Source organism: Mauremys reevesii, linkage group 1 (genome assembly GCF_016161935.1).
Source record: "Mauremys reevesii isolate NIE-2019 linkage group 1, ASM1616193v1, whole genome shotgun sequence".
In the NCBI taxonomy this organism is placed as follows: Eukaryota; Metazoa; Chordata; order Testudines; family Geoemydidae; genus Mauremys; species Mauremys reevesii.
Window position 1 is genome coordinate 212,261,437 of NC_052623.1, and position 72,089 is coordinate 212,333,525.

Below are 72,089 nucleotides of genomic sequence, written 5' to 3' on the forward strand. Positions count from 1 at the left end.
CCTGGGCCCTTTCCCTTGCATCTCCCCCATTCCCTGGGTCTCCTCTTGTATTCTCCATCCTGTATCTCTGCCCCTGTCATCTCCCTGGCTTTTCTTCCATCCTTTTCTTTCGCCTTCAGCCCTGAGATGGAGTGGCTACTCTCACTGTCCCCACAATGACTGTAAGGTGGAGGTGTGGTGCGTGGAAGGGCAGCTGATCTCCCTCTCTCTGCTGCTCTCCACTCTCATCTCATAGGCTCCATGTGAAAGCAGAGTAGCTGAGGCAGGGGAAGGAGAAGCACAGCCAGGCACATCTGCTCCTATCTGTGCTTCCTAGTGAAGGATTGAGCCAACTATTTTTCAGCTCAGCCATTCATAGATTCATAGATTTTTAAGGCCAAACGGGATCTTTATGATCATCTAGTCTGACTTCCTGTATAACATCTACCCAGGATTTTGGCTGGGTCCATGAGAACTTAGGAGCAGGGTCCAAAGCATGGGATAGTTCCAGACAAAATAAATCAGCAGCAAGTATGGCATTTCCAAAACCACAGGCCTCTATTACTCCTGTTAGCTGTCACTACTAGTAGTGCTTTGATACTCAGTCAGGTGCAGCTAATTACTGGAGGGTCACACATTCACATACAAGGTTATATTATACCTATCTTGTCTCCCATGTAAGCAAACTGCAAACATCCCAGGGAGCAGGAGGAAGCTGACAGTTGCCTGAGATATGCTGAGGATCCCAAGCAGGAGCAAGCCAGCTCCCTCCTTATGTCCACGGAGAGAGAGGCAGAAGCCCTGGCGGCTAGTGTGTCTGAGGTAGTCTGGGGCTTGTTGTCCACATGTGAGGAGTAGCTGGAGTAAAGGTGGTTCTTGAGGCTATATATGGAGGCTTAAGTTTTTGACCCATGCTGGGAAATGAACAGGGCATTGGGGTGACAGACATGGTAAAATGGGGTCTCTATCCTATTGTGGGATGCTGTTGTATCTGGACTATACATGGAGACTAGTGCTATTCCTCTCATAAAGGGCATGTGAAATGAAAAACCCTAACAACATAGTCACTAACCTACAGGCATCAGTCTTGTGCTTAAGGTATGAAGGAGACAAGTGACTTCAGTCTTCAGGAGCAAACCTGTGACACTGGGTGCTTCAGGGCATGAATTCATACATATGAAGACCAGAAAGGGACCATTATGCTCAGCTAGTCTGCGCTGCATTTGTTTTCTTCAAGGTCAGTTATAAAAATATTGAATGGCACTGGGCCATGAACAGACCCTCGTGGGACCTGGCTAGAAAAACACCCATTTAATGATGATTACCCATTATAGGTTGAGATGTCTGAGGTCCCTTCCAACCCTGAGATTCTATGATTCTATGATTCTATGTCAGTTAGCCAGGTTTTAATCCATTTAATATGTACTATGTTGATTTTGTATAGTGCTATTTTTAAAATCAGAATGCTGTGTGCTACTAAGACAAACATCTAAGAAGTCCAAGTGTATTACATCAACATAGTTACCTTTACTTGTAATCTCATTACCAAAATGGTAATCTCACAACAATGATTTGACAAGAGCTGTTTTCTGTAAAACCATGCTTACTGGGTATTACTTATGATACCATCCTTTAATTCTCTACTGATTGAATCCCATATCAACCATTTGATGACTGTGCCTGGGATCAGTGTTAATCTACAGCCTATAGTTATTGGGCTCATCCGATTTACCCTTTAGAAATATTGGTAGAACAGTCACTTTTTTTCCAGTGCTCTTGAACATCCCCGATATTCCAAGAATGATTAAAGATCCACATCAGTGGGTCAGAGAGCAACTTGGTCAGTTCTTTAAAAGCACTAGGGTGCACTAATTACATTAATCATGGTGTGGCTATGCCAGGGGTTCTCAAACAGGGAGTCAGAACCCCTCCAGGGGTCGTGAGCAGGGCCGGCTCCAGACCCCAGCGCGCCAAGCGCGCGCTTGGGGCGGCATTTTGCCAGCAGGGTGGCAGGCGGGTCCAGCGGACCTTCCGCAGTCATGCCTGCGGGAGGTGCACCGGAGCCGCGGGACCAGCAGACCTCCCGCAGGCATGACTGCGGAGGGTCCGCTGGTCTCGCGGCTCCAGTCGACCTCCCGCAGGCATGACTGCGGACAGTTTCTGGTCCCGCGGCTTGGCTGGACATCCTGCAGGCATGCCTGCGGATGCTCCACCGGAGCCGTGGGACCAGCGAACCCTCCGCAGCTGCGGGAGGTCCACTGGAGCCGCGGGACCAGCAGACCCTCCGCAGTCATGTCTGTGGGAGGTCCGCTGGTCCCGTGGCTCCGGTGCACCTCCCGCAGGCATGACTGCTTGGGGCAGCCAAATTCCTAGAACCGCCCCTGGTCGTGAGGTTATTACATGGAGGGGTTGTGAGCTGTCAGCCTCCACCCCAAACCCCACTTTGCCTCCAACATTTATAATAGTGTTAAATATATAAAAAAGTGTTTTTAATTTATATGGGGGGGGGTCACACTCAGAGTCTTGCTGTGTGAAAGGGGTCAGCAGTACAAAAGTTTGAGAACCACTTGGCTATATGCCACTGCTCCCACTGGGAGATGACAAGTAGCTGCACAACAGCAGTTTTTCCCAGAGGGATTGTGCCTGAGGCAGGTCAATGTCTCCAGTGATGCTGGGGGAGTGCACATAGGAATTGCATCTGCTAAACCCCGATAAAAGGGTTTAGGGCACTTTCCCCTCAGCTCACCCTTGTGCTATCTCACACCCTAGCATCACAGTCACCATTAGATCCCTCAGTCCTTGCAGATTGTGTGTGGAAGGTCTGAGACTGTGCCTGCTTCCTGCACACGGTTACAATGGAGACAGCGGGTGAACTGCTTGTGTTCTGTTGTCTCTGGCTCTCTATATATCTGTGCGGGAATGATCTAGCCCTCATTGTTGTTATTCTAACCCTTCATTCATCCCTGTGGGCAGAGCATTCCCTAAAGACAACTGATAAGATGCAAGCAGGCAGGTCCTTGGTCCAAGCTGCTTTGCTCCCTGAAACTACCTTAGCTTAGTTATAAAGCCAACAGAGTGGCTTTATACAGTATGTATAGTGTACTGGGAATCTTTGACATGAAAGATACTATGTAAAAAATAAGATTGACCAGAAGGAAGATGATCTCAACCTAGGGCCTTGTGGGTGACAAGGGGTCTATGATGCTTTAAGAGCTGGGGCCTAGATTCATAAAAGTACTTAGGCACCTAAGTCTGGGTTTAGGTGCCTAAATCCCAGTTATAGGTTCCACTGTGATTCACAAAACTCCCGCTGAATCTTTTAGGCTCCTACACCCACTCAGGGCCTACGTTTTTGCAGTAAAAGTTTCCTAGGTGCTTATGTTTCTTCCTCTGAGCATGTGCACTGCTGCCTCCCTGTAGGCATCTGGGTGTCAATCTGCTGCCTCTGAGTCACAAACCATGGGAAGATAGGTATTTAACTGCCTAAGTCATGTGTGGGGCCTGATCCAATAGGCATTCTCAGAGGGCACTCTGGATAAAAAATTAAAGAGCCATTGGAGCAGGAATCCTGGATTGGTTACATCCTCAGTGAGTTCATTAACCACCAGTCTATAGAATCATTCTTGTGTGCACATGCTCTCTCTGTCTCCCCATATGACTCTTTAATTACTTATTCACAGTGGAACAGCTTCAACAGGAGAGATTGAGGGAGCCCCACATGTGACTATCCCATAGCCACTTGGTTAGCACACACATCTGAGAGGTAGGAGATCCCTCTTCAAATCCTCTCTTCTTCCTGGGAGGGGAAGACTTGAACTGGTGGTCTCACACATCTGAGGTGAGTAGCTAACCACAGGGCTCAGGCTGAGAGGGAAGGTAGGCCTCTTTCATTTCTTGCAGGACTGACATAGAAGTCTAACTCCAAAGATGGTTCCTGTTCATGATTTGCTAGCACAGATAGGTGCTAGCTCTGTGAAAGGGATGGATTAGCACACCCACCTCCTATCAGCATCTCCCACTGGCAAGGGTAGGTGGCTTCCCGCCTGGTATGTTGACTTTTGTGAGTAGGAGTCTCAGGCACCTATCTCTCCCTATTCATTATCTAGGGTGCATAATCACATAACCCGGGCTTTGTGAACCACAGTGATTTTGTAGGCGCTTAAAAGTTAAGTGCTGTGATACTCACTGTCCCAACACCTAACTCCTTTTGTGCATCCAGGCCAGGGTCATAAAACCTGGGAATACCAATCTTTAATCGAAATCCAGCTGCCCTTGTCTGCCTGAAAGCAACTAAGAGAAGTCTCTGTGGTGACAGCTATATCTCTATCTGCTTTCTGAAGAGCTTTAAGAAGGGTGTGTGTTTTTGGTGTAAGCTGAACATTATTGCACTCATAGCATGCACTCATGTAAATCACTACATCAGCCACATATTGTGCCTGGGATATTTATTCCATTTTACCCACGAAAGGACCCAATCAAAAATTAGACTGGAACATACATATTAAAAAAGGGAGGGAGAGAGAGCTTTATGGGCTGTGATGAGATGACCTCATTCAATGTTTGTTTGTTTTAGAAGATATCAAACTCCTTCTAATTATTTGGGATTTGCTTTGTTTAGTTTTTTGATTGAGGATCCAACCTGGAAACAGAAAGGAAAGGGAGGGGAGTGGTTGTGCAGAAGCCACTGGTAACAGACAGCAGATTTTTCCAGAATTATCACCACATTGTAACTTGATGTAGGTTTAATCTAAAAACTCCAGCCTCCCTCCCTGCCATCCACATGTTGAATCAATTGAAAAGCAACCAACAGGTAAATATCTTTGGCACGGCACTACTAATAATGTAGCAGACCTTTAGCAGAAGAGGAAGCCCTTTTGACCCCCTTGTGAAAGCTTTTCTGTGGCCTCAGGTTTTTTTTTTCTTCTTTTTTTACTGTTGCTGCAAATGCAAGAAGCAGACACCTGTGAGAAGCTGATAACTTTACATATGTTAACAAGAGGAAAAAGCAGATGTAAATAGATTTTATTTGGCTTTAAGAAAACACTGGGGAGAAATACAGGAGAGGAATTGACTGACAGGGTCTTCAATAGAAACCCGTCAATTTGTAACGTGAGAAAGTGCTTGTAAATGCACAAAAAGCCTTTGGCCCTTTCCAAAACTGGGATGCCTTGCCTGAAATATTCAACTTTTCTCCATTGTTTCCGATCCTCCTGTGTTGAGGTCTAACCACAGAACAAGGCATCACTGACCCACACTGCTGCTCTGCATATCCATCTGGAATATGTCAAAAGTTGGCAGCCTGCCCCTACACAAAATGCTAGAAGAGGAAGGAGGTAACTAGTACAAATCTTAATACAAATAAATACCATTGTGAGCTGTGATCCCATAAGATCTTACATGCTCTGAAGTGTTGCATTGGGTCACTGTATAAACAGGAGCCCTCCGAGAATCATCGAGATGCTGAAAGAAGAATTTTGGCAAATCAGCAGTGACTCAGTCAACCAGCACAATGCTAGGAGGTTGTTGGAAAGAACACCTCTCGAATTAGACGTAAAGCCAGTGTCCTGACTGCATCTGATCAACTAGTTTTGGACCGCGTAGTCAATTATTTTGTTCACGTCAATTAGTGAAAAAATGTTTGTGTGAATAATTGCTGTTACTATTTGAACAGCTCTAGCCCTGACAATTTAGGGCCATTAAAGATTTCACAACGCTGCTTGAAAAAATAGGAATGTTATCCCGGTGCCCTGCTCAAATACCATCTCTGGTAATTCCATTCTGTCTCCCTAGTTTCCCTCTACAGTTTCAACGGGATCAGGGAATCTTCACTTCCTGTCCTAAACTGTGGTGCAGAGCTATTATGCTCTGTAAAACAGCTGCTACGGCTTTACACTTTAGAGGTGGATGAACTTTGCAGGTGTGTGTTGTAATCACTGTGTCTAATGTATTTTAACAGTCTGGGTGCCTGTAGAGTGAAAGGCAATAGGGAATTTAAAATTATTATTTACAAGGAACTTGTTTGCTGCTGTTACTGACTGTGTATTACTGAGTGTTCTCCTCTTCCCTATCATTTTTTTTTTTTTGGTACAGGTTCCATTTTACCCTCAAGTCTTTTTTTCCTCTTTACATTTTATTGCATGTACTATTGGTTTATAGGAAATTAAAGGAAAATGCTGTTACATTATAAGGTGCTGCGTATACATGGAATGTCTTGATTTTATTTTTACAATTTAACACAGCAATTAAGATTTTAAAATAATGAACTTTTCTTTACATTGATATTATTGTAATTAGAGGTGTAAATACCAATTGCTAATAATATTTTGTGCAAAAAAAATTGACTGACTTGAATATAACTTGTATCTAAAGAGGGTAGTTGATTGATTTATTTTCTAGTTAGCCCCCAGGATAGTTATAAATGTGCTCCATAGTTTATAAATGTTTTATACTATATTTTTGAAGTAGTGGATTATTTTTAATAGGTTAAAGTAAGTTTATGCTTTATGTTGTCACAACCAAAAGAAAAATATTTGAGATTTCAAAACATTATTCTGAACTGGGATAAAAAGTTGAAATCTCATTTTTTTTAATAGAGAACTAACTGAAAAAAAATTGGTTTGGGTCAATCAAAATATTAAGTTTCAGTCACTTCAAAAAGTTTTGTTTGAATTTTGCCCATTTTTAATTTCTTTTTTTACTAGAACTAGCTCACATTTCAAATTTTGAAACTGGAATTTTTCCTTTTGAAAATGTCAAATATCAACAATTTTTAAACTATTTAAAAAAATTTCAAGTTGAGAAATTTGTCAGAACTGATGCTTTCCCACAAACAGTTTTAATTTCAATGAACTGACATTTTTCAACCGGAAAACAATTCACCGAAAAATTCCTCACCGACTGTAATCATGAGCCAGATTCTCAGCTGGTGCAAATTGGTGTAGCACCACTGAGGTCAATGGAACTATGGCAATTTACATCAGCCAAGGATCTCTTACCACGTCTGTATACTTCAGTCAGTTTCAGGGAGTTGTCCCCAGGGTTGATTTTCAGAAAGTAAAATAAAGGATTGAACACTGAGGATCTGGCCCCGAGTCAATTACTAACTTGAAATATATGAAATGATGGATCAAAGCCCCAAACTGGTATATGAAATTACAGCTTCATTGTACGAGTGAAGATGCACACGTGTTTGAGACGGTCTCTCTTGGTGATGAATTAGTTTCCACTTGTTCCTTGCATTCTCCTTTGCAACTGTAGTCTACTATATTTTGATAATGGAAAGAGTGAGTTTTGTCAGTTATGTGTTACATAACCAAAAAGCAAAATGTAGATATTTGACTGTCTAATATTTCACCTGCAACTCACTTTCCCACCCAGGCATCACTATCAGGTGTGAAGGCAGCAACATCAACAAATGCAAAGACCTTCCCAAGTTGCAGTACATATCCAGAGAATTAACACATAAACTGGGAGCTGGAATCTTCTTGTGACTCAGAGGCTTCTTGATGCCAGCAGAGGGCACAAGGGTTACAGGAATTAATCCTCTGGGTCTTGTATTTGCATTCTAGTTCAAAGAGTGTCACGTGAGGTCTCTGTTGAAAGCCTGTGTCACACTGGTCATCAATATTGTTGCAAAATGCATGTACAGATGTTGTGTAAGGAGTTATGTATTTACACTGAAAATTATTTTCTTAAGGTCTGTGCCTAGGGACTGGTCACCAGCAAAGATGAAAAGCAGATTTTCTTTCAGACAAGAAATGTTTATTTATCTCTGTTTACATGCAAATTCAGTATTGTATGGTTCACAATGTGTCTCCACTCACAAATCTGAGCCGAATGCTAATGAAGAATTGTGGAATATTTGAAGGACGGAGATTAACAGGAAGAGGTAAACAGCAGGAGTTATCCTATTTAGGATATCCTATTTAGTATTATTCATAATACAATGAAATATTTGAGGTACAGATGAACGCTTATATATTCCATCAGTCTGTGAGGACAAGCTGTCAGAGGGCTTGATCTTATGATATGGGGTCTGTGATGGGGTGTTCACCCCACACTTGCCCTCAAGGGGTTAATGTCGGTTAAGAAGGGAGCCAATTAACCATACAGGCCACAGCTGAGGAGAATCAGGTGGTTTAAGTAATCCTCTGACTGAATAACCTGGAGCCCAGCTGAGGGGGAACAAGCTGGGCTGGGTTTATAAAGACAGGAAGATGGAACAGAGAGGTGGTGGCAAGGAAGTAGTCTGAAGCCCTTTCCTGGGAGAAGGGGGCGGGGCTATAGAGCCAAAGTAGCCCACTGTTACTCGCTGGGAGGAGATAGTTTTGGGACTGGCAAACTCAGAGAAGTGGGGGAGCCAGAAGGTTAGGAAAGCCCAGGAAAAAGGCAGTAAGGCCGAGAATGGAACAGACCTTGGCTGCTGACTCAAGGGTCCCTGAGCTTTAACCTGGAGTAAAGAGAGGGCCTTGGTTCCCTTACCTGCCACTGGGGAAATGGCACTGGCAGGGAAGTGAATGGAAAGACTGCCTGAACCCATTCAGAAGAAGGGACTTTGATACCTGGAAAGGGAGGACATGTGACTTGGCCAAAGGGCTGAGCCATGAACACAGAGCATCTTGCCTTGCTGAGAGCCAGGAAGAGGAGGCTGGGTATGTGCCGAGAGGCCGAAAGGAGGCATTGGACTGGAATCAGCTACTCCCCAGAGTGACCAGGAGGAGGCGCACTAGAGATGAGCAGACCCCATGGCAGGGTCTCAACCAAACTGTTTGAAAAGCTGAGGAAGGAACCTGGGGGAGGCTTTCTTGTAAGACATGAGGGAATGCCTCAAGTTTAGTCTCTAGAAAGTGTGTTATGGTTTTGTTTCTGTCAGGGGCTATAGTCGCTGCTGGTGGAGCCTCCTCCTGCTCGCTCTGGGGATTAGCTCTGGCCAGGCATTGCACCCTCCTCTTGTGAGGTGTCTCCCATCGTCCTTTTATTTCTAATATTCTTACTCTCATCACTCGAATCGCTGGTCTTTAATAATAATCTTACTTTAATTTTCACTATAAATATATCTAAGTGCTTTGTGTTCAGCATCACTGTCTTCTAAGGTGTAACTGGAAAACTGCAATGTACTGTTCCTTTGGGAATAACAGACCGGGTAATTTGGTGAGTGTTCAGTGGATAAGGGGCTGGACACTGTAGGGAATGCTCAGAGGATTTGAGAGTTGGTGTGTGCCTATCACTAACCTGTACAGATAGAGCGAGGCCTGGAAGGCAGTACTTGTGTTTCCAAAAAGTGGTGGTTTCAAGGATCTGATCCACAGGAGGAAGAGCCTAAACTGCTTCATACTAAGGGCAGGTGGTGATGATGGGCTTCACAATCGTGGGTGCCCCCAGGAAGTGACACAACTGTTATGCTAAATTACTAGACCAGTGCAAAAATATTCACTTAGAAACACTTTCAGTTATGTATCAGAGGGGTAGCCGTGTTAGTCTGGATCTGTAAAAGCAGCAAAGAATCCTGTGGCACCTTATAGACTAACAGACGTTTTGCAGCATGAGCTTTCGTGGGTGAATACCCACTTCTTCGGATGCAAGACACGAAAGCTCATGCTGCAAAACGTCTGTTAGTCTATAAGGTGCCACAGGATTCTTTGCTACTTTCAGTTATGTTTGCAATGTCCTTAATCGCACAGGTGCCAACTTTTCAAACTGCCGGGGGAGTGCTTGACTCCTGACTCTGCCCCAGGCCCTGCCCCCACTCCACCTCTTCCCAAAGGCCCCACCCCCACCCTGCCTCTTCCCGGCCCCGCCTCTTCTCTGCCTCTTCCTGCTCCTGCCCCACCTCTTCCTGCCCAGTTCCACCCCCTCCCCTGAGCGCACCACGTCCCTGCTCCTCCCCACTCCCTCCCAGCCTCCCTGAATGCTACGAAATAGCTGTTTGCGGCGGGTGGGAGGTGCGGGGAGGGAGATGGAGGCGCTGTTCAGGGGGGCTGCCGAGCACCCACCATTTTTTCCCTGTGGGTGCTCCAGCCCCAGGGCACCCGTGGAATTGTTGCCTATGCTTAATTATGAAATTCTGTCATTTCACCCAAAACCTTTGCACTGGTTTCACTGTAGAGAGAAACTAGGGATGCATTTGGTGTGATTCTGTTACATAAGATGGAGGGGAGGAGCAGAAAGATACAAGAAGGTTTGGGTCATTACAAAACCTAAATCTAATTTCCCCAATACTAATTTCTCCTTACTGTTACTCACACCTTCTTGTCAACTGTCTGAAATGGGCCACTCTCATTACCACTTCAAAATATATTTTTCCTCCCTTGGTATCCTGCTGTCAATTGAATTGTCTCGTTAGACTAACCTCATGCTTAGTTAGGCAATTCACATCTTTTCATATATTTATGCCTGCTCCTGTGTTTTCCACTCCGTGCATCTGATGAAGTGGGTTCTAGCCCACGAAAACTTGTGCCCAAATAAATGTGTTAGTCTCTAAGGTGCCACAAGGACTCCTCATTGTTGTTTTTTAAGGGAGGAGTGGAGGTCAGACACTCCAGTAAGGAAGCAGCCCATGGAAGGTTTGTTACTGCTGCTGAGGGACAACTGTTACTTGCGAGGCCCTCTGAGACTTTCCACTGCCCTGTCATAGCTCTGGAGTTTGCATGTGCAGCCATGTAAGTGTGAGTAAGACGATTCTGTTTTCTGCATATTGCACCTTTGAATGTGAGGGGTCTCCCTACCTTTCTGCTGATGGGTCCAGGCTGTGAGGCAGGTCCGAGAAGGAGGATCTTAAAGAGTGAGACACATACTATGCTGTGCTCTCTTTTGTGCTCATGGAGACATTTGTTCTTTTTTGGTTGTTTGTGGTTTTATTTAATCTAAATTAAAAGTAATCCCAGATGAAAATCCATGTTGGCTCTTTATGTATGGAAAACACAATATGGATCCATTTAATGCCGTCTTTATGAATCTATTGTCTTTTTTAATGGCTCCACTCCTTGATGTTTGGGAAGCAGTTAGTGGGGTTATATTAGCATTTCACAAACATTTGAAATATGAGCCCACCCACTCCCTTTCAGGAACGTGAAACCAATCACACCTTCCCCTGAAATTCTGTCATGGGTTATTAAAGGTCTTGATTTATATACCTCCTATGCCCCCTGCCCCCAGCTAGTCCTTCACACCACACATTGGGGAATGTGGCTCTCCTTTTTTGCAGACTGTGTTGAGCAGCAAAATACTTTAAATGTCAAACTATCATAACTGGCATCGCAGTTAGCACCCATTAAAATGAATGGGGCAGTTCACACCTCAGAGCTATTGTTTCAGGCTCCCTGCAAATTCAGGGTAACCATCTCTGCACTGGTTGTACTCATTTAATGATTTTAAGGTTTTCTTTGTGACCATAACTGCTAGGATACAAAAAAAAATTAAAGCAGAGATTCTAGAGAATAACCAACAGATACAATCCTTCATCCCCTGTTAGTCCTTTGCAATCACTCTCAGGAATGCCCTTCACACTTTGGGAAACATGAGGTTAGGCCAAAGGGGCTGTTTAAAGTTTGGTTCTGCCCCTGGAAAGTGACTGTGTAAAAAATCTCCTTCTTACCTTGCAGATCTGTCCCCTTGGGTATCAGAGTTAAACCTGCTCACTAGTGTCAAAAATAAGCTATTGTTGTGTTTTATTCATGTTACCCTGCAGAGCCAACGTAGCTAAGAGAGAGGGAACTAGAGTCTATCCCTTCTTGTGTTGCAACCAGTTACACCTGTACAAACCTGAAGATTAATAGTATTGCAGATGTCATTGAGGGCAGACATTGGCAAGAAGAACCTATATTACTGATGGAAAGAACCCAGCTTGGTTTTCAGATCCATGCATGAGTTCACAGTGCTGGTAGCTTGACACAGAAGTCACTGAGTGACAATAATAATGGAATCCGTTTGTGCCATTTTTGCAGTCATCCTCCAGAGCACTTTTAAGTCTAAGGGTATGTCTACACTACCAGATTAGTTCGATTTAACTTAATTCGAATTTGTGGAATCGACCTTACAAAGTCGACTTTGTGAGTCCACACTAACGGGGCAAGCGTCGACATTGGAAGCGGTGCACTGTGGGAAGCTATCCCACAGTTCCCGCAGTCCCCGCTGCCCATTTGAATTCTGGGATTTCCCCACAATGCATGCTGGGGGAAAAAATGTGTCGAGGGTGGTCTTGGGTAACTGTCATCATTCAACGTGCTTTCGGACGTCTCAAGGGGAGATGGAGGAGCTTACTGACTCGCTCGGATCTCAGCAAAACCAATATCCCCATTGTTATTGCAGCTTGCTGTGTGCTCCACAATCTCTGTGAGAGCAAGGGGGAGACCTTTATGGCGGGATGGGAGGTTGAGGCAAATCGCCTGGCTGCTGATTACGCTCAGCCAGACAGCCATGCAATTAGAAGAGCCCAGCAGGAAGCGCTGTGCATCCGGGAGGCTTTGAAAGCTAGGTTCCTCAGGGAGCAGGGTAACCTGTGACTGTTCAGTTTCTTTACAGAGAAGCTGAACCTGCCCCTGCTTCAGTTACTGTTGACTTTCTTCTGTGGTTACATACCCCGTTCACCACGTTTCCCCCCTTCCAACACATGTTTAAAAATAAAGTTAATGGAACATTGTTAATTAACAACGTTTTCTTTATTAATGAATTCGCGTTAAAGGGTTGAAACAGGGACACAGACTGTGGTGGGTAAGGTGTGCAGTGATGTTAACACTGCTTCTACACTCAAGGAATGATAGGCTCCTGCTCCTAGAGTGGTCTGCAGTGCCGGACTGGTTGTTTCAACGGAGCCTGCCATCCCTTCTTTTCGGGACTCTGTGTGGGGGGGCTACGTGACCTTGTGGCGCGGGAGGACGGTTACAGATTCCCCTGCTGTGTAGCTCTGTGGTCCAGGACAAGGACTGCTGCATAAATTCTGTAACCGCCCTCCCATGCCACAAAGTCACATACTCCGCACCCACACAGAACATGGAAAACACCTCCCAGACCGACCAGGGTGCCTACTGACTGCACCGTGTGTGTGACCTGCTGTTGATCCTGCCCCCGTGTCTGTACCCTGGTAAAGGTGACTGTCCTATGCAATTAACAACCCCCTTCCCCCCCCATTCACAGACAGTCTTCTGTAGAAAAACTTGACGGAAATAGTAATTAACAGCAAACTACTTTTAATAATCAACTACACAGTTAGGGGATGAAACTGGGATTGGGGCTTCGGTGAGCCAGGAAGGGAAGGACTTCTCAACATTTAGGGAATGAGAGCCTTCTTGTATTTGTGCACTCTGCAGGGGTGCAGTGACAATTTTCACGGCCCCTGTCGCCCCTCCTTCTTGTTACTTTGGGTGAGGGGGGGTTGGGACTTTGTAGCGGGGGAGGGCGGTTGCAGATACAGTGCAGGGGGGCTCTGTCCTCCTGCCTGCAGTCCTGCAGAACATCCACAAGGCGCCAGAGCGTGTCAAATTTTCCCTGGGCATTTCCTGTGTGGCTGGTCAGAACATCCAAGCTCGGACTGCTGTCCAGAGCATCAACAGAGTGGTGCACTGTGGGATAGCTCCCGGAGCTACTAAGGTCGATTTCTGTCCACACATAGCCTAATTCGACATAGCCATGTCGAATTTAGCGCTACTCCCCTCGTCGGGGAGGAGTACAGAATTCGAACTAAAGAGCCCTCTAGGTCGAACTAATTAGCTTCCTGGTGTGGACGGGTGCACGGTTAAGTCGAATTAACGCTGCTAAATTCGACATCAACTCCTAGTGTAGACCAGGCCTTAGTGGAAGAATCTTTCAGTATTTAATACATTGGCCTAGTGTGTGTGAACATGTCTCCCTCTAGTGGCTATTCCCAGCAAGAATGAGAGCTGGGCACAAAGGAATTGTCTTTCAGTTCATGTGATGGGGCCTGTGCTGTTAGTGCTTTTGTGTTGAGCCTGTTACTGCCTGCCTCCTATTCAGTTGCGGGCACTCCCACCTGTTGGGCTGTTGGCAATCAGGAGATGGGTCTGGAACATCACAAGCTCCACTGTAGATTAGAATGCACCCCAGTGACTGGGAGGCAGTGGATACTGTCTGGTAAAACTTGGGAAGCTTGTGACTCTGCAGTAGTGCATGTCAGACTCCAGTAGCAGCAGTGTTGTAATGCAGAGGCCGTGCTCTGAAATTGACTGTGGCTCAGTGGAGTAAGAGAGGCAGGGGGATTCTAGTTCTCCCCGCCTCACTCATAGAACTGAGGGCTTGACCTCTTTATATCTCGAAGAGTCTCATTGGCTGTGTGACACGCTGCTCAATGTGCTATGCACGTTTTGGCAGGAGAAAGGCCAGGGGGAGAGGCAGGCTCTGGAACTGTGTAATACACAGAGCGCCTTTGGCAGCCTGCACTTTCTCTTTTAACAATATGAATTAGCGGTTGTTATTAGCATAAAATCACCAGTTAAAACACTCTCAGCTCATTTTTTAACTGTGGAGCTAATTGCACTTAAGTGCCTGAGCTCCAGCAAAATGAAATGGCACCTTTGTGAGGAATCCCCTAGTGTTTCCCTGGCACATCCATAACGACCTTTAAAATAAGCCGTTACAATTCTGACATCGTACCAAACTGACACCTTGGGCTGGGATTTAATTTTGAATTATGGCAGTGTTAGGAAAACATATGATGTGGCCGTTTGTTTGCAGAAAGAAGAGGGAAAAATCATAAAACCCTCTTTTTTTATGAGCTGTCGCTTGAGCCGTTCCTGGAGCCCCAAGTAGCAAGGTTCTAAATCAATGCACACAGCTGTTCTTGCTTCTCGGAGCTCAGCAGGTGTACTACCCAATGCGCCTGCCATCTCCCCCCACTCACATAACAAATAATAACGTCTTACACACACCAGCCATCCATCACAGTTACGGCCAGCCCCGGCGTGCCGCTGTTCTCAGGGTAACAGGGAGATTTTTTTTTTTTTTTTACTTTTTACAGTAGAAATACTCTGTCCATGGATTATTAGTCACACTTTCTGGACTCCTTTAATTGAATAACCTTTGGCTCTTGTGGCAAACAAGAAAAAACCAAACCCATACACCACAGTGTTTATTTGTATTAAAAAACAATAGCCGTATTGTGACTTGCGAAATCAATTAGTCTTCCTTTGCAGTAAGGGCCCACATCTGGTGTGATTTAAGTTAATGTAAGGGAAGGGCCGTAGAGGCCCGAAGACCCTGAGTTCTCATTTCAACAGGTGACAGAGAAGGCATAAAAGGCTAATATATACTACAAGTGGGGAGGCAGGGCTATAAATACTGGCGGGTTTACTTAGGAGGTAAAACAAAGCTAACCAATAATGCAAAATAAATACCTTCCTGAGATGGGCTGTCACCTGGAATGAGCAGAGGCAGCCGGAGGCTGGGAGCGGAAAGAGGTTAGTGGGCACAGCGCATTCAAGTCTAGTTAGTCTACTGGGGCAACAAAAATAAAAATGGTCACTGTGGTTATTTTTGCTGCATGCACTGTTTGGAATTTGCATGTTTCTTTCACCGTGTAGTGAGTAGTGGGAAAGGGGTAGGGAAATATGTATGAATCCTTTGTGATTCAGCTTGCCTGGGATGTAATGGTCATTAAAGATCCCATGGCATTTTTTGTATAAGTAGGAGCATTAACCCCAGTTTCCTTGCCTAATTGTAAAATGGGTAATTCTATTCTATCTCTGTCATTCTGCCCTGTAATTTCAGATGCGTGGACGAGATTTCCTCATCTATACTACTGTTCCAGTATGCTGTTAGCTGCCACATTTGCATCTAGAGGTGGCTGCATATCACTGGGAGGTAAAGCGATTCTTAAAAGAGTATGTACAATAGAGGATGTGTCCACATGGGGACTTTAATCTGAAGTTTTTTGATGTGTCAAGTCATGCACAGTATGCAATTCGCACCAGTAGCTCACACACGGAACTCCTGTTTCATTTTCAATTCATGTGTGTGAACTTACGGTGGCAGTTTGCTGTAAATTGAGGGCATAGTGTTTTTGATGGTATCCCATGCTCCTTTTCTTCACTGCTGAACAACACCATGATCAACGGCTCAACATAGTGATCAACGGCTCGATGTCTAGTTGGCAGCGGAGTGACCCAGGGGTCGGCGCTGAGGCCGGTTTTGTTCAACAGCTTTACTAATAATCTGGATGATGGGATGAATTGCGCCCTCAGCAAGTTCGCAGGTGATACTATGCTGAGGGGAGAGGTAGATATGCTGGAGGGTAGGGATAGGGTTCAGAGTGACCTAGACAAATTGGAGGATTGAGCCAAAAGCAATCTGATGAGGTTCAACAAGGACAAGTGCAGAGTCCTTCACTTAGGAAGGAAGAATCCCATTCACCGCTACAGGCGGGGGACTGACTGGCTAAGCGGCAGTTCTGCAGAAAAGCACCTGGGGATTACAGTGGATGAGAAGCTGGATATGAATCAGCAGTGTGCCCTTGTTGCCAAGAAGGCCAATGGCATATTGGGCTGCATTAGTAGGAATATTGCCAACAGATCGGAGGAAGTAATTATTCCCCTCTATTCGGCACTGGTGAGGCCACATCTGGAGTATTTCATCCAGTTTTGGTCCCCCCCCACTACAGAAGTGATGTGGACAAATTGGAGAGAGTCCAGCAGAGGGCAATGAAAATGATTAGGGGGCTGGAGCACATGACTTATGAGGGGACGCTGAAGGAACTGGGGTTATTTAGTCTGCAGAAGAGAAGAGTAAGGTGGGATTTGATAGCTGCTTTCAACTACCTGAATGGGGGGTTCCAAAGAGGATGGAACTCGGCAGTTCTCAGTGGTGGCAAATGAGCGAACAAGAAGCAATGGTCTCAAGTTGTAGTGGGGGAGGTCTAGGTTGGATATTAGGAAACACTGTTCCACTAGGAGGGTGGTGATGCACTGGAATGGGTTACCTAGGGAGGTGGTTGAATCTCCATCCTTGGAGGTTTATAAGGCCCAGCTTGAAAAAGCCTTTGCTGGGATGATTTAGTTGGCGTTGGTCCTGCTCTGAGCAGGGGGTTGGACTAGATGACCTCCTGAGGTCTCTTCCAACCCTAATATTCTATGATTCTATATATCCTGGGATTGTTTGTGCTGTCACTTATGGGAAGGTGGGTTCAGTTTTGCTTTTTAATACCATGTTTCTGCTGTCTCTACCCATGCTTCCTTTGTGAGTGGGCTTGCACCATTTTCGAATTGCTATCAGCCAGCATGGAGCCAGAAATGCTCCACACTGCTATGGTGACCAGTGTGAACATATGGAGACTGCTTGGGCTGTATAACAGCAGTCAAAGCCAGACATATCCAGCAATGGACTTTGCCTGTCACACCACTGAGCAGATGATGCTGGAGCAGGAGAATATTCTACAGGAGCAGTTCCTCTAGCAGCAGAACACTATGAAGTGGTAGCAGGAGGAACAGAGGAAGAGGATGGTGCAGGGCTGCTGGAACTAGAGGACCAGTTCCTGGATGCGCTACACAATATTCAGTGCCATTTATGGGCCTGGGAAACCAGCATGGATTGGTGGGAGAGGATTGCTCTGTAGACCTGGGATGACCAGCAGTGGAAAGAGAACTTCGGAATAGAGAGGGCCACTTTTTGGGAGGATTCATGCAAAACTGACTCTGGAGCTGCAGCAGCATACCAACATGTGGTGCCCATATCCATGGAGAAATGGGTCACCATGTGGAAGCTGGTATACCCAGAATACTACCGGTCTGCAGCCAGCCAGCCAATTTGGCATGGTTTGAGCATTGGTCTGCTAAACCCAAGGTTGTGAGTTCAATCCTTGAGGAGGCCACTCAGGGATCTGGGGCAAAAATTGGTCCTGCTAGTGAAGGCAGGGGGCTGGACTCGATGACCTTTCAAGGTCCCTTCCAGTTCTAGGAGATTGGTATATCTCCAATTATTACCTTTAACTATTGGGGCCATTCTTGTGCAAGTCTGCTTTGCCATTGATATGGTGTTGTCTAGCTGGGTCATAAAGCTGGATAGTGCTCAGGAGATTGATGGCTTTGCATACATGGGGTTCCCAGACGGTATTGAGGCAACTGTTAGAACCCATGTGCCTATCCTTTGCCATCCTCCCTCCAACACCCGCCCCCCAGCCAGGGAGCAGAATTTCTCCATGGTGCTCCAAGGACTGGCTGACCACTGGGGCTGATTTATAAACAAATGCACGATGGTCCGGAAGGGTCCACATGGCTATCATCTTTCAGAACTCAGTTCTGTTCAAATGAATGGAGAAAGGACTGTTTGCCCCCAGGACCGTGGTGGACATTAACAATGTGGAGGTTGGTCTGGTAATTCTGGGAGACATAGTGGCTTGGATAATGAAGCCATACTCAGGCCTCTTGGAGAGACGGAAGGAACATTTTATCATAGAATCATAGAATATCAGGGTTGGAAAAGACCTCAGGAGGTCATCTAGTCCAACCCCCTGCTCCAAGCAGGACCAATTAAATCATCACAGTCAGGGCTTTGTCAAGCCTGGTCTTAAAAACCTCTAAGGATGGAGATTCAACCACCTCCCTAGGTAATCCATTGCAGTGCTTCACCACCCTCCTAGTGGAACAGTGTTTCCTAATATCCAACCTAGACCTCCCCCACTGCAACTTGATACCATTGCTCCTTGTTCTGTCATCTACCGCCACTGGGAACTGCCTATCTCCATCCTCTTTGGAACCGCCCTACAGGTAGTTGAAGGCTGGTATCAAATCCCCCCTCACTCTTCTCTTCTGCAGACTAAATAACCCCAGTTCCTTCAGCCTCCCCACATAAGTCATGTGCCCCAGCCCCCTAATAATTTTCGTTGCTCTCTGCTGGACTCTCTCCAATTTGTCCACATCCCTTCTGTAGTGGGGGGACCAAAACTGGATGAAATACTCCAGATGTGGCCTCATCAGTGCCGAATAGAGGGGAATAATCACTTCCTTCGATCTGTTGGCAATGCTCCTACTAATGCAGCCCAATATGTTGTTGGCCTTCTTGTCAATGAGGGCACACTGCTGACTCATATCCAGCTTCTCATCCACTGTAATCCCCAGGTGCTTTTCTGCAGAACTGCCGCTTAGCCAGTCGGTCTCCAGCCTGTAGCAGCGCATGGGATTCTTCCATCCTAAGTGCAGGACTCTGCACTTGTTCTTGTTGAACCTCATCAGATTGCTTTTGGCTCAATCCTCCAATTTGTCTAGGTCACTCTGGACCCTATCCCTACCCCCAGAAATCACACTGGATACTCAGAAGGACTCTTAGTTCACCTCTGCCTACGATGGCTGTGCTTGTGGGGCACCTGGAACTGAAGCCAGAACTGCAGTATATTGTAACCTTTGGGTGAGCTAGAGTTCACTTCATTGCCCTTCTCCAGTACCTAGAAAACCCCCAACTCCCATAGAAAAGTCGCTGGAGACCGAGACACAACTCACTCCTACCTCTACCCAATGGGTCTCTTAAAGAGATCTCCCTATTAGCCACATGGGTTACAATAGCAAAATAATAACTTGTAAAGACAGGTGAAGTCCCCTCCAGGGGATCAGCCTGTTCAGACTTGTCAGGGTTTCTGGCAGGGATTTGGACTCAGCTGATGTAGGGCACGCATTGTGTTCCTTTGGGGGCAGGGCAGGACTGGGTTTGGCTTTCCAGCTGGCCAGTGTCATGGTCCTGAGTCCCAAAAAGATCCTGGCTCTCAAGGCACAGCTCCTCCCTGGCATCCTCCCACTCATCCTCCAATGGGTCTAGCACATTGTCCATGATGGTTGGGAAGAGAGTGGAAAGCGGGGTCTGAATGGCATCTGGGGTGGGTTATACTATAATTGTGTCGAATCCTGCCCAACTCATCTAAAAATGAACAGGTCACCTGTCCCCTCCGATTGTCTCCTTTTGTCCCTTGTTGCAATATGCTTTCTCGTGAGCTGCTTGGTCTTTGTCCAACACTGCTTGGCATCCTGGTCATGACCCCCTGTGGACATCGGTTTTCCCATGTTCACAAAAAAGTATTTATTATGGTGTCTAGCGACAAATAGCTTCCTGCACTGATGCTTCTCCTCACATAGCAGAGAGATCTAGGTCTCAGCAGAGCTCCATGCAGCTGTGTGAGGCACTGTAAGGATCCATGGGACCAGAGCCTGGGACAGCTGATGTTCCACATTGCCACTGGGGGGCCATGCAGAGCTACATCTAGGGAGTGCTATGGAGGTTAGGGGCTGCAGAAAGTACTGTCCAATGGGCCCAGATCAACAGCACCCTGTGGCCTTCTGATTAGCCCATGCTCACTGTTTAATCCTGGAGGATGCCCCAGGAAGTTGGCTGGGCAACCACATAGATTCCTGGTTTGCTGTGACTCTAGACCACACCTTGCTTCCTGATCTCCAGTCTCTGACCCCAGCCTGATTCTCACCCTGACCCTTGGTGCTGCCTCTGACCCTGTGGCCTGACTTTGACCCTGACTTTTACCTATCAGCCCTGAGTCTAGTGATTACTCTGATCCCTGCTCGCTGATCACTACCTTGTGGCCATCTTTTACTTGTGGACAGCCATGACCGTAGGCCAGATCACCTATACCTTGGTCCCTTACAGGCAAGAATGATACACTGGGATCCAGGAGCAAATGGGCATAATCTGGCTCTGCACCATCTATTAAAGGTGTTGTCCTGGGAACTTCACACCAGAGTATGGGAGGACACACAGGTAAACAGTCAGGTCAGTAACTGTCAAACTGCAAAGCACTGTGGGGGATAGCAGTTGGAAGCGTGCAAAAAGTTGTGACCAGCAATTGCGTTCACATAAACAGTAGATCAAACTAATTCAATTCAAAGCAAACCTAGTTCACTTTGCAAGAGGTCTCCAGAGTTCCCAAATATGGAGTTAGCATGCAGTGGTGGATTTGCATTGTGGTATGCAAACATTTTCAAAGCAGATTAACTCAATTTGATCCAATTAAAAAACCTGATGTAGACAAGTGCTTTAGAAGGGTGCTCTATAAACTTAAGGCACTATTGCACAATTATATAGTTGTGTTTGGAATATTCTGATGATAACGCTGCCATCTCTATGTAATACATTTAAAAATATTTGGAGCAGACTGGGGGGGTCCCTGCCTGGGTACACAAAGGTTGAGAAGAGAAGTTAACTGTTTCTTGTCCAACCACAGTTTGAATCCTTGCACAACTGAATTGCAAGAGGAAGTGGGAAGCCTATTGCCAGCAGCAGGGCACTTAGTCCTTCTGCCTTTTGTATGGATTGTGTCACTGATGCTGGTGAGGTGGGACTATGACCCTAGGCACCACTGTGTTCACAGCCTCCACACTACGCCAATATGTCTTGTGTGGTAGGAACACTAATAACAGGCAGGTTATTATCATTGCATTAATGTTATATGTGAAGTTCTGAATTCCCTCTGTATGATGTTACTAGAACATGTTTAAGCCTAGATTAAGTAAAGGTGATAAACAGGCCTATCCTAGCCAAAGTAATGTGGGTTTACCTCAATTTACGTATTAGCAGTAAACAAAACCACTGAGTGAACGAGCAGGGGTTATCCTGATTCTGAACAGGAGAAGCAAAGAATGAATATGGTTCCTGCACCCCAGAGTGACAAAGAAGAACTGAATTCCCAAGAAGCCTCTGGACTTATAAGACACAGACATCCCTTTGGGGATATAAGGAACAGAGAAGGGCTCCATCTTGATTCTTCACCTAAGGAGACAAAGAAACCAAGCGATTGGATCTCTGTGATGGGTCCTTGCCAAGCTGGCCAGTAAAAGCTGGAAAGGAGACTGGTGAGTGAGAGAAACTATCTTGAACAATGACTATATATTGCTAAATTAAATTTTAGACTTTCATATGCGTTTACACTTTTGTTTGCTTGTAACACTCTCTACCTTTATCTCATTTATTTAGTATCACTCCATGCTCTTTTGTTAATAAACTTGTTTTGCTTTCATTATAAATCAACAATGCTGGGTAAGTTCAGTACAGTGTGTGCATCTCGAAAGCTAACCGGCTGGAGTGTTTTACTGACTTTGTAAAGGCAGCGAACCTAAGTGTGACAGGGGTCTCTACTCACCACTGGACAGTGCCGCCTCCTGACAGTTCTTGGGATTAGCTTTGTCAGGCAGATGCCCCTTCTGGTGGTTGCACTCTGTCACTCTGTCTCTTTCTCTCGCTGTGGCCCCTCTCTTGTTGCAGGACCTGCAACCTCCTCTTCATGACTCAGCCCTCTGTCCTTGTTGTGATGTTGCACCTCATAAAGCTTTATAGAAATATGCTTATGAGTGTAAATATGACCTAACTGGAATATATTTTATGCTACATATGCCATGTAACATATCTTTGCAAAGTTATGATCTACTGAATATATTTATCCTATTTGTATGCATGTATAATTTTTATATCTGAAGTTATGAGTGTTGGCTCCATGCTTGTATTTAAAGTGTTTGTTTGCTGTAGGAAGCACATAAGAGAGATTTGGTCAACATAGTGTGAAGGGGTTATTCAAGTAATCGGGAGTGCTTAACTAACAATGGACCTTGGGAGACACCTATCCACATCTGAGCTTTCCTGGGAACATTCAAACTAACATGTAAGCAATGGTGTCAGCCTGCAGAAAGCTAAACCATTCATAGACATGTGACTTGCCCAGGTGACTGCAAAACTCCACCTTCTTGAGGGGATTTTACACAGGAGAACAGAGGGGTTTGTACCCACGAGAGAGACTGCATAAGCCCATGAAAACCCCTCCATTTTGTCTTCAGCTGTCTCAAGAGATAACCTCTGCACCCCAAAGAGCTGCCTGAAAGAAACCAAAACAAAGGACAGTAACTACAGGGGTGTGGTTGATTGCTGGACCCAGACTAGGAAGGAGTCCAGTCTGTGAAAGAAGCTTATTGGAACATCTCTGAGGGTGAGATTTACCTGCATTTAGTTTCCTACTGTATTAGGCTTACACTTGTGTGTTTTATTTTATTTTGCTAGGTTACTTACTTCATTCTGTCTGTTATTACTTGGAACCACTTAAATCCTACTTTTTATATTTAATTAAATCACCTTTTACTTATTAATTAACTCAGAGTAAGTATTAATACCTGGGGGAGCAAACAGCTGTGCAGATCTCTCTATCAGTGTTATAGAGGGCAAACAATTTATGAGTTTACCCTGTATAAGCTTTATACAGAGTAAAACGGATTTATTTGGGGTTTGGATCCCATTGGGAACTGGGTATCTTGGTGTTGGAGACAGGAACACTTCTTAAGCTGTTTTCAGTTAAGCCTGCAGCTTGTGGGGGACGTGGTTCAGACCTGGGTCTGTGTTTGTAGCAGGCTAGCGTGTCTGGCACAAACAGGCAGAGAACTTATGTCCCAAGCTACCAGGGAAAATGGGCTCAGAGGTAGTCTCAGCACATCAGGTGGCAGTCCCAAGGGGGCTTCTGTGACCTAACCCGTCACACTGGTCACTATGTGGTTTTCCCTTCTGGGGGGTGTCAAAGTCCCTTCTCACTAGCTGCCTCAGGCAGTATTCCCTTTCACTGCCCCATGGTGCCACGCCCTCAGTGGCTGGTTGGGGAACCCAGCCCTGCCCTCTACTCCAGGTTCCGACTCGGGGACCCTCTAATCAGTAGCCCAGGTCTGTTTCCTCCTGAACACTGCTGCCTTTCCCTAAGCCCTCGCCTACCTCCTTCAGGGTCCACCAGCCCAAATTCCCACCTCCCAGGGAGTCACTGTAAGCTACCTTGGCTCTACAGCTCCCAAACCCTTCTCCCTTCTCCCAGGGAGAAACTGCAGCCTGATTGTTGCCAGCCTTTTGGCTTTGTAGAAGCCCCTCCTGTTTCTTCACAGGTAAGCTTCCTTCTAACTAGCTTCCTCTAGCCTAAATCTCCCCTATTTGCAACCTAATTGGCTGAATGGGCCCACCTGGCCTGACTCACCTCTTGCAGGACCAGTGTAGGAAGTACCCCCCCTCCGCCCCCATCACACTAACACTTTCTTTGTGAGGGTCTAGTGAGAGGGACTGGTCCCTGAAGTAGGATGATTTTGAGGTGAATTCGGGGCTGGAAGGGTACCAAGGTCAGCCTGCAAGCACTAACCACGTTGGGTAAAGCCATGTGAGGCTTGTGGGCTGCTGGCAGGCTGTTGGGGTTAAAGCTCTGGACCCAAAGTTGCACAGCGATAAGACAGCCAGGGTTACAAAAAAGACAGTGACGAAACCCCTTACTGGCCTGCATGAACTCCCTAACGTCACAGGAGCACAGCCCTTCAAAGGGTGTGGAGGTAGTTGCTGCTCTGGTGTGTGTTTCTCCAGTGCCTAAAAACTGAGGCAGGCAGGATGCTTCTGGGAGCTGCCATTTATGCACAGCTCCTCCTCCCACCACCATTATGTCTGTGTATTAAAACACACAATAAGGACCGCTGGCTCTGAGGAAGGCAAACCCCACATCCAACAGGGGGAAGGGATGACTATTACTATAATTATGATTACCTGACTCCTCCTATCCTCTTATTAATCTGTACATAACTTGACTTTATGCCACATAATACCTTGATTAGCAAACTAGACTGATATCAAATTAACCTGGCACACATGAAATGGATTAGAACTGGCTAACTGATTAGTCTCAAAATGTAATTGTAAACAGGGAAATGTTGTTAGGCAGGTATGTTTCCAGTGGAGTCCTGCAGGGATCGGTGCTTGGCCCTGTGCTATTTAACATTTTTTATCAATGACCTGGAAGAAAACATAAAATCACCACTCATAAAGTTTATAGATGACAGAAAATTTGGAGGAGTGGTAAATAAAGAAGAGGACAGGTTACTGACTCAGAGTGATCTGGATCGCTTGGTAAACTGAGCTCAGGCAATCAGAATGTGTTTTAATCCAGCTAAATGTAAATGTATGCATCTAGGAACAAAGAATGCAGGCCATACTTACAGGAGGTGGGACTCTATCCTGGGAAGCAGTAGCTCTGAAAAAGATTTTGGCACTGTGGTGGGTAGTCAGCTGATTTTAAGCACCCATTGTGACGCTATGTCCAAAAGAACTAATGTGATCATGGAATGCGTAAAAGGGGGGGAATCTTGAGTAGGAGCAGATGGGTTATATTTTTACCTCTGAATAATGACAGGTTTCAGAGTAGCAGCCATGTTAGTCTGTATCCGCAAAAAGAACAGGAGTACTTGTGGCACCTTAGAGACTAACAAATTTATTTGCGCATAAGCTTTCGTGGGCTACAGCCCACTTCTTCAGATGCATAGAATGGAACATATAGTAAGGAGATGTTCTGTATGTATATATATCTCCTTACTATATATTCCATTCTATGCATCTACTGCAGCCCCTAAAGCCCCTGCGTTCCAGGTGGCCCTGCCTGTGGGGGGTGGGAGTGTGGGGGGAGGGGTATCTTCCCTGCTCGCTTGTTCCCTCACTCCTCCAGCTGCCCTCCCCGGCCGCGCTCCTCCTGCTGTGCCCCCAGTGGATCGTCTTGCACACCCCACTTTGGAGACCACTGATTTAAAGGGCCAGGGGCTCCTGGCTGCCACTACTGCAGCGGAGCCCTGGGCCCTTTAAAGCTCCGTCAGAGGCTGGGGCCCCCTTCAATGGTGATTTAAAGTGCCCGAGGCTCCACTGTGGTAGCAGCAACTGGAGCCCTCGGCCCTTTAAATCACCCCCGGGGCTCCCAGCCCCCGCTGCAGCTGGTAGCTCTGGAAGTGATTTAAAGGGCCCAGGGCTCCCAGCTGCTGCTACCACAGCCCCTGCGCCTGGGGATTTAAAGGCCCCGCCTCTTTTGGTAGAGGCCACACCCCCTCCTAAGGACTCCAGAGTACCGGTAAGTCCTTTAAGTTACTCTCACCCCTGGTATGTACACTACAAGCCACCAAAAGAAGTGTGCAGTGTGAACACGCCCTGACTGTCTTGCCTGGGACTCTGCTCCTGGGAGCTCCTGCGCTCACAGAGCACCCTGCCTGGGACTCCTTGCTGGAACTTCTGCCCACTCAAAGCATTGGTTCAGGCACTCCTGCCTAGTCTGAGCTCTGCTTTGTGGGTCATTGATTCCAGGAGGAGAACCCCAGGTTATCAATATTGCAGCCCTTATCCTCCTGGAGTGCTCCTTTCCTGCGAGCCGGGTCTGTTTGCACCCAGACAGCAATAGGGTCCCTCTCCAGTCACCCTTGCACACATGCACTTCATTGGACTAAAGCTATGTAACAGTGCTGCCTTGATTTATGAGGGCGGCATTTCTTCCAGTGATCCCTGCTGGTGCAGGACTCACTACTTCTCTTTTATGTGTCTGTGTCAGAGGGCAACTGGTGACCAGCTGTTGGAAACTGGTTTAAAAAAAAAAACCCACTCTATATTATTGTCATGTTTTTCCAGGTCCCCAGTACCTGCCTCCATTTTCGAAAGGAGAACAGACATTCTCCTTTCCAAACAGGAATTTTCTTCAGCTGTGGACCAAATTCATCACTGATGTAACTCAATTCATGTGAAGGCATCAAATCTCCCCCACCCCCATGCCCTCGGGAATAATTCATTGAAGTCAATGAGTCAAAGGAATCCCTCGTGTAATTCCAGTGAAAGTCAATAGAGACATGCACCAGGGATGAATCTGGCCTAATGTCTGTACATTAAATTATGGTTTGATACAAATAATAAGCCTTCCTTAGGTAACTGTCAATTCACAGATTCCAAGGCCAGAATGGACCAGTGAACATCTAGTCTGACCTCCTGTATAAAACAGGCCACAGAACTTCACCCAAATAATTCCTAAAGCATATGGTTTAGAAAAACATCCAGCCTTGATTTAAAAATTGTCAGTGATGGAGAAACTACTATGACCCTTGATAAATTGTTCCAATGGTTTATTACCCTCACTGTCAAAAATGTACATCTTATTTACAATATGAATTTGTCCAGCTTCAGTTGCAGCCATTGGATCATGTTATACCTTTCTCTGCTAGTCCGAAGAGCCTATTGTTAAATATTTGTTTCTCATGTAGATACTTATATACTGTAATCAAGTCACCCCCTAACCGTCTCTTTTTTATATTAAATAGACTGAGCTCCTTAAGTCAATTTCCATGAGGCAGGTTTTCCAATCCTCTAATCATCCTTGTCGCTCTTCTCAGAACCCACTCCAACCTCTCTCTTTAATTGTGGGCCATGGCCATTGGGAGCTGTGAAGCCGGTACTTGGGGTGGCACCTGCAGGCGGGGGCAGCATGTGGAGCTCCCTTGGCTGCTGCTCTATCTAGTGGGGCAGGGATAGCTCAGTGGTTTGAGCATTAGCCTCCTAAACCTGGGGTTGTAAGTTCAATCCTTGAGGCAGCCACCCAGGATCTGGGGGAAAAAAAATTGGTCTTCCAATTATTTTTTTAGGAGCCAGAGGGACATGCCACCGCTTCCTGGGAGCTGTGCGGACTTCCTCTGTCCCCAGGAAATGCTGGGACAATGCTGGTATAGCTGCTAAGGGACCACCTGAGGTAAGAGCCTCTCAGAGCTCCCGTGAACTGCACCAGCCTGCACTCCAAATCCTCTCTCATGCCCCAACTTCCTGCCCCAGCCTGGAGCCCCCTCCTGCACCCCAAACCCCTCATCCCTGACCCAGAGCCTGCACCTTCAGCTTAGAGCCCTCACCCCCAGCACCCCACCCCCTTGTTCTAGTCCAGAGCCCCCTCCTGCATCCTGAACCCCTCATTTCTGGCCCCACCCCTGAGCCCGCACCCCCAGATTCATGCCTGGAACCCGTACTCCCTCCTGCATCCCTGACCCAGCTCAGAGCCCCCTCCCACACTCCGAATCCCTGGGTCCCAGCCCGAGCCCCCTCCTGCATCCTAAACCTCTCATTTCTGGCCCCACTCCAGGGCTCACACCCCCATCCCAGAGTCAATACACCCTCCTGCACCCCTAACCCCCTCCCATGCCCAAAGAACCCTCCTGCTCTTCCTAGCAGCTGCACCAGCTAGGTGGCCCGGCTCCCCACAAGCAACGGAAAGCGAGTGACGAAGGGAGGAGGGATGGAGTGAGCAGGGGATACGGCCATGGGGTTAGAAAGTTGGCAACCCTAGCTACAACCTCAAACTAATCAGACCAAATTCATCCCTGATACAAGCAGATGCAGTTCTTCTGAAATCAGTGGGATTGTGTCCACTTACACATGCTTTTGGCCCAGCATGTCTAAAACTGAACTCATTGGGCAACATAATGCCTGTCCATGCCCTATCTTAGAGCTGCTGAATATTTCCCCATATTTGTTCAGAATAATAACTGAATAATTTGTCCCAACAGGTTATACAGTCTGTGGGTTATGATGTGCTTTATTTGCTATGTGTGATTTGTCTCATAGGTCGCCTTGTATTGTTTCATGTCCCTGACTAGATATATAAAACTCTTTAAACAGGAGAGAAACTATGACTAGTAGTGAATAGACAACAGCGCCTAATGGATACTTTTAGGCCCTAAGTATCAGAGGGGTAGCCGTGTTAGTCTGGTTCTGTAAAAGCAGCAAAGAATCCTGTGGCACCTTATAGACTAACAGATGTTTTGCAGCATGAGCTTTCGTGGGTGAATACCCACTTCTTCGGATGCAAGTAGTGGAAATTTCCAGGGGCAGGTATATATAAGCAAGCAAGAAGCAAGCTAGAGATAATGAGGTTAGATCAATCAGGGAGGATGAGGCCCTGTTCTAGCAGTTGAGGTGTGAAAACCAAGGGAGGAGAAACTGGTTCTGTAATTGGCAAGCCATTCACAGTCTTTGTTTAATCCTGAGCTGATGGTGTCAAATTTGCAGATGAACTGGAGCTCAGCAGTTTCTCTTTGAAGTCTGGTTCTAAAGTTTTTTTGCTGCAGGATGGCCACCTTAAGATCTGCTATTGTGTGGCCAGGGAGGTTGAAGTGTTCTCCTACAGGTTTTTGTATATTGCCATTCCTAATGTCTGATTTGTGTCCATTTATCCTTTTCCTTAGAGACTGTCCAGTTTGGCCGATGTACATAGCAGAGGGGCATTGCTGGCATATGATGGCATATATTACATTGGTGGATGTGCAGGTGAATGAACTGGTGATGGTGTGGCTGATCTGGTTAGGTCCTGTGATGGTGTTGCTGGTGTAGATATGTGGGCAGAGTTGGCATCAAGGTTTGTTGCATGGATTGGTTCCTGAGCTAGAGTTACTATGGTGCGGTGTGCAGTTGCTGGTGAGAATATGCTTCAGGTTGGCAGGTTGTCTGTGGGCAAGGACTGGCCTGCCACCCAAGGCCTGTGAAAGTGAAGGATCATTGTCCAGGATGGGTTGTAGATCCCCGATGATGCGTTGGAGGGGTTTTAGCTGGGGACTCTATGTGATGGCCAGTGGAGTCCTGTTGGTTTCTTTCTTGGGTTTGTCTTGCAGTAGGAGGCTTCTGGGTACACGTCTGGCTCTGCTGATCTGTTTCCTTATTTCCTCATCTGGGTACTGTAGTCTTGAGAATGCTTGGTGGAGATTTTCTAGGTGTTGGTCTCTGTCTGCGGGTTTAGAGCAGATACGGTTGTACCTCAGTGCTTGGCTATAGACAATGGATCTTGTGGTGTGTCTGGGATGAAAGCTGGAGGCATGAAGGTAGGCATAGCGGTCGGTAGGTTTTCGGTATAGGGTGGTGTTAATGTGACCATCACTTATTTGCACCATGGTGTCTAGGAAGTGGACCTCCCGTGTAGATTGGTCCAGGCTGAGGTTGATGGAGGCGTGGAAGCTGTTGAAATCGTGGTGGAATTTTTCCAGAGTCTCCTTCCCATGGGTCCAGATGATGAAGATGTCATCAATGTAGCGTAGGTAGAGAAGGGGCGTGAGTGGACGGCCTTAGTTCAGCAAAGCACAGAAACACATGCTTAATGTTAAGCATGTGCAATGGGACTTAAACGTGTGCTAAGTACTTTCCCGGACAGAGGCCTGATTGAATGCCATTGTTTATGTGTATTATGGGTAGAGCATTCATATAAACAAAGAGTGGATGTGCAAATGATTGTGGGAAAATGACGAAAAAGGGGCAAAACTAAGCTACTAGATTGAATCACAAATAGGATTTCACTAACATATTTGCCAATCTGTTTTGCGATCATTCAACCAGCTGTACATGAAAACCTGCCTCCATACGTTTCATACAGCTTAACGAAGAGGACTTAGTTGATTCATTTGCCTTAGAATAATACAGTGAAATAAAAAAGAAAGATAACTGATTTTATAATTCATCAAAGTAATAAGAGATAAAATACAGAAAACATAAGACAATATATAAAAACAAACCTCTTTACATTTTCTTTTTGGAGAAATCAGTTTAGAAACAATGAACTCAAATCAAGCAGTAAACAAGGCTTCTCCCCAACCAAAAGTATAAAAAATAATAGCCCCCAAAATACATTCGGCTAAATCTTTTATTTTAGACCATCCCTTGTGGTCTTGATCTTTCAGTAGGAACCTGAAAGCCAATAATATAATAATTATTTGTTTAATAATGTCCAATAAAGAAATGACTAGTAAGCCCACTTTATATGTGTAAATCAGTGGTAGGTGTGTGTCGGGGAGTGGAAGCAAGTGAATGTATGTCTTCATTTCCAGGCCAAACACACTCCTCCCCATTCTCTTGGAGTGATGGCCAGAGCGCGGCAAGCCAGTGGCCCCGCTCCCCCGGCCGGAGCGCAGCAAGCCCCAAGAATGGCCTGGCTAGGGGGACAACTAGCAGACAGCATCAGTGCTTGGAGAGTGACAGACTACACCACTATGAAGTGCTGGGGCTCAAGCAACCTCCAGTTTCTTCCTACCTCCTTCTCAGAGCAGACCCCCCTCCCTGCCTCTTTGTCTTTCCACATCCAAACTGGATGCACTGACCTCCAAAACCAACTATTTGTTTTTCTGTTGCCTCTCTCCCTCCCTACTGGGCTGCTCCAGAGACACACTCATCCCTTGGCACATGCTCACCTTGCCCTGGCATGAAGAGAAGAGAGGTAGCAGCCAATCCTGTCTGTCTGGGACTGCTGCAATGCTAGCTCTGCAGAGTCCCCTAACAGCATATGCAGCCATAGCCAGCCCCACAAGGATGTCCAGTGACCTGTCTGTCTAGGCCCACCAGGGAGGAGTGGACGTACTAAGTACGCCAGAGGACTAGCACAGCATGCAGCCTTCCTGGACTGGACTTGCTGTGCAGGAATGTTCACGCAAGCTCATACACAAAATATTGGTAGAGGTATTAGACTAAATAGCCTCTAAAGACCATTTCCCACTGATTTATGCAGATTATCTGAGAAACAGCTGTGAATAAACATTTCTGCCCAAGCTGCCCTTTGACATTTGAATTTCCTCTTCATGAAATCCTGTGTTTACTTTTATCTCTGTTTCTTGCCAGGCCACATATGCAATAGATGACTGTAGAGACCTTGTCTGGATGGACACTTATGAACCTGAGACGACCTACTATGTCTAGCGCTTCTACTCCCACACTAATAGCTTTGTGAAGCTCGAGCAGGTCCCAGAGATGCTGAGCTGTGGCCAGCAGAGGAGGATCATGGTGCACTACATTTTGAACAAAGAGGGATACAAGGATGCCACCAGTGTGAACTTCTACTATGTGGTAAATGTTGGGTGGCTGCTCTGCTTCCCTGAAAGCCTCTTTGTTTTTAACCTCGGTTAAGTATTGATCAAGTCAGAAATATGTAACCTAGATAAGTCAGTGGTAAAAAATCAGAACCTAGCCATTGTCTTGTCAATGGGTTCCACCAGGGCTCTGCCCATTTAAACTTGGAGCACATTAAACATTGATCTCTAAAGTCACCCAGGGCTCTGTGAGCACCAGGAAGTGGAGAGTATAAAATTACCACTAGGGGGAGTATATCTCAGTCCCTTGTGCTGTACAACTGCCATGCAGGAGAGGCCAGGAGATACTGGAAGAGTCGCAGGGGATACTGCAGAGCAGGACTGAGGGGCATCGGCAGAGCTGTGTGGGGAGCCCAGCACTGGAATAGCAGAAGGAGGAGAGGAGCTGCAGGGCAGGACTGAGGGGCATTGATACAGTTGTGTGTGAGGAACGGGGGAAACTAGCATAGGATCTGCCTGCAGCTAAGTCCAACTCTTATGAGGCTATCCAGCCCTCATTTTCGTGAGCACCAAACATTACAATCCTGCTCATCACTAAATGATAGATATTTACTAGCCCACTGAAACAAATTTAACTTTTTCTGATCCTCTCTCATGGTGTCTTTTTGTGCACAGGTGATGGCAAAAGGCAAAATTGTTCTGAATGGCCAACAGCAAGTCAGCATCACAGGTGGTAAGTGCTGAGATGTTAGAAAACAAAGATGTGAACTCCAAAGCATAAGTATCTTGAGTGAAATGGGCTAAAATTGAGTACAGCAGCTGGCTCGAATCTGTTTCTATGTGGTGTTAGTTACTAGACCTATCTCCGACATAAGCCACAATCACAGCATTATTAGCACTGGAAGGGGACTTTAGTGCATCATGTGGTCCATCCCCTGGCATCACAGCCAGATTAATCCTGTTCCTCAATTGAATGATTAGCTAGGAGTGATACTTGGTGTGAATTTGTCTCTTTCTTTCTCTTTAATTTCTCCTCAAGGGGCATTTGCAAATTGTTCACTATGACTCCTCATTATTCATAATTTGAAGTATGTGAATGATCACCTAAATCACATGGTATTGTTTCTGATCCCTGATTGGATGACTAACCTGTCTTTAGTAGTTGGTTGTCAACATTAAGTTTGTACGTGTTTTACTCCTGGTGTAACAGAAACACCCATGTTGTGTGTTTCTCACCCCATCCTCCTCCAGGTGCTGGTGTAATACACTAGTCTAGTGCAAATAAGGCTGTCTTCCTCTAATGATCATAACAGCCTGCTGCTATACTATCTCAGCCAGCTAAAGGACTTCTCCTTTCACTCAGGGGGGAGCTTCCTGGGCTATTTGGTGCTGAAGGTCCTGAGTTCAATCTCTGTGGACAGTATTCTCAGTGTGTGCCATGCATGTAGCACTCACACACACATTTTCCTACCCAGAAGTAAAGCTAGAGAATTCTTCTCCGACTGCAGCTCACCTCACACTCTGCAAAGTGCCTGGTGCTCAGCATCTTAATGTTGGCATATGGTATCTCACTGAGGGGAGCAATTTGAAGTCTGGTGAGAGCTGGGTCTCCCAATAGCCAACTATCTCATTTTAAAGAAGCTTTTAGCTTACAGGCAAAAATGTTAGCTCATCCACTAAAGCCGTGATTCCTCCTGTCTCTTCTCTTGGCTTTTCCTACTACTGGCTTCATGTTCCTCCTTGTAAATGGTTGGTCGGGGCTCAACCCTCCGGCTGGCGGGAGGGGAGCCACACCGACTCGCTCCTTGTCCCCTCTAACTGGTGGGTGGCAAGAAGTCAGGGTCAGCACCGTCTCATGTGTCAGGCCCTCTGGGTCAGGGGGGCTGAACAGCAATCAGTTTTCACACCTTCAGGCCCTCCGGATCAGGGGGGGCTGAACAGCAATCAGTCTCAAGAAGGTTCACAGGTTCAGACCCTCAGGCAGGGGCTGAACACAAGGCACACAGTCAATCAGTGTAAGCCCAGGCCCTCAATCAGGGCGGGGCAGCACAATAGCAGTTCTACGCTCAGATCCTCACAGCAATCAGTCTCAAGAAGGTTCACAGGTTCAGGCCCTCAGGCAGGGGCTGAACACAAGGCACACAGTCAATCAGTGTAAGCCCAGGCCCTCAATCAGGGCGGGGCAGCACAATAGCAGTTCTACGCTCAGATCCTCACAGCAGGAGCTGGGCAATACCAATAATTCAGGGCTCAGGTCCTTGTCACAGGAGCTGAGCAGTAACACTAGTTCAACTAAGCCCAGGCCCTCTGGAGGAGGGGGCTGGGCAACAGCAGTTCAATATAAGCCCAGGTCCTCTGGAGCAGGGGGCTGGGCAACAGAAGTTCCATATAAGCCCAGGTCCTCTGGAGCAGGGGACTGGGCAACAGCAGTTCCATATAAGCCCAGGTCCTCTGGAGCAGGGGACTGGGCAACAGCAGTTCAATATAAGCCCAGGTCCTCTGGAGCAGGGGACTGGGCAACAGCAGTTCAATATAAGCCCAGACCCTTTGGTCAGGGCGGGACAACCACCATAGTCCCCAGGGCTCAGGTCCTGGTGTCAGGAGCTGAGCAATGACAACAACTCAGATTAGTGCAGGCGTCTCGGTCTGCGCTGGGGTGAGGGGGAGACTGCCACCCGTGAGTGGGTGGCAGGGGGGACACAGGCCCACCCACTCCACTGTGTCCCAGCCCGGGGCCCTATTAGCGGCTAGCACTGCCGCTGGTCAGTGGGGTCCTGACCGAAACACACTGACATGGGCACCTCGGTGCCTATAGCCTGACAGGGGTCGGCTATCCCTGGGCTCCATTCCGTATCCCCCTCTATGGGTACCTGCTCCTCGGTCGCCATGGGTTCGGGCCAGTCCGCCGGCATGGGGTCTGCAGGACCAGGGTTTGGGGGCAAGTCAGGCAACTCCTGCTGGAAGTCCGGCCAGGCTGCCTCCGATGGTTCCTCCGGATAACAGCAGGGCGGAAGCGGCGGCGGCGGCGGCTCCTCCTCATACCGGGCGCGAGGAAGTCCTAGCGGCTGCTCCGGGTTCCGATCCCGGGGAAGTTCCACGGGTTCCTTGTCATACTGGGCGCGGGGCAATGGGGGCCAGTCCTGATTGCCGCCTCGGGTCCTAGAGGGTTCCCAGTCTGGAGCCCCCGCCGGCACGTCTGCTCGCGGCGGTGGCTGGCCCTGACTGAGCTTTGGCGTTCTCCTTTTCTACTTCTTGTCCTGCCCCTTGACTTCCGGGGGGGGGGGGGGCGGGGACAGGAAGTGGCGACTTAGCCCACTTGGGCATCTGGGAGGGAGCTCCCTCTCCTGGGCAGGAGGGGAGCCACACCGACTCGCTACACTCCTGCAGCTCCTTACGGCACATTCTTCATCTCGCTGACTGGCAGTGAGAAGCTGGCTCCCACTGCCCAGATACTGGTCTACACTGTGCACCCTGGTGGCGAGCTGGTGGCCGATAGCACCAGACTCCAGATTAAGAAGTGCTTCAAGAACAAGGTGAGAGCTCTGCTTTCTTTTTGAGGCCCACCCTAGGTTGCCACAGGCTCAGGGAACCGAGAGGACGTGATTCCAGCCCTGTGCTCAGGCTTCCCTTTAAGGGCAGAGAGCAAAGAAAGTGCAAACACATCTGAACAAGGGAATGCCAGTGGTGAAGAATAGCAGGAAGGCAGGAGATGCTTATGTGAGGGACATGGATGGATGTTCAAGCAGAGTGAGGACTGCCAATGAAGTTGGGGAGAGAGAGGAGCAGGGATGCTTTGCAGGGCCTCTGAGGTCATGTCTGTCCCTAAAACAGGGACTCTGGGAGATTCTGTTTGATAGTGAGGCCTTTGAATGAGAGGAGAAGAAGGAGAAGGAGGAGAAGAGAGAGATCTGATCATCATCTCCTCATGAGTGACGTTTACACATTAAAATGAATCTCCTAAGGGGCTCTGATTTCTCTGCTCAATTCCAGGTCCAGCTACAGTTTTCCAAGAAGCAGGGGCTCCCAGGCTCTAACATCAGCCTCCACCTTGAGGCTGCCACCAACTCCTACTGTGCTCTGTGGATCAGAGCATCCTGCTCCTGAGACCTGAGCAAGAGCTGTCTGCTAACACTGTAAGCCCTGCCGCAAATCCTCCTCTCTCTCTACTCAGAGAAGTGCAGAATATTGTGCTTCTCAAGGGGGTTTATAGCTTAACATGGCAGGGAAGTGCCAAGGAACAATTCTGAGTTCTGCTTCATTACTGTGCTTCCAAAGATCCTCCCTCCAGTAGCCACACACTGGGGTATGATAGGATGTAGCTGGAGTACGTACCTCGAGGCACAGAGAGAAATCTTCAATTATGCTGTTGCTAATTGCTATATCTTTGTTACTTCTTTGCAACATGTGGCTATCTAGTCTCAGTTCACAGGTGGTCTACTGGATATAGAACTGGACAGGGACTCAAGACACCTGAGTTCTCTTCCTGGCCCTGCTACAGGTCTGCTGGGTGACCTTGGGCAAGTCTCAGTGCCTCTGTCTTCCCATCTGTATAATGATACTGACCTCCCTTTGCAAACTGCTTTGAGATCTACTTGTGAAAAGTGCAGTATAAAAGCAAGGTATTATTGTTATTATATGGGAATACCATATACCTGCATCGCCAGAGCCACTTAAAGCACTTAACATTGGTATATAGTCTAGGGAAGTAAGTGATTATGTAAAATGGCATCTTCTTACTCAAGTAGGCCTGATCCAACACTGTAGAAGTCATTTGAATCTTTCAATTAACTTCAGGAGGCTTTGAATCAGGCTCCTTGTGCAGAAACATCCAGGCTCATATCTACACGCTTTAATGAGAAAAATATGTTTGCTGATTTTTGCTCCCATGCACTCTGCAGTGCCAGCACAGCTCAGAGAGAAGGTGATGGAGTCTATTCCTTCTTGTGCATCATCAACAGAATTGATTACTAAGTTCCAGCCAGTTACAGTTGTGCAAACCTACTGCAAGCAATGGGATTGCACAGATGTCACCAAGGGCCTGCACTGTTTGTATTATTTGATGAGGATGTTCAAGAAAGAGACAACCCAGCTTGACGCTAAGATCCCAGGGCAAGTTTGTGGAGCTAGAAATTTGAAAAGGAATCTGGAATTGTTGGGAAACCATAAACATGGAGCCCTGGTACCATTTTTACAGAGTCACTTTTCAGAGAACCATACTATAGCAGTGGCGTTTTTCTCATAAAGTTGGAGCATACTTGTACTGTGTACATTGGAGGAGATTTCTGAGGTGGTCTCTTAAAGCAGGAGGTTGCATAATAAGGGTGGTCTCTTCTTCACTGTGTTTTCTTTCTTGTGGTGCTTCAAAGTCGCTGTTAGTCCACTCTGTATTAAGAGGCTGAGCATGTGAGTCTCATACAACTTGAAGTATCCCAGGACAGTTTTCTTACTGAGCTGGAGCACTTCTTGTAACTCTGTTGAAGGGCAAAGGTTCCAGCTTGGAATTTGCTCATACCTGGTAATTGCCAGTGGTGACTCAGGATTTTACACCTCTGACATTTCCTTGTGCTCACCTGATTTCATCCCCTCCTACCAAGTATACAATCAGCTCCATGTGCAAGAGTATTATGGCTATTACTACAACAGACTCAACGTGGAAGATGATGACAAAGAGCCGTGCATCCCAGTCACAGATACCTTTTTCTATGGCTTATACTATGTGCCTGTGGATGTTACTCATGACGGGAATGTCTATGGTGTTTTCAGGGTATGTCTTCTGAATGTTTCCCCAATGTTACTGTCATTGTATTGGCTCCAGAAAATGTACAGCAGAGGAAGGGAAAGTTGTAGAAGGATTATGTCTCAGATCTTAAAGCCCTGCTCAGGCAATGTCTCTCCACTACTAGGGGGAGGGTGGATTCACTGGAAATGTCTGCCATATCTCAGGGGGTCCTCTGTTCTCCCCCTGCAGTGACTTTTGTTTAGACTGTCCCTTGAATTATGCTGAGTTATATTTATTGTGGTTGAGACCACAGTGTGGTAGCCATTTTCTAAAGAAGAAACAATACCGGTACCTAAGAGCGTGCAGTCTCAAAGACAACTGATAACTTCCACTCAGTGTGTAGCAGTTGTCAAAAAGGCTAACAGAATATTAGGAAATTTTGGATAGAAAATACCATGATGTAACTCTGTAAATCCATGATCCGCCCACACCTTGAATACTGTGTCCAGTTCTGGTCACTCCATCTCAAAAAGTATATAATGGAACTGGAAAAGATTCAGAAAAGGATAACCAAGATAATCAAGGGTATGGAATAGCTCTGTCCAAGGAGAGAATAAAAAGATTATGTCTGCTCAGCTTAGAAAAGAGATATGACAGAAGTCTATAAAATCATGAATGGTGTGGAGAAAGTGAATAGAGAAATATTAGTTAGCCCCTTCACACAATACAAAAAGCAGGGGCCCTCTGAAATTAATAGGCAGCAGGTTTAATACAAACAAGAGGAAGTATTTTTTTTCACACAGCACACACCTAACCTGTGGAACTCATTGTCAAAGGATGTTGTGATGGCCAAAAGTCTAACTGCATTCAAAAGAGAATTGGATCAGTTCATGGAGGATAGGTCCATCAATGGCTATTAGCCAAGATGGTCAGGGACACAACTCAGTGCTGGGGGAAAGCCCTAAAACTCTGACTACCAGAAGCTGGGAGTAGAAGACAGGGGAAGATCACACTATAATTTCCCTATTCTATACACTTCCCAATAAGCTCTGGTATAGGCCAATATTGGAGACAGGATACTGGGCAAGATGGACCATGGTCTGACCCAGTATGACAACTCTTACATTCTTACTAAAAAAATGAAAAAATGGCAGGGGAAAGGTGTGCAGCACACAAGTGGAATGGAGAGGGAGATAGCTGTTGGTTTGACTTTTAGCTTCTTTTTAGCACACATCAACCACCCGCAGCAGCTCTAACAGTTAGTGATTATGAGCTTGCTAATTCATTGTTGACATCATGGTAGCTGGGGGCCTTGAGGAAGGAACTGGATGACAAAAGTAATGACCTGGGCTGAAATCCTAGCCCCACTGAAGTCCGTGGGAGTTTTGCCATTGACTTCAGTGGGGCCAGGATTTCATTCCTGGTATTGGCTAAGCGGGGGCATTCTGTGTCCAGGGGGTGGCATGGAGACAGTTTCAGAAAATTGGTCACAGATTATATTAAGGTTCCATGTATATATGGTTTATAAGGATTAATAAATGATTAATCAATATTGTAAGCATGTTATGGACATGAGTAATATGTTATAGATGTTTATGAGCACATCAGAAGAAGGTGTTTTAGATGGTTATAAGCCATGGTTATAAGCAGTTTATTGACTTGTTGGACTCTGTAACAATCTATAACAACTGATTAACTTTTTATGAAAACATTTATTAATCATTTATTAATTCAAATGCTTACAAGTAGTGAATAAAATGACACAAGTGTGGAGTGGTTTGGGAATGATTTGTGAACCAAAAAAAGACCTTGTTTTCAGTATAATGCAAGCTACTTCCTGCTGGGCAGAAAGGTGCTCTCCCCGAGTCCTCTCAAGTCTATGACATCAAAAGTTTGTTTAAAGGACCAAAAAAAAAAAAAAGGCAGGAAACCATTTTTGATTTTCAACAGCCAGGTTGCTTTCAGTATTCTCCCAAGGCTGCCAATAGCATCTGCAACAAGAAGGCAAGGAAAAGCGCCTCAAAAAGATACTGATCTTAATTATGAATTTCCATGGTTTAATCTATTTGGAATGTCAACCATAATGTATCTTGTCAGATTTGTGGTTTTGGATTTTTTTTGAGATTGTGTTACAAAACTACAGCATTCTTTTGTGTGTGTGTTTTTTTAAACCACTGAATTTCCTACTTTTCTAATTAAAAAAAAAAAAGAGCAATTCCAACATCCTGGCAAGGGATTTAACATTCGCATCATTGAGATGAACCTTCAGCTCTACCTCCAGCTTAACAACATTTTCTGAATATGGAGGGTGTCACGGGGTCACTCACCACACTGGCACCTCCTGCTGCCCATTTCGGGAATTATCCCTGGTCAGTGGGTGTGCCCTCTGGTGATGGTCGCTCTCCTGTCCTTGTCTCCCACTGCAGTTCCAATCTCACTGCCTCTGCTTTGTGGCACTGCCCTCCGGCTGTATCACAGTCTGAGTTCCCCCCTTCCGGGGGAATCCTTCTGCAACAGTCTAGCAGCTCCTTGCAGCAGCTTGGCAGTAAAACATATTTGCGAATATGTTAGTGAGATCCTATTTATGATTCAATCTAGTAGCTTAGTTTTGCCCCTTTTTAGTCATATAATATATATATTATATATTCTGCCGGGCAGAACTAAGCAGCTGCAAGTGGAGACTGTGGTTCAGGAATTATGGGGTTTGCTTTGGTTTTTGTGGGCAAGTATTCGTGCTGCAGACTTCCTGTGACATCTCCTTTTTCAATAACTATTTCTTGGCCTTCCCAAAAGACACTGGTGGCTTCTGGGCTGTTACCAGGCACCTTCCAAAAGGACGTCTCTCGATATTAGCTGTGCTTAGCTTGAAGTGTTCAACTGATACTCAGTCTAGAGACTTTAGATTGTTTGACTCAGGTGAGAGTCTGGAGATCCAAAGACAGTATACATTTTTTTTAAATGGACTCCTCTCCTTTTCTGTCTCCTCTAGGGAGGGAGAGATGTCTAGTGGTTAGAGTAAGGGGCCAGAATTCGAGTCTCCAGGGTGCTATTTTCAGGTCTGCCAGTGGCTAAACATGCGATCTTAAGCGAGTCACCTAACCCCTCTATTCATATTAGTAAAATACCATAGTATTATACAGTAATGGCCTGAACCACTTTAGTAACATTACCACAACTAATTACAGGAGTACAAACCTATAGTCAAAGTGGTTTAATAGATTATTATAAACCACAGTGTTTTAGATGAATATTCTATAAGGGGCATCTCAATTTACCTCTTAGGAAAATATTATGTCCGTTTTACAATCTTTCTATTATGGTGGTGTGAGGTTTAATTGATTGAGGTTGTACAGAGCTTTGAGATCATCAGATAAAAGATCTTAGAGAAGTAAAGAGAAATAAGTATATCCGGCTTTTTGTCAGGACTGCATTTTTCATGTCATAATGTGGCAGTGGTGTAAATTAGGTCATCATTTGGCATGCCTGGGTTCTCTCTGTGTGTGGTACAAGGATAACATTTATAGTCCATGGGGGTAGACTTTATGTAGTGTGACATAAACACTAGAGACCGCTCTGTGTGGTGAGATATGTGATACATCTGACTTGTGGGCAAAATAATATACCCCACACCTCTCTGCCCCCTTAGGGTAAATCCCAGAGTGCACCTCTCAGAACAAGTATATCCTGTCGTGAATTGTAGAGACATCAGCATCAATAAATTATGAGTCGAAAACTGCAAGGTGGCCTAAAACTGCACAGTTCCGCTACGCAAGTTAGGGATGCTGATTAAGTGTTATTTCCTGATCTGTAAATCATCAGCACCAAACCTCTTTGTGTGTTATCTATAAAATATTGGCTGTGGGCCTTTGTTATAAAAGGATAACTAACTTTAATGGCAGCCCTATAAATAGTAATTAACATGCTACAAAGTGAACAACATCCCCCTGTAAAAAAATGGGGTACATGCTGTGCCTATTTTTTTAAAAGAAGTGCATGCGTGACTGTGTGTGCTTAGATATATGTGTGCTCATGTATTGGCAGGCAATTTCTCCATTGTGATTGTTCAGCTTTAGGAAATGCATTGGAATGACCTAATTAGGAACTGACATGTCACATTGGACCAGTGATCTGTTTAGCCCACTATCATGACTCTGACAGTGGTCAGTGCCAGCTGCTTTAGAAGTGGCAAAAAACCCTAAGTGGACAACTATGCAGTGCAGGAAGTTTCTTCCCAACATCCATCACTTAGTGCTTGGCATATGCCCTGAAACACGAGGAGGGTTTATACGCTTCTCAAAGCATTTTTTAAAATCCTGTCTAATAAAACTGTGGATGTTCTCATTGTCCATGTAAATACCTAATTCTTTTCGGAACACCACCACACTCTTGGATTCAATGAGATATTGTGGCAGCAAGTTCCACAGGTTCATAATGTATTGTGTAAAAAAATAAATCTGTTTGATCAGTTTTAAATTCATTCTCTTTTAGCTTTATTGAATGGCCATTGCTCTTCTATGAGAGGGTAAATAGGACTGCCCAACTGATAGTATCTGTACCATTTATTATTTTATATGCATCTCTCATGCCCTCTCATATTTGTCTCCTCTGCACACTAAATAGGTTCAGTAATTTCAAACTCTTTTCAAAGGGAAGCCTTTCCAGGCTTCTCACCATGTTTGTCACCCAAAGAAGAGAGAAAGAATGGTTCAGATATTGAGGGGTTCCATTTCCTGCTCTGTTGCAGATTTCTTGTGTTAGCTTGGACCAGTCACTTAGCCCCTCAGTTCCCCACCTGTACAATGGGTACAAACTGTACCTGGCTTTCCCAAGTTTATTCTGTTTTCCTGCCAATAAAGTTCTCGTTGGGCTTGTCTACATGGCCTGTTAGTGCACAGCAAGCTGGTGTGTGACTGTCCAGAGTACTAGCCTACTGCGCACTAGCTGGCCGTGTGGACCCTGCTACTGCACACTAAAAGTTCCCTTGTGCACTTTGATCTGCTGCCGTTTGAAACAGCAGAACTTTGAGAGAGTTGTGGCAAGGTCCACACAGCCAGCTAGCGCACAGCAGGCTAGTACACTGGACAGTCACAGCCCAGCTTGCTGTGCACGAATAGCGCGTGTAGACAACAAGCCCTTTGTTTAAAACACTTGGACTCAGTACTTGTGAATGGGGAAGAACCCAGGGTTGTATATATAGTTTCCCAGGGGGTTTCTGGTGGGGGCTTGATGCGATGCTATTTAAGTTTTCAGAAGGCGCTCCAAGAAAATTGAACCTGGTCCTTTTCGCTGCCGACAACACCCAGCAGAGAGGTTGCATAAGAAAGCTGAGAAGTTGCCCACCAAATCTTAAATTCTGGTACAGCTGCAAACAGAGCACAGGTCTGCAGCATAGCACAGCTAAGTCTCCTCCATGCTACACTGACTTTTCTACTGAATATGCCAAGTGTCACGGAGTGTGGGGGAGTCAGGGGCCTGCACCCCCGGGCTCCCTGCGATTCACCAGGACTCTCAGCCAGCCAGTAAAGCAGAAGGTTTATTTAGACGACAGGAACACAGTCCAACACAGGTCTTGCAGGCACAGATAACAGGATCCCCCCTGTTAGGTCCATCTTGGGGCCCCAGGATCCCCACAGCCCCCATTGGGGATCAGAGCCCTCTCTCTGCTTCCCTTCTTTCCCCAGCCAGCTCCAGTCTGCCCAGCCTCCTCCAGCCCCTCCCCTCTGCTCAGCTTCTTTCCCGGGCCAGGAGGTCACCTGACCCCTTTGTCTCCAACACCTTCTCCTGGCACCTTTGTAGGGGAGGGGCCCGGGCCATCAGTTGCTAGGAGACAGAGTGTCAGGCATTCGGATGCGCTGGCCTTTTGCTTTGCTAGATACTTAAGAACTGCACACAGCACCCCAGTAAGAACAGTCCCATTTCGTCACACCAAGCATATGTGCTTGACTATCCTGTCTGTAACTGATGCTCTAACCGCTAGAGCAAGGCACTGAGCTAAGGGCACAGACTCAAGTCCTGCAACACTGGTGAGCTGCCCAGGAACAGAGCTTCAGTATGGAAGGGTACTTGATCTGAAAGGGCTTTCCATCTAATCCCCCCAAAACTTAGCATTAGAAGGTAGGGGAATCTTGGTCTTTGCTGCATATCAGGGCCACTCACAGCATCTTCAGCTACAGCTATATTGTAGATACCCTGCTGGCCAGGGCAGCATGGACTGAAACCAGCCAGGGCTTGGCAGTTGTTCATAGACTCTGACGTGAGGAGTTTATTATGTTCCTGCTACTGTGATACCTGGCTAGACAACCACCCAAGAAACAGAAAAAAACTGGTAGCTTAGTAGAGGTGGTTCTTGAATGGAAGGACAACACATCTGTACTGGAAGTTTTTGGTGGGTACTTCTGAAGTGAAGAGTAATAACAAGAGGTTACCTATTGGAGGTGGACTTCAGGGCAGGTTTTATTGTATTTTCTGTAGCATCGATGAGTTTCTGAAGAACTCCATAAGCAGCATAAAAATGCAGTAGCAGAATGCTCATATGTATCCAGGAAGAGCAGAATAATGATGTGCGTGAGGGTCTCCCTTGGACACTGACCCTGGGAGAATGAAAATCCAGTCCGTACTGGACGTACCCCACGCATTCCTCATCTTTGAAACTCTCCAGCCTGATTTATCCACTTCTGACAGAGTGAGTGCTGTGAACAGTCTGGGTAAGAAATATAAGCTCATTAAACCTTGCTGAAAGGTTCGGAGAAGCTCTGCAGTCTTCAGTGAGCAAACAGTATGTCTCACAAACGGCAGGCTGCATGCTGGGGCCATATATCACAAACCACGGGAAGGGGTCTGGCATGGAACAATTGATAGGGTTTTGCCACTGAAGAGACAACTTCCCTTTACACCATATGGAAGACAGATTAGGGCTAGGTGAATGACCCATTCATATGGGGATGGTATTCAGATAGGGGGGACAACTGGATGATATTGGGACTCTCGGAATCAATATTACCTGACACCCGTTCCCTCACACGCATGCAGGGCTGGGCCTCACTCCCTCCACCTCACTCCCTCCAGGAGCTATACACATACACACACACACCTCTCTACCTACCTTTTTGTTGTCTTTTGGGATGAATCTCAGAGGCTTCCTCTCGCCTTTCCCTCCCTCCCTGGATGTTTAGGAGCAACCAGCTGGTCCGCTCTTCCATCTGGATTATTTAGGTTGGCCAGCAGTAGCTGCTGGTACCCAAAATGAAGGGTAGGGGCTGCTAGTACTCCCAACTTCACACTTCTATCTTCCCCCTGCAGGATGTCTAAATTTTCAAAGTGAAAAGCTTGGCCAGTGGTACTGGTGGTCACAGGGAAGGGATTTGGTGAGGGATGAACAATAGAAAGATGGAGGGAAAGTGAGATGAAGAGGGACAGCTCTTTTCCCTCTCCTATCACCTCCCCCTTTCAGAATGAAAAACTGGAACACTTTACAGTAAAGAGTCGAGTGGGAGCTAACAGTATTTGTCCCTCTGGTGAGCCCTTTACTGGTTTTTTTCCAATCAGAGTCTCCACTCCCACTCCCAGCTCTTTGCATCTAATTTCTCCCTCTGATAACCAGCCCACACAAGCCAGTCAGAATCGAGCTTAATACAGAGAGTGTTGTGAATTTGGTAGAAAAGACACATAAGTGATCATATGGAAGCTAGGATTTTAAACAAGGAAGTGTCAGAAAAATTACAGTTAATGTGTGAGCTAACTCTAGAAGAGGTGGTGAAAATACAAGTCATCCAGTAAGAAAATAGTAAAAATAAGACATAGCAAAGAAAAAATACCCATGAGCGGAAGGGAAGCACTATAGAAAATGCCTATTAAGAGCACTGAATTCCTCGGGGAAAATGTGGCAGGTTTGGCATGAGAAAAGATAGGACCAATGAGAACTGGAAGAAAGGAAAAAGGACACTGAGGAGTTTTTTTATCCTTTGGAATGCAGCTCTGAGGCCTGGTCTATACTACGAGTTTAGGTCGAATTTAGCAGAGTTAAATCGAATTAACTCTGCACCCGTCCACACAACGAAGCCATTTACTTCGACATAAAGGGCTTTTAAAATCGATTTCTGTACTCCTCCCCAATGAGGGGAGTAGCACTGAAATCGACATTACCGGTTTGAATTAGGGTTAGTATGGATGCAATTTGACGGTATTGGCCTCCGGGAGCTATCCCACAGTGCACCATTGTGACTGCTCTGGACAGCAATCAGAACTCGGATGCACTGGCCAGGTAGACAGCAAAAGCCCCATGAACTTTTGAATTTCATTTCCTGTTTGGCCAGCATGGAGAACTGATCAGCACAGGTGACCATGCAGAGCTCCTCAGCACAGGTAACCATGCAGTCCGAGAATCGAAAAAGAGCTCCAGCATGGACCGTAGGGGAGGTACTGGATCTGATCGCTGTATGGGGAGAGGATTCCATGTTAGCAGAACTACGTTCCAAAAGACGAAATGCCAAAACATTTGAAAAAATCTCCAAGGGCATGATGGAGAGAGGCCACAATAGGGACTCACTACAGTGCAGTGTGAAAGTTAAGGAGCCCAGACAAGCCTACCAGAAAACCAAAGAAGCAAACAGACACTCTGGGGCAGAGCTGCAGACATGCCACTTCCACACTGAGCTGCATGCAATTCTGGAGGGGGGGGAGGGCCCTGCCACCACTACCCCACCCCTGTCCGTGGACTCCGATGATGGGGTACTCTCAGTTGCCATGCCTGAGGAATTTGCGGATGGGGAAGATGATGAGGAGGAAGATGAGGTTGAGGAGACCACACAGCACACCATTCTCCCCAACAGCCAGGATCTTTTTCTCACCCTGACTGAAATAGCCTCCCAACCCTCCCAAGGTGGTATCCTGGACCATGAAGCTGTAGACGGGACCTCTGGTGAGTGTACCTTTGTAAATATAAAATGGTTTAAAAGCAAGCATTTTTTAATGATTAATTTGCCCTGAGGACTTGGGATGCATTTGTGGCTAGTACAGCTACTGGAAAAGTCTGTTAACGTGTCTGGGGATGGAGCGGAAATCCTCCAGGGACATCTCCATGAAGCTCTCCTGGATGTACTCCAAAAGCCTTTGCAGAAGGTTTCTGGGGAGAGCAGCCTTATTCCCTCCTCCATGGTAGGACATTTTACCACACCATGCTAGTAGCAAGTAATCTGGTATCATTGCATGACAAAGCCCGGCAGCGTATGGTCCCAGTGTTTGCTGGCATTCAAGCAACATCTGTTCTTTATCTCGCTGTGTTATCCTCAGGAGAGTGATATCATTCATGGTCACCTGGTTGAAATACAGGAATTTAGTTAAGGGGACATTCAGAGGTGGCCATTCCTACTGGGCTGTTTGCCTGTGGCTGAAAAGAAATCCTCCCAGCAGTTAGCCAAGCAGTAGGGGAGGGGAAGCATTGGAGCTGAGCTGTTTGTGTTTGGATAGCAGGGATCTTCCCTGATACCAGCCACAAGGTGGGGGGAGGGGTAAAGCAACCATCCCAGAGAATTGGATGGGGGAGGGGGGTAGCTTGGTTTCTGCTGCTTCACGTTAACACAAAAACCGCAGCACTCAGCAGGCTTTGCTTGGTATGGGAAAGGAGGGTGCTGCTTTTGTGAAGGCTGCAGAAGCCGAAAGAACAATGGCTTACCATGGCTGCATGCAAGCTGAATTCTGTTGCCCGGCCCTGCATCTGTGATCTCTAACACTAAAGCCACAAGCACTCAATATTAAGATGCAAAATGTGACTTCGTACCGAAATCACATGTGCTATGTAATGTGAATAGTGTTGTTCACTGTGAAAGAGTATACCCATTGTTCCGTAAAATGTATCTTTTAAAATACTTCTGTCACTTTTTTCCCTCCTGCAGCTGCAAATTTTTCAACTCTTCCTCCTCTGTCCCGAAGGCTATCTCAGATAAGGCAGAAAAAAAAAAAGGAATGCGCGATGAAATGTTCTCTGAGATCATGCAGTCGACCTACAATGAAAGATCTTCCACTCCTTCAGATGAGGACACAGTATCACAGTACAGGAAAGTGGCCAATGAACGTGAGGACAGGAGGGACGAACGTGAGGACAAGAGGGATGAACGTGAGGACAGTAGGGACAATCGAAATGAGAGGTGGTGGCAGGAAGATCAGAGGAGGCAGATGCAACACTGGGGCTACTGCGGGGTCAAACTGACATGCTCCGGTGTCTGGTGGAGCTTCAGGAATGGCAGCAGGATCACAGAGTGCCGCTGCAGCCCCTGTATAACCGCTGTCCCCCCTCCCCAAGTTCCATAGCCTCCTCACCCAGACATGTAAGAACGCGTCGGGGGGAGGCTCCGTGCACCCTGTGACTCCATCCCAGTGGACAGCACAAGCAACAGAAGGCTGTCATTCAACAAGTTTTGAAGTGGCCTTTTCCTTCCCTCCTCCCCTCCTCCCACACCCCACCCGGGCTACCTTCTCAGTTCTCTCCCTATTTTTATAATCAATTAATAAAGAATACATGGTTTTTAAACGATAGTGACTTTATTTCCTTTGCTAGCAAGCTGTGATCGAAGGGGGGAGGGTGGGTGGCTTACAGGGAATGAGTCAACCAAGGGGGCGGGTTTTCATCAAGGAGAAACAAACACAACTGTCACACAGTACCCTGGCCAGTCATGAAACTGGTTTTCAAAGCTTCTCTGCTGCACAGCGCTTCCTGGTATGCTCTTCTATTCGCCCTGGTATCTGGCTGGTGTCTGTGCGTAATCAGCGGCCAGGCAATTTGCCTCAACCTCCCATCCCACCATAAATGTCTCCCCCTTACTCTCACAGAGATTGTGGAGCACACAGCAAGCAGCAATAACAATGGGAATATTGGTTTGGCTGATGTCTCAGCGAGTCAGTAAAGTGCGTCCAAATGCACATTCTACCACCATTCTGCACTTGCTCAGCCTATAGTTGAACAGCTCCTGACTACTGTCCAGGCTGCCTGTGTATGGCTTCCTGAGCCAGGGCATTAAGGGGTAGGCTGGGTCCCCAAGGATAACTATAGGCATGTCAACATCCCCAACGGTTATTTTCTGGTCTGGGAAGTAAATGCCTTGCTGCAGCCATTTAAACAGACTAGTGTTCCTGAAGACGCAAGTGTCATGAACCCTTCCCGGCCATCCTACATTGATGTTGGTGAAACATCCCTTGTGATCAACCAGTGCTTGCAGCACCATTGAAAAGTACCCCTTGCGGTTTATGTACTGGCTGTCCTGGTGGTCCGGTGCCAAGATAGGGATATGGGTTCCATCACCCCACCACAGTTAGGGAATCCCATTGCAGCAAAACCATCCACTATGACCTGCACATTTCCCAGAGTCACTACCTTTGGTAGCAGCAGCTCAGTGATTACTTTGGCTACTTGCATCACAGCAGCCCCCACAGTAGATTTGCCCACTCCAAATTGATTCCCGACTGACCGGTAGCTGTCTGGCATTGCAAGCTTCCACAGGGCTATCGCTTCTCGCTTGTAAACTGTGTGGGCTGCTCTCATCTTGGTATTCTGGCGCTTCAGGGCAGGGGAAAGCAAGTCACAAAGTTCCATGAAAGTTCCCTTATGCATGCGAAAGTTTCGCAGCCACTGGTAATCGTCCCACACCTGCAGCACTTTGCGGTCCCACCAGTCTGTGCTTGTTTCCCAGGCCCAGAATCGGTGTTCCACAGCATGAACCTGCTCCATTAACACCATGATCTCCAAAGCGCTGGGGCCCGCGATTTGAGAGAATTCTGTGTCCATGTCCTCATCACTCTCGTCGCCGCACTGCCGTAGCCACCTCCTCGCCTGGTTTTCCAGGTTCTGGTTCAGCATAAATTGCACGATAATGCGCAAGGTGTTTACAATGTTCTAGACTGCTGCATTGAGCTGAGCGGGCTCCATGCTTGCCATGGTATGGTGTCTGCACTGAAAAAAGGTGCAAAACGATTGTCTGTCTGCCGTTGCTCTGATGGAGGGAGGGGCAACTGACGACATGGCTTACAGGGAATTAAAATCCACAAAGGCGGGGGCTTTGAATCAAGGAGAAATACAAACAACTGTCACACAGAATGGCCCCCTCAAGGATTGAACTCAAAAGCCTGGGTTTAGCAGGCTGTTGATTTCACGGAGGGAGGGGGGAACAAATGAATACAAAACAAATCTGGTCTATTTCTTGTTTTTATCTGCTCCGTCTATCTTTTACATCTTAGGCTGGCAGCAGACGGTGCAGTACGACTGCTAGCCATTGTCATCTCCTGGGTGCTTGGCAGAAGATGCTGCATTAAGACTGCAAGCCATTGTCATCTCCTGGCTGCTCACCAGAAGATGCTGTATTACGACTGCTAGCCCTCAACATCTCCTGGGTACTCAGCATGAAATGGGAAATGACCTGACTGAGTCACTCCCATCTCTGTATGATGACGATGGCTTTCAGTCCTAATGCACCATCTGCTGCCAAAAGGCAATGAGCTGCTGCTGTGTAGCAATGCAGTCCCATGTCTGCCAGCACCCAGGAGACTTACGGTGATGGTCAGCTGTGCGGGCTCCATGCTTGCCGTGGTATGGCGTCTGCACAGGTAACCCAGGAAAAAAGGCGCAAAATGGTTGTCTGCCGTTGCTTTCACAGAGGGAGAGAGGGAGAGGGGGACCTGATGACATGTACCCAGAGCCACCTGCGACAATGTTTTTTGCCCCATCAGGCATTGGGATCTCAACCCAGAATTCCAATGGGCGGGGGAGACTGCGGGAACTATGGGATAGCTCTGGGATAGCTACCCACAGTGCAACGCTCCAGAAATCGACGCTAGCCTCGGTACTATGGACACACACCACCGAATTAATGTGCTTAGTGTGGCCGCATGCACTCGACTTTATACAATCTGTTGCCAATTCTGTAAAATCGGAGTAATTTTGTAGTGTAGACATACCGTGACAGACCTCCCTGCAGAGTAATAAACATGGATACTACTCAGAGGGAAGAATTCCCTGTCCTTTCCTTTCAAAATTAGCAACAAATGTTGACGTCAGCAAAGGAAAGCCCCTGTGCTATCTTCATGAGCCAAGGCACCCTGTGCTTTCCAGAACTAGCAGACCTCAGGGAAGGTGATGGAAAAGTTAACAATTTGCTTCGCTGGGGACCTCTTGTTTCTATGGGCCACAGGTCCATGTCAAAATGAGGATGCCCACAAGCATCATGGTAAAGCCGCCTATAGTAGGCTGAACCTAGTTGGACCTGCTGGGTAAGCATGGTGGATGCATAGGGTACTGTAGCCCAGGGCCCAGTCTAAGAGTGGGAGAATTGTGCAATTCCACGTTGAGAAAAGTAAAGGCCTGTTGTTGTCAGTTTTTTACAGATTTTTCCTGAAAAATTCCCAGGTTTTACAAAAGCTACTATTAGTTTTTTACTGATTTTCTCCCAAATTTTGGACCACTCAAGTTCATGAAAATACTGATTGTTAAAAAAAAAATCCATCGACATCACATTAGATGGCTGTATATTTGTTTATAATAAAATAGTCTGATTGCATTGGGGTCACAGCAAGAAAATGCAGCTGATTTTGGTGGTGGGTGCTGGAAGATATTGATTGCATAAAAAATTCTTTATAGACTAAGGCTTCAATCCTGCACTGGGCTCTTGGAGCAGAATTGGGCCCTAAAGTGGCATTGTCAGATATGTGGTATTTGGAAAAGTGTTTCTTATGAAAATTATAATTTACATTACAAAGATATTGTAAATAGCCAAACACATAGGAGAGTAAAGCTTTTTTTTTTCTTTTCTTTTTTTTAATGACCAGTAACTGTTTGGGGATTGTTTCTGATGCTATTTTTATCCCCATTTCTGATTGGCTCTTTCAGCTATTGGGTGACTGTGTGGTGTTTCCTTTGCAATGTTGTTTCCTTGGATGAGGGAGAAGGGAACTGCACTGTATTAAACGTTTTGTTCTTTTACAACATGGTTTGTTATCTCGGGATGTGGACCCTGCACTGGAGCGTATAATTACAACACCATGTCTTGGGTTAGAAAGAACTCAGACACTAAATTGTCCATGTCATCACCTGAATTTGACCATGAAATATAGTGCAGAGGGACCAAGAACACAGCTGAGGAGGAGGTGAAGGCTGAATGGGCATTTTGGTGCACTGGGCAAACCCAATCTGCTCAATCCATTGCTGTAGTCCCACTGTGGCCATTTAATATTATTACCTGCTCCTTGCCCTTGAAATTGTGCTTTCACCTCTCTTTCCATTTTGTGTGTCTGAGTGGAGAAGGTCAGGGTTAGAGAAGAGTATAATAAAACATGGCTCATTTTACATGGGTGATCAGAATGCTATTAAGTTGCAAAAGAGTATTTTTTAGGAATGTCAGTTTTCTGGGTCATTTTTCTAAAGTACAGAGAGACGCTGAAAGCCAAGGTAGGACCCACCTCTACTGCTCAGGACGTTCAGAGACACCACCACAGTTGAAATGAAACCATTTAAAACTGCTTTGTAGTGAAAGCCTTAATTTTCTTGTTTGGGGCATTTAATTTTTATAGTGTCAATTTTTTAAATATAAAACAGGTTCTCTTCTGTAGCATACAAGAGCAGAAGCTTTGAAGTTTCACCTCTGTCTCCTAGCATTGAACCTATGTCTGACTTGTTGTGGGAACACTTGTGCTCTGTGCTCTGAAAACAATAGACTCAACAACAAATATTTTTAATATCAACTGGAAAAGAAACTGTTTCATGTTAAGGAGGTGGCATGTTGCAATGTGCAGAGCAAGATTTGGATTCATGTTCTCTCTTTGGCTTTCATTAAAGAGAATATTTCATGTGAGTCAGAGATTGCTAACTGCCCCAAAGGGAGTGCACTTTAATGGAACCATGTGTCTTGGGTTTTTCTTTACTAATTAGTTGGTGAGAGCAGAGAAGAAAGGACATGGCTTTATAAGAATCACAGAAGGCCAGATTAGCATGGCCTTGTAGCAAGCTCTTCTCCTGTGTGAGGGCCTGCACTAGAGGTGTTATGGAGGTCTCATGCAGTGAATGTGCCAGTGGTAACAGCTGTGCCAACTTGCTGCCTGGTATGTTTGAGGGGTAGGGTGACCAGATGTCCTGATTTTATAGGGACAGTCCCAATATCTGGGGCTTTGTCGTATGTAGGTGCCTATTACCTCCCACCCCCCATCCTGATTTTTCACACTTGTTGTCTGGTCCCCTATTGAGGGGAGACAACACGGCACCTCTCCTCTTCTCTCTCTTTTCTCCTCTTCTCTCCCTCTTTCAGGTAGGTAGTACCTGCAGATGTGCTAACGTGGAGATGTGCTTCTGGGATTCTGGTCCTTGTGTAGGGGCAGAAGGGGTGAGACGAAGACTCTGTGCTTCCCCGAAGGGACAGCAGGAACCAAAACGTATATCAGATGACCAGAATAACCAAATCCAAAAAAGAAGAGCTTGACACCAGTGACAGAACATGAGGATGTCAGAACACAAAGACTGACCATGAAAACGGAAGAGCAAAAACAAAACATGAAAACCAACAGGTTCAGTTTTCCATTTTACAGTGTCTCACAAAAACTTGTGATGAAAAATTGTGTGAAGAAGACTAATTGGCTTCACAACAATTTTCATTTTCAAAAAAGGGCATTTTTCAACACAAAAAATGTTTGTTAAAAAAAGTCACCCAGTTCTATTTCTAATTTACAGTACCTCCCTGTCTCTATGTTCCCCATACACAGTACCCCTCACACCGTATCTCCCTCCCAGTGTCCCAGAAAAGATATTCCCTTACCCCTTTCAATACCCCTTGTGTGTTATTAATCTTTCTTCTCTGTAATGGCTTGGTAATTCATCCAGAATAAGGTAGGGTGTGAATTTAAAGTGGATTAACCTTTCCTGATTAACTTCACCTATTGATGCTGTTATTCCAGAATAAGAGTGCCTTATTCTGAATTATCTCAATTCACTTTGGAATTTAATGGCATAGCTATTCCAAAATAAGTCTCTGCATAGGCAAGCCCTAATTTTCATTTCTATCAATTACATTGTTTGTAATTTATTAAAAGATTTTGTCCTTTACCCTGTAGTTACTTTCTTTTCCTTAGTAGTCTTATGAGGAACTGAACTAAAAGCGATTGAAAATCTAAGATGTTCAGTGGATCACTGATATCTGTACAACTATTTTAATCCATCAAAAAAACTCTGTTAACTGAATATTAAATGTGCATGATTAAACACCCAGATATCAGTAAACACCAATGTTAAGGTTTTAATGCTGCCCTTCTGTGCATATATGTAAACCCATAAAAATGAACCAGATACAAGTCAAGGATCAGGCACAGAGCAGAAACAGTGCAAGAACTGGGAATGAGGGCAGGAGAGAAGCAGGAGGCAGGAACAGGGATGTGATCACAGAAGACAGGCAAAGAAAAGGGTTCAGTGTAACAGGGAGTCTGCACAGTTGCTTGGACAGCCTATCTCCTGGCTTGAGTAGTGTATGGGAGCCAGTGTCAGAAACCCCAGCATCCCATAATCCTGGGTTCTGAAATCAAGGACTCAGGTCCTTAGAAGAAAGGTGATAGTAATGCATATAAATCAGAAGCTAGGAACTGTAGAAAATTGATAAGGGAAGCAAAGGGACCAAGGAAATCCCTATGGCCCACAGAGTTAAGGACAGTAAGAAGGTAGTTTATAAGTATATTAGGAACAAAAGGAGTCCTAACCTTACTACTGGTCCATTATAAAGTGGAAATGGTAGAATAAACAAAAACAATGCGAAGAGGCTGAACTTTTCAACAAATATTTTTGTTTGGTATTTAGGAAAAAACAGATGATGTATTCATATCATATGATGATGATGAAACACTTTCCATTTCAATAGTAACTCAGGATGATGTTAAAAAGCAGCTACTAAAATATTAAAGGTGGATGATAAAATTAAGGCCAATCAACATGGGTTTATGGAAAATATATACAATTTCAAAGTAACTTGATAGTTTATTTTGATGAGACTACAAATTTTGTTGATAAAGATAACAGTGTTGATGTTATATAATTTGGACTTCTCTAAGTTTTTTCATATAGTACCACATGATATTTTGATTAAAAAAAGAGAATGATACAAAATTAACATGGCACACATTAAATGGATTAAAAACTGGATAACTGACCAGTCTCAAAATGTAATTGTAAATGGGGAGACATCACTGAATGGGTGTGTTTCTAGTGGGGTCCTGCATGAATCAGTTGTCGACCTTGTATTATTTAACATATTTATCAATATCCTTGAAGAAAACATAAAATAATAACTCGTACATTTTTCAGATCAGACAAAGATTTGAGGAGTAGTAAATAATGAGGAGGACAGGACACTGAAACTGAGTGATCTGGATTGCTTGGTAAGTTGGGTGCAAGCAAGCTATAGGTGTTTTAATATGACCAAATGTAAATGTATCCATTTAAGAACAAAAAATGGAGGCCATACTTACATAATGGGAGATTCTATCCTGAGAAGCAGTAACTCTGAAAGACTTGAAGGCCATGGTGGATAATCAGCTGAATATGAGATCCCAGTGTGATGCTCTGGTCAAAAGGGGTAATGCAATCCTTGGATGCATACACAGGGGAAATTTGAGCAAGAGTAGACAGATTATTTTACCTCTGTATTTGGCATGGGTGTGACCACCACTGTAATACTGTATCCAGTCCTGGTGTCCCCAGTTCAAGCAGGATGATAATAAATTGGAGAGGGTTCAGAGAAGAGCCATGAAAATGATTAAAGGATTGGAAAATATGCCTAATAGTGATAGACACAACATGCTCAGTTTATTTAGCTTAACAAAGGAAAGATTAAGAGCTGACTTGATCACAGTATGTAACAACCTATATGGGGAACAAATATTTGATACTGGGCTCTTCAGTCTAGCAGACAAAGGTATAACAAGATCCAGTGTCTGGAAGTTAAAGTGAGACAAATTCAGACCAGAAATAAGGCACAAATTTTTAATGGTGAGGGTAATTAACCACTGGAACCATATATTATGTGGCGTGGTGGATTCTTCATCACTGGCAATGCTTAAATCCAGATTGGATGTTTTTCTAAAATACACACTCTAGTTCAAACAGGAATTATTTCCAGGAAGTTCTATGGCCTGTGTTATGTAGGAGGTCAGACTAGATAATCCCAGCTGTCCCTTCTGGCTTTACAATCTATTCATCTATGAATGATTGAGGATTGAAGGCAGAAAGAGAGGTACAATGACAGTTCTAAAAAAGAAGAATGTTACAGCAACTGAAGAGCCAATACAATAAAAGAAAAAAGATACAATAACTGACAACCGAATATGGGAAAAGAAAAGTTAAAGCAGTTAAAGCATGTTCAACTCTGATAGTATGTGACTCCGCTTCTATCCAGAATACTCTCAACATTACAGTCCTCCCATCTCCTGTATGAGGCCTGGAATTGTTTTATGAAATGTGAGCTCCCATTCCTAATTTTTCATAGGAGGACTGGATATTTGTCAGCCCGAAAAAGGTTCCTTCCAGGTACACATTTACTATCAGCCTTCCACACAGGGTCACTGCAATTACGTTCCCAGCAGCAACCTTGGTGATGTTAAATAAGATTTCCACATCATTGTACAGCCCCCACAGACAGGGCCGGTGCAAGGAAGTTTTGTGCCCTAGGCGAACCTTCCACCTTGCACCCCCCCACACCCTCCACGGCAGCTAACCAAGCCCGCCCCCCCCCCCGGCTTGTGGAGACCCCTGTGTGCCCCCTCCCACCCCCGTTACTGCGGGAGGCCCTCTTCACGCCCCCCACCACCACCTCAGCTCACCTCCACTCCACCTCCTCGCCTGAGCGGGCTTTTAGCTGCCCCCAACCACTAGGCGCCCTAGGTGGCCGCCTAGTTTGCCTAAATGGTTGCACCGGCCCTGCCTACAGGCCACAAAAGCATGACCTCTGTAACAGTCACTCTTTGTGAGGGAAATAACCATCATAACCTAATTGCCTCTGCACAAATAGTCAGTATTTATCTGCTCATACACAATTCCTCTGGCAGGTTTTATCCTTATACTGTTCACATCCCACGCTGTGCAAGAATTTATTTATTTTTGGACACACAAAGAGATAATGAAAGAGAGCCTATGGCATTTCACTTGGGGCGTGGTGCCCCTCTTGAAGTCTCATGCTATGATAAGGAGTTGAGTCTCTTTGGAGAGAGCTGATAGGAACATCCTGGATCTCACTTAGGATCAATAGATGACTGAAGGGTGATCTCTTCTGATTAAGCCTTTTGGTGAAGAATGGCTTTGGAACAATCTTCCATCAAAAGTAATGGGCCTTATTTTTAAAAACAAGGAAAAACTGCCCAGTTTAATGATCAAGAAATCCAGCCACGTACAGTTTATTATAGGAAAGTGATTAACTATTTCCTATGTCTCTTTTGCATTGCATATATGTTGTGGTCGGTTTTATACACCTGTACATGTTAATATGCAGATGAGGGCTGCAGTGCATTACCAAATCTTTAGTGGGTATCTGGAACGAGAATAGGAGGAGAGGTTGAAGGTCAGAATTGAAATCCTGAGCTCCTTGATCTGCAGGAGTTGAAGTATCTATAAAGGTCTCACAAAGATCAATTGTGATCTGTAGACTTATGTTTACATTTACTCCAACAAAAAGTTGTATTTAGAATGTACTGGGCACTGCAAAGGCTACAAAAGATTAAAGCTCTTCCATTGGTGCTGTGGTAACTATAAGGGCACACTCCTGCACGTGTGGGAATGTCCTTTGTTTAATCATCTGTGGAAAGAAGCTCACACTAGAATTAGAATGGTTCTCGGCTTAAAACTCAGCTGTCCAGAACTACATATTGGGATATTTACCTCTGAGGGCAGTGTTCATGTTTTGTGAGAGTAGCTATAGTCACGAAGTGAATGATTTTACAGAGATGGAAAAATAAATTAATGCACAGAATAAAACGATGGCATTCTGACCTTCCCTCTTCACCTTGACTTTCTTCCCCTTCTTTTTCCTTGTCTTCCACGCGTTCCGTGCCTATCTTGACTGTGTTGAACCCCAGTTATTTATTTTTATAGTTTAATCTTAGATTTTAAGATGGTTTTTGCATGTATATGTTAATGTGGTGCTGTATGTTACAGATGGTCATTTAAATTTTGTAATTTTCATTTATTGTTTTCCTGTTGTATTAATTAATTCATAGATTTCAAGGCCAGAAGGGAACATTGGGATCATTTAGTCTGTCCTTCTGTATAGCACAGGTCATAGGATTTCTCCAAAATAATTCCTAGAGCAGATCTTTTAGAAGAATATCCGATGTAAACATTTCTAGTGATGAAGAATCCATCCCAGCCATTAGTAAGGGTTTTAATGGTTAATTACTGTTAAAAATTTACCCCTTATTTCCAATCTGAATTTGTCTAGCTTTAACTTCCAGCCAATGGATCATGTTATACCTTTGTCTGTTGTCCAAATGCAAACAGATGGACTTTGTCTGGTAGAGTCCATTATTGCATTGTTTTGCAGAGCCCATTATTAAATATTTGTTCCCCCTTTGGTTACTTAATGACTATAATCATCACCCTCTAATCTTCTCTTTGTCAAAATAACTACATTGAGCTCTTTGAGTCTATCAGTAGAGGCACGTCTTCTAATTCTTTAATCGTTCTCCTGGCTCTTCTCTGAACCATCTCTGTAGTATGATGGGTCTGTCCACCAGCCTGGGGACAAAACAGTCAGCCACACCCAACTCTGTTTTAGTCTTCAAGGCAGGCTGTTTCATTCTTCACTTACATAAACAAACATAAAAGAATATGGAAAAGTACTGCAGGATCCTCTGACCTCCAGGAGCTCAAAGTTCATAGCTCTACCTTAGGCTCAGGGCCGGCCTGCCTCCCTACCCATACTGTTGCCTTTGCCTTCTCCTGCTGCTGCTCCTCTGGCCCTCTTTCTCTTGTAGAGGTGGGTTCTCGCTTTTAGCTTTCACTTGGGAATCAGAGCCAATCATTAGCTGCTGCTTAACTGGATCACTGATTCCCAATACCTGCCTTCTGGGCTGCTCCTTAGGCCAGGGCTTGCTGTTCCCTAGCTCCATGGGCCCCTAAAAGGGGAGACTGCCCAGCTACACTCCAATTTATCAACATCTTTCTTGATTTGTGGGCACCAGAACTGGACACAGTACTCCAGCACTGATCACACCAGTGCCAAATATAGAAGTAAAATAACCTCTCTGCTCCCACTGGAGATTCCCGTTTATGCATACTAGTATTGCCGTCCCTATTTTGGCCACAACATCATGCTAGGAGCTCATGCACAACAGATTATCCACCACAAAACCCAATTGTTTTTCAGAGTCACTGCTTCCCAGGACAGAGTAAGCCATGGTGATGTATTGAAAAGGAAAAACTAATGAAAACTAAAAAGTGTTGCCCTACAGTACTCCCTGCTTATGTCCTGTAGTGTCCTTTGCTGCAGAGAAAAGAAGAACTTGGATGCAATGAATATAAAGGGGATCTCATTGTTGTTATTGAGCCTGCTGAACATGGACAAACCAGACTGATTTTCTGTGGCTTGGTATCTCCCAGACTGATTAACACAGACTATGTTGCCTAGTGTCACCACACAGGGTCCTCTTAAGTGCTGGCCTGGGCTAAGCAGTCTTGGGACACAATGCTGACTACACTACAAGTTCTGTGCCTCTTGCATAGATCTGGTAATGCATCTTAATCCGTCCTGAGATGCACCAAACCCCTGCACTCCCACCACAGCTGCTTCCTTCGTATGGCACCACTGCAGCCCCCATTAACACGCCTTCTCTAAGACTTGTTTGGATCACTGAGACCTGCCTGAAGATTAATGTCTGGAACTGGTAATTGGCTGCTCTAGAGAACTTTTGCTCAGCCTCAGAGGCTTGTGACTTACACTCTCGAGGCAGAGCTGTGTTTCTCCTGGAAGTCAGAACCGACTCTCTGTTTACAAATGCATTTCTGCGGCTGTCAGGAGACAATGCAGTATTTTTACAGGCCACCCCCGTTTCCAATCTGCCCCATACTGTGAATTCATCCAGTCTATAATATGCAGAACCATAAGGAAAAATCCACCTCTCAGCTCCAACTCTTCCAAGGAGGACATTAAAGTGACAGATTTAAAGGACATTTACAGCTCCATTGAGCCAGAAGGACCTGATTACATTTTTCCATATAGGAAGGAGGTGTTGTGTGTGTGTGTGTGTGTGTGTGTTCTGGGATGATATGTGGCTGCTGCCTTCATTTCCAGATGGCCTGTGATGTCATTGCTAAAGATCTTGAAATTTGGCACATGAGGAAAATATGTTCATGGCCCTTTTAACACTTTTAAAAGTGGCTATCCCATAAATTAAGAGACCAAAGAGACAAGGGTGTATCTGGAGTCTGGTGGGGAAGGGCTGAGATTGCTTTGTAGGGCATTTGGTTCCATGAATGTCCAGAGAAGGGACAAAACAGAATATCTAACTCATATGTACTATGATCTTGAGAATCCCAGATACTTGCTGGTCAGAACTGGATTGGTTCCAAAGAGGATTCCTCTTTGTTTTGAGAGTAGCGATATTGTTTGTGAAGATAAGGCCAGGATCATTGAACATTAAATATTTTCTGCAGGACTGTGCAGGCCACACCTTCTGAGCTTCCCAGAAGTCAAGAATAGAAATAGCTCTGGCTTCCGGAGGGGAAAAGAAGTGGGCTTGAGGGGCTTATATCACCTTGCTCATCCTCCAATCAGGTGGAATATTGCTGAAAATACCAGACACGTCTGGAAAAAACACTTATGTCCAATTTACCAGAAACAACAATCAAAGACTTCCCACCTTTGCAACCCAGTTGTGTCAACTCCAGTGCACCTGGCAAAAATGCTGAATGAGCTAGATAATTGATTTGAATTTGATGCAGCTTGGTGGGTTTGGTGAAATGAGTTGGTTCTCTCAGGTAATTGCATAACAGCTGGCTGTCCATGATGTAAAAATCATTGCACAGTAAACTCTCGATTATAGTAGAAATCCGTCATTATATGAAAGATGGTCATATCCCTAAAATATTAATTACTCTGAAAATTCTCTTGACTTGAGTCAAATTCCCTGGCATTTGCATCTTTATTCTACTGCCTCCCTTTTGATGGAAATTGTCAGCCACAGCAGGTAGGCTGAGCTCTTCTGAGAGTGCTACAGAGGGTCTGTGCAAATCAGGGCAGAGTCATGTTTGCACAGCAGCATGTGAAGTTTTTGCTGCCCAGGCTGTACCTGTACTATGGCAAATAGAGCTTTTCATGTTGCAGGACTGTCAATCCAACACCTTCCAGCCGAGCTAAATTCACCTTCACTTCGAAACAAGCAACTCCACAGAAAATATACACTGACACAAATAACCAAATGGCCTACACCCCCCCTACCCTTGTGCACCTTGTTCCCACTGTGACTGCAATCCTGCAGTCAGACTGTGAGGAGAATGCTTGTGGTGCCATGTTAACCTGAAGCTCTTAAGTTTCGGCGTAAGCATATGGGAGGTGATCCTTCCCTTTGGAGTGCAGACACACACACTTTCAGCAAAGGAGTTGGATGCTGCAGCTCAACAGCAGGTTCTATTGCCTAGGTCCAGCTTAAAAATAAAAGAATGTAGTGGCTGAACACAAGGAGTCCTGATACCATTGTAAATGGAATTTATTGCTGTATGTGACTGTGATAGGTGCAGAGGCAATGAACAGTGCCAAGAAAGTGGCCTTACTTTTAACTGTAGTTGGTCTGGGTGTGGTATTTTCGGTCATTTCCAGTTTTCACTCACAAAAGTACAGATTTTGGTAGGGTCATCCTACAAGCTGAGACTTATTGTGTCCTTGAGAAGAATGAAACATGAATAATTTCTTTTTCTCACAAGAGTGCAACAAGTGCAAGAAAGCATTGAGGAATATTACTCCTGAGGGCATTCTGTGCCAAAAATTAAAAATTATGTGCCAAAAAATTAAAAGCTCTACACACAATATTTTAAAATTCTGCAAGTTGTATTTCTCAATAAATAAATGCAGAGGCTCCAGCATGGCAGTGGGGAGCACAGGCCACCAGCTGCATGAAAGTGGGAGATCACCCTGCAGCCTCCCCACCACCCACCCCAGGGACACGGATTCAGTGGTGAGACTGCACCCGACCCTGACACAGCACAAGGCCTGGGCCTGCCCCAGAAACACACTGGGGAATCTGGGTGAAGCTAATTGGGGGTCAGTGGCATGGGGATCTGGATGTGGGGGCTCAGGGTGGTGCAGGGGTGTGGGGCTCATCAGGGTGGGGGTTTGAGTGCAGGGATCTCAGTGTGGGTAGTCTGGATGAAGAGTTGGGGGGGCTGGAGGTCTGGGTGCAGGGGGCTTCAGATGCAGGGGTTGAGGTTCAATGGGGTGGGGTTCAGGTATGGAAGGCTGGGGGGTTCTGGGTGTACGGGGTGAGGCTTGTCGGGGGTGTCTGGGTATGAGAGGTCTGGATGCACAGGGGTTGGGTGGATGGGGGAGCAGATCCCCATACAGTGACCCCTCCCCCTGCAGTTGAGGAGCGATGGAGGCAGGAAGCAGGAGAGGATGCTGAGCTTCCTGCAGCTGGAGGAGGTTTGTGGGTCTGGGTCTGACACAACCCCAGCCACTCCTTGCAGGGGAAGAGGAAGTCCCATCCTCTCCTGTCTCCAGCCAAGCTGGGACTAGCAGCTGATCCCGGCTCAGGGTAGGAGCCACTGCCTGGGGTGTCCCCAGCTCTGTGGCGATTTACCTCTTCGCCAGCTGCTCCAGGTGCCTGAAACAATGTACCTGCACATCTAGGGAGTGGTGTGTGACTGCTCTTGCAGCTTCCCTTTGCTTCCCTGTCAGAAGGTAATTTTTCTGTGGCGAAGCAAAGAAATCTGCAGGGGACATGAATTCTGCACATGCACAGTGGTGGAAAATTTACCCAGGAGTAGAATATGACACAGACTTGTAGCCCAAGAGTCGTTTGATGGGGAAGTATGTGAGCATTGACTGAGAGATTGAGAGTTAACTTGGAAAGTCCCATAATAATTGGCCAAGCCACAGAACAGGAAAAATTGCAATTGCTTTAAATGAAGAGTGAAAAAAAATTCAAGAATTTATTTCACAGCAGGACATACAGGATGCAAGTGAACAGAACCACATAAAATAGCCTTTAAGGAAAGATGCACAACCCTGAAACATGCAGTTAGGAATGTAACTGTCACTCTGAGGAGTAGACTCTAGAAAGGATTACAATGCTTCATATCAATGGATGCACATGAAAAACTCGAGGAATCTACAGAATGCGCACAGTCCCTGGTGATAGTGGAAACTAAATCTGAGGCCATTTCTACACTACAAAATTAAGTCAACTTAACTGACGTTGGCACACAGCCACCACAGTAATTACATTGCTTGTGTGTGTCCTCGCCAGGAATGCTTGTATCAATTGTACTATCGATGTGGGGCATTGTAGGATAGCTCCTGAAAGCCAGTAACAGTCAACGTAAGCAACACAGCGTCTACGCTGACACTGCATTGACCTAACTACATTGACACTGACTCTACGTCACTTGTGGAGGTGGAGTTATTAAGTCAGCGCAGTGGGGCAGTTACATCGGTGGGAGTGAAATTTAAATGTAGATGCTTCCATAGTAGGCTGATGTAAGCTGCCTTGAATCGACCTAACTCAGTAGTGTAGACCAGACCTAAATCTCTGTGTTTGTGCTTGGATCAAAAAGATCTGAATGCTGCTATTAGAAGAAAGGGTTATCACATATATTAAATCCTTGGGGAGATGGCAAATTCCAAAAGGTTGTGGCAAATTCCCCAAATTCAGGAGAGTTCATCGCTGTATATATTTAACACGCTTCTTACCAGGCCGTGTTTCAAATCCCTAAGGTTTCCACAAAACTCTGCAGCAGCTCATAGATGTCATTGATCACATCAGGGTATTATTTGGGGCACTGCAGAATGGAAACAAAGTGCCAGGCTGCAGGTTTCTATTGAAACCAAATAAAGCAAAGTGCCAATTCCTGCTAAGATAACTATTTTATGCATGCCCACTCCACAACTAACTAAATAAAACTTGATGATGATGACCTCATTGGGCCAATTCAAAGGTATGGCTGATAAAGCTAAGCTTGTGAGAAAATTGCTGAGCCAGCCTGCAGACTAGAAGTGGGCTGAGAAACATCAAACCGAATAACAAGTGTTGGAGATATTACTAATTTCTGCTCCTACACTGCTCTGTTTCAACATCTCCTGCCCTACAAACATTTCCATGGATGCCTCAAAGGATAAACTGGGAATGGTATCTTATGTAGTGAGGACAAAGCAAATGAAAATATGTCTATTTATACTATTATGTCTAGTGAAAAGCTTTTGGGAGAACTCCACAAAGAAATGTCATTGTGGTGATGCTGAGCAAGTTAGGCAGAGGAGTGCCTATGTTCCCCTGGTTTGTGCATTGCTTTGCGGCTTAGGCATCCAGATATCTGCCATAGGGCTGCACTGTGCCATAGGGCTGTGAGAAACATAGGTGCCTAGGGAACTTTTACCTCAGAAATGTAGTGGATGAGTGACTTTAGATGCCTACAGGTTTTGGGGGGCCACTGAGTGGAGGTTTTGTGGAGCCTAGTGGGGCCTGATTTGGGGATTTTGATGTCTAAAGTGTCAGTTAGGTCCCTAAATTCTTTTGTGTTTCCAGCCCTTTGTGGTTCATAACAGTTCATAAACCTTTACTGAGCACTTCAGAACAGGTACCGCTATATGAAGTTTCAGCAGTATGGGCACACCACTGAAATCACTCCAAGATAGAAAGCCATCGAATTGTTGGAGAATTTGAACAGGACCTCATATAAGACTTACAGAGTTAAGCATCCAGAAAATGAATCTGACATTAAAATCCACATCACTACATGTAAAATATTCAGGTGCTGTTTTGCCTCAGAAGTGAATACATGCTGTACATTCCACACATAAAAAAAATACAGTTTATGCCTGCAATATTTATAGCACAAGCATTAGCTCTCTTCTGTACATGTTGCTCTCCTTAAAAGCATGTGCATTGTAATCCTTTTTGTACTGTGTACCCTGTATGTGCCAGACAAAACTAATCCATGCAGTAATTTATATGAAAGATACAGTGATCACCCTTAAAAACTTGCCAATTGTCTTAGCTAATACTTTTGATATTGCCTCAATATTTGAGAATATTCTCGGTTTTCCCTATAATAAAGGTATTTATTTATCTAGGCAAAGAGTGACCACTGTACACTTTGACCTGTACTTACACAATAGGGTACAGATTAAATATAACAGCATTGAATGAAGCATAAATTTAGGAGCATAGGAACTGTCATACCAGATCACACCAGTGGCCCATCTATTCCAGCATGTTGTCTCTGAGACTGATGAGAACCATGTTTCTTCCAGATTGGCCTGTAGTGTCTGTGTATTGCAATAGATTACGAAAAGGGGTAGATTTCTTAGGAGACCATTCTGTGTACACATTAGTATGACACAGTACACTGGGGAGGACACAGTGTGCTGGGAGGGTTGGACAAACCACTTAGGGCGGAGGGGTCACAGGTGGCCAGTGCTGCAGAGGGACATGATGTCCTGGAAAGACACCAGGGGAAATAGAATTACGCCCAGACACATACATGCACAAGCATGGTCTAGGGTTGCCAGGTGTCTGGTTTTGACCCAAAAATCCGGTCGAAAGGAGACCTGTCCGGCATCCGATCAGATGTACAGACTGGACACCAAAAGTCCAGTTACCAAAGGCAGGCGGGGGAGGGAAGTTGCTGGGTCATCAACCCATGCCAGCCTGTGCTCAGCCGGGGCCGCCCCCTACCTGCATCTCATGGGCAGGCAGGCAGTAGGCTCTGCATCTGGGGCTATAGCTCCTGTCAGAGCCCCGGAGCAGAGGGAGCCCAGCTAGGGGAGGTGAGGGGGAGGGAGAGGAGAAGAGCAGTGAGCTACAGGGGGAGGAGAGGAGTGAGCGGGGGGGGGCAGGGCCTCGAGGGAAGAGGCGGAGCAGGGGCAGTGCACTGGGGGAAGAAGTGGAGCAGGAGGTTCCCGTGCTCCTGCTGTAGTGTCCTGTTTTCAGAAATTAGAAAGTTGGCAACTCTAGCATGGTCATATACACAGAAACATGTACACTTTTTATAATATATATATGTAGGACGTAGTCCTACTGGGGGGCTTTTAGGGGCAGAGAAAGAGAGCTTTTTTGTGGCATCAGCTTCCTCCCCAACCTTTGTTCAAAAATTACTCCCCTGGTTTTCCCCAAATTAATTTTGGTGGTTGCACCTATGGGTGCTGGTAGTGTGATGTCTCCTGCGGGGAATACACATATTGCCTCTGAAAGCTTTTGCTTTGGTAATGTCTGCTGCAGCCTGTTGTGATGTGCTGGTAAGAGCAATTCCTCAAAGAAGAGTCTGTTCCAAATTAGAAAAACTTTGCTGCTAAGAAGGTCCTGGGGGACTGGAAGGGAAGGATTGCAGATGGGCTCAGTGTGGCCAGCCCTGTGTCGATAATGAATGAGAAACCTGCACGGTCGTGTACACAGAAAGAAAAACACTTAAGTCTCTTGATGAAAGGCCAGATGAAAAAAGAAAGTGTTATAATTCAACAGACTATAAAAGACAGCAGTAGGCCATCCTTTTTTCCTAGGGAGACAGGTTACTATATCACTTTCCTGAAATCACAGCAGGAATGATAGATTACCTGGAAGGGAAAATTGGAGCCTGAGGCGCTTCTGACTTCAGTATTTCAAATTGTCCATAATCCCTTGTAGCCTTTACCCAAACATGAAGCCCTGAAATGAGCATGGGGAATTACTAGGGACAAAAAGTTCTCTCCGCCGTTATTTCCTGAAATCCAAACCTGAAAGAAAGTTCTGGCTTTCAGGTGTGCACCAGAGGCTGCCAATTCATTACCTCTTCAAATGGAAGATGCCTTTGGATTAGATAGAAGGCAAGCCAGAGAGGAAGTCTTTATCACATTGCAAATGATCCTGGTGAGTTTCCTCCATGGTGGATGTTTCACTCAGGGATTATTTGGGAATATTTCTTGCCAGTTCACAGATCTTTCAGATCTCTTCCCCATCTCCCAATCTTCTCATCTCCCTCCCCCTCACCTCCCCTAGCTGGGCTCCCTCTGCTCTGGGGCTGTGACAGGAGCTATAGCCCCAGATGCAGAACCTACTGCCTGCCTGCCCATGAGATGGAGGGCTGTTTTTTTAACTCCCCCTTCTCTCTTTGGTGAAAGATATTTTGCATGTGGCTTTACCAGGACATTATGGGCAATTTCTGTCCTACGTGGATTCGTTTCTCATGTGCATCCCTTGCTGGAGCTCTGATTGCTCATGTTCCTGCACAGTGCTACTGAGGAGCAATGAGCACTATAAAGGTTTTGCTTAAGAGGAGGGTCTCACAAGACAGTGTATAGTAATGTGCCTTGCAGATTTGGCTTCAGAATGCCCTCCCAATGTAAATGTGAGCCATTTTTGTTGACATTATTGTGTGTGAGTGTGTGTGTTGGTGAGGAGGCACAGCAGGGAGTAGTACCTGGTCCTTCTTGAAGGTTGAAGTGAAGTTTTAATGATTAGAGAAGAAAACTGGTATTCTGGACTCCTGGGTTACATTCCAGCTCTTCCAGAGACATGCGGTATGAACTTGGGTCAGGTTATCCATATGTAAAATTGATATGTTTCCTTACTGCTCCAGATATTTAAGGCTTAATTAAAGTTCATAAAGTGCTCGTGCACCTCCCAAGGCTCTACATTAACTATATCAATTCAGGGGAGGGACTTGGCTGTCATTGATGACCACTCAATGAAGATATCTGCTCAAAGTGCAGCTGTGGTTACAAAAGCAAACAAGATGTTCGGATGCATAAGCAATGGGCTTGTCTAGAGGCCCACCAGACTGACTGCAGTAGGCAGGGCCGGCTCCAGGCACCAGCGAAGGATGCAGGTGCCTGGGGTGACCAACAGAAAGGGGTGGCACTCCGTCCATTGTTGGGGCGGCACATCCGGGTCTGTGGCGGCAATTCGGTGGCGGGTCCTTCAGTGCCTCGCTTCTTTTTTGGCGGCACTTTGGCGGCAGCTCAATCGCTCCACTCAATCGGGCTTTTCTTTTCTTTTTCTATTTTTTTTTCTTTGCTGCTTGGGGCAGCAAAAAAGCTGGAGCCGGCCCTGGTAGTAGGGCTAATTGGGGAGGCTGTGAAAACTCAGGACACAGACTCTGAACAGGAGTTGAGGTTCAGCTGGACTGATTGCTGATCTGGAGAGAAAGTAGGGCTTTCTAGTGGGGCACAGAGACCCTGATCCAGAAAGAATTATGAGAATTGGGCTATGCTGCCCCATTCCTGCTGCAGAGTGGCTGGGACAGAGACAGCTAGAAGGAAGAAAGAACTGGCAGAGATCAGGGAAGGGGTACCCAAGTTTACAAGCCTGAGCTGATAAACATTGCTACAGCACACTTGCACCCCATCAGCAGCAATTTTCTTGTTCTACAGCATCTCAACTTTCATTTAAAAATGACCAAGCACGTCTCTAGCTGTTGTAGTTGAGAAGAAAACCTCGGAATTGTGGAGTGTAAAGAGTGCAGAGATATCTATGTGAGTCTATAGATAGCCTGGAACAGTAGCTCTGAAAGAGGTGAACTGCCCTATTTACCTCACGTCTAGTCTACACTTACAATTTAGGCTGACAGCTATGGCTCTTGGGGTGGATGGGAGGAGGAGTTGAAAAATCCGCAAACCTGAGAGCCATAGCAGCTAGGCCAAGGGAAGAATGCCTCAGTCAATCTAACTGCCATCAGTCGGGGAGGTGGTGTTCTTACAGCAACGGAAAAACCTCTTCCATCACTGTAGGCTGCATCCACACAACTGGGTGATGCTGCATAGCTACAGCGACCTAGCTAAGCTGCTGTAGTCCCCATAGTATAGATATGGCCTCACATGCCCTGAGATGATCATTTCAATGCCAACATGGTTAACTATTTCATTTCTTGGAAAACATAATCCCAACTATACATATAAAATGATGGGGTCTAAATTAGCTGTTATCACTCAAGAAAGATCTTGGAGTCATTGTGGATAGTTCTCTGAAATCATCCACTCAATATGCAGCGGCAGTCAAAAAAGTGAATGTTAGAAATCATTAAGAAAGGGATAGATAATAAGATAGGAAATGTCATATTGCCTCTATGGTACGCCCACATCTTGAATACTGCGTATAGATGCGGTCACCCCATCTCAAAAAAGATATATTGGAATTGGAAAAGGTTCAGAAAAGGGCAACAAAGATGATTAGGGGTATGGCACGTCTGCCATATGAGGAGAGTTTAATAAGACTGGGACTTTTCAGCTTGGAAAAAAGATGACTAAGGGGGGATATGATAGAGGACTATAAAACCATGATTGGTGTGGAGAAAGTAAATAAGGAAGTGTTATTTACTCCTTCTCATAACACAAGAACTAGGGGGTCACCAAATGAAATTAATAGGCAGCAGGTTTAAAACAAACAAAAGAAAGTATTTTTTCACTCAATGCATAGTCAACCTGTGGAAATCCTTGCAAGAGGATGTTGTGAAGACCAAGAACTAGATACATTCATGGAGGATAGGTCCATCAATGGCTATTAGCCAAGATGGGCAGGGATGGTGTCCCTAACCTCTGTTTGCCAGAAGATGGGAATGGCAACGGGATGGATCACTTGATGATTACCTGTTCTGTCATTCCCTCTGGGGCACCTGGCATTGGCCACTGTTGGAAGACAGGATAATGGGCTAGATGGACCTTTGGTCTGACCAAGAATGGCCGTTCTTATGCTCTTACGTAAGAAAGAAGAGAGAGGTCCAGAGCTGCACAATGTACTGAGCAATGTCTCATTTTTGTCCATCCAATGCTTTTTGGAGACACCACTATTTATTTTTTCCCCATTCAAGAAGGAGCCAAGCCCCTAGAGGCTAGCAGAGCCCATGGGTATATTTAAGCCCCACTAAAGGGAAGCCAACCTCAAGGAGTCCAGTGGAGCCTAGAAAATATACACCATCATACTTTGAGCTTCTACATAATCTCTACTAGCCACATTTCATTTTGATGACTCACATGGGTGGAGCTTATTTTGTGGGTGGTGCATGGAAGAGTACTGCCAGCAGTTTTCTTCCTGATCTGATTCCTTGGGGCGCCAATAGATAGAGCTAAGACACATGAGGATAGGAGGAGGATGAAGTCTAACTACAGGCTGCCAGAGAGCTGGCAAATTGCCAGGGGTTGGAACTGGCTGTGTGTGATAAAACCACAGAGGCTTACCTTAGAGACAGTGGGCTTAGGAACAGCAAGCAGCTACAGACTGGCCCATACCAGGGCTAGGAAGAATTTAGCAATGTACCGTGACAGAGTGCGCATTCCGGAGCATGACGTGGAAGACCAGATAGCTTGCTGTTTACAACATACTGCTTTTAGAGTATCGTCTCTTAATTTGTTTTTTTTTAATATAAATAATACTTTAAAAGAAAAGGGGTTACATATTGGATGTACCTTTCCAATATGAATAAATGGTTACTAGTAGGATAGGAGGTGTAATGAAAAGGTTATTGGGAAACACCTTTTCTCTGCTTTGTTTAACATTCTGACACTTATCATTTCATAAATAACTTTCTCATTGTTAAGGTTCACTGGGACCCTTCTTCCTCTTCCCCAGAGCACTGCATTTTCAGCAGCGGTCAGGTGAACTGACAGTGGCTCTCAATTCATTTTCTATTCTAAAAATTAAAGTGGGAGACAGAGCTGAAAATAGCCAGAGTGTCACCAGCTCCCTCCAAAAGGACATTTTGGATGGGGTGTGGCTATTTAAACTTCAATTCGTCCCCCTCTAGCCCAGCTGTGCTTTTATTCCCCCCCCCCCCACGTCCATCTTGTAGGCAGATGGGGTATTTTAAAATGTTAATATTAGTAAAACAGCCAAACTGGGAGCCTTAAAGCCAGCTCCTAATTTAGCCTAGTCTAGTTGAAAGCAGCCTGGCCAGTTAACTGCTGAGTAACATAACCAGGCTGGGTGGGAAGAAAAGAGATTTGGCTTTTTAACTTTTAGACGTTTTTATGGTAAATAGTGAAGCTCCAGCTGGAAAAACTGGTCAGTAAGCCCCCATTCTGTGGTTTTAGGTTTAAATACAGAACAGTGACATCTGCGCAACATTAGTGCGGATGAATTTTTTTCAGAATTTACATTCTGCTTATATATCGAGATCTAGGTATGGATAATGCAGCTTTGCAAATTGCTACTTATCCAGGTTGAATAGTTTCCCCAACTTTGCACAGGTTGGGAAAAATACCACGTTTTATCACTGTTGTTGTTTCCATTATAAAAGGGAGGGCAGAGAGGTTTTGTGTCTGTATTGGTATGTTTTCATGACAGTTATTGAAGGCTGGGATAAGCAGATGCCTGTGGGTGATACTGGAATGACACATCATCTGTGTCCCATGATTGTTCACTGTCACAGAAAGGAAAATTCTGCTCTTACTAATAGAGACGCAGTTGCTATCAAAGTCACTGGGAGTTTATACCCTTGTCAATCAGAGCACAACTTGGCTCTCATTCAACAAAACCAAAGCAGGTTTTGTGCAAGGGCCTTCATTTTGACTTTGATGGGACAACACAGGCCTGATTTTCCTCTAGTTCTAGTGTTAATCAGAAGCAACTCCACTGAAGTCAGTGTATAAATAGCATGAGAGGATAATCAAGTGCAGTAAACACAAAGGAGCTCAGAGTAGCAAATGATTTTTTCTATCTGTATTTAGTCCAGCAAAAATGGATTGAAAAGTCAAAAATCTCTTACCCCAGTGCTGGGCCCTGCAGCCAGGTAGAATCTGTCATCCTGAAGGCTGCTTGTAAAGCAAAAAATATCTCCATTATTCCTCGCATTGATTACCAGACACTTAATGAAAATACTGCAACAGATAAATATCACTTACCCCAAGAAGGTGAAACTTTGGATGCATTTGCCCTGGTGCAATGGTTGGATTTACCGATAGCTTCTGAAAAGTGGAGACTGCATGTCTCACCAAGAAAAAAAAAGGAACTTTTCAGTTCAATGAGATGCCTTTTTGTCTTTATAATTCCCCCAGTACCTGTCAAAGATTAATGGGTTTGATTTTGGCAGATTTACAGAGGACCACATGTTCAGTTATCTGCATGATGTGATTGTTTTTAGGAGGACTTCCCAGGAATATTTAAATTGCTTAAATGTTTTCATCTGGCTGCAGCAGGCTGGTTTAAAACTTACGCTATCCAAATGTAACATGTTAAGATCCCAGGAGCAGTACTTGAGTCATATAATATCTGAGGATGCTGATCCATTGATCTTGCCAAGATAGATACTACTAGCACATGGCTGGCTGCAAAAACAGTAACAGAAGTAAGAAATTTTCTGGGTCTTGCCTCGTATTATAGAAAGTTCATTTCTGGCTTGCTTTCCATATTTGAGCTCATGTATCATCTTCCAGAAAAGAGGGAGCAGTTTGATTAGAGAAAAGCTTTTCAGGAGGCTTTTGTTGACTTTAAGTCTAGACTGACAAGCTCACCTGTACTAGCATATCTTTTCCCGCAGTTTTCATAACTGATGCTGAGGCTTGCAAGCCCACTATTAGTCTCTGTAGATGGACCAACCCACCCAATTCAGACCCAGAACTAGATCCTCATCCAAATGGCTGTAAACTTTGGGAATGTTAATATCCAGAGGTTTTGTTTGGACTAATTGCAAAAGCATTAAGGGGGCTGAAAGG

General features: G+C 45.5%; 1 long non-coding RNA gene across 1 annotated transcript; it reads left to right on the plus strand.

Moving 5' to 3' along the window:
• The first annotated feature begins 27,355 nt into the window (after window positions 1-27,355).
• Window positions 27,356-52,712, plus strand: LOC120398172. The gene is made up of 4 exons (XR_005594225.1): window positions 27,356-27,460; window positions 31,354-31,578; window positions 32,217-32,274; window positions 52,542-52,712. It is a non-coding gene; the product is annotated as an uncharacterized LOC120398172 (long non-coding RNA).
• Window positions 52,713-72,089: the final 19,377 nt, after the last annotated feature.